This window comes from Maniola jurtina, chromosome Z (genome assembly GCF_905333055.1).
Source record: "Maniola jurtina chromosome Z, ilManJurt1.1, whole genome shotgun sequence".
NCBI lineage: Eukaryota > Metazoa > Arthropoda > Insecta > Lepidoptera > Nymphalidae > Maniola > Maniola jurtina.
In genome coordinates, this window is record NC_060058.1 from 12,222,147 (window position 1) to 12,283,094 (window position 60,948).

Genomic DNA, 60,948 nt, shown 5'->3' on the forward strand with positions numbered 1-60,948 from the left:
ATCGATAGATCCATGAAAAATAATAAGAAAGCGCGCAGTGCCGTAAAAAAATGGTGCGCCACAAAGTCAGTAAATTATTTGATTTTCTGACAATTTCCAGGATAAATTTGGTCATTTAATTCTGTACGGCATTAGTTTCATACTGTTTCAATACAGCCTCTAATCCATTATTCCGCAACGCCGTACAAAAATCATGCGACAAGGGGAAAAAATTGAGGGTAGCAACCCCCTCTCTTTCCGTGGTCCGGGGGGTGATTTGAAAAAGTACGGCTTTGGTTCCAAAACATTATCTAGCACTTAAAAGTACTATTAAAAATAATGCCGTCAAAAAATTAGTGTTCATTTGAATGTGTATCAATAATTATCTTAATTTCATGGTATACTTGATTTTTAAAGCTGTAAAATCATTTGACCCTGTACGGCAACTTTTTTTTAACATGATAGTGTAAAATACTATTGTTATATAGTATTGCCGTTCAAAAGAAACTGTTCTAAAAAAAATTATAGAGAAATACAAAAACTGAAATTTTTCAAATTATTGCAAAAGTTTAAATATTCATAGATTAATAAAATATAGTAATTATCTACGCTTTTCCCTTGTTTTAAATAGTATTAAGATAAATAAATTAGGAAAAAATTATGCCGTACATTTTAATGCAGACCATATCTTTTAGGCTGATGAAAATGACGCTACCATTTTAAGGGTAGTACTTTATGGCCATCTGATACTGTACGGCATTAACATATTTTTGAAGAGAACAATTATGATAAAATCACTATGCCGTCTAACTGAAGTGAACGGGTGTGTATATAATATCCACATCCCCTACAAACCTTTGGACCTACGAAAATGTACGGCATGTAAAAAAATATTATCTATGCATAAAACACTTTCAAAATAAATTAATTTTATGTTGTTTCAAATCATCCCCCGGACCACGGAAAGAGAGGGGGTTGCTACCCTCAATTTTTTCCCTTTGTCGCATGATTTTTGTACGGCGTTGCGGAATAATGGATTAGAGGCTGTATTGAAACAGTATGAAACTAATGCCGTACAGAATTAAATGACCAAATTTATCCTGGAAATTGTCAGAAAATCAAATAATTTACTGACTTTGTGGCGCACCATTTTTTTACGGCACTGCGCGCTTTCTTATTATTTTTCATGGATCTATCGATGGTAAAAATGCCGTACAAAAATATATGACCAAAATGTACTCACTCTACCTGCACTTTTGAATTCTCACCAGCACTCTGTTGGACAGCTTACAAGTGACGGCATAGTGCTGAATCTTATTATTTTATGCTCTTATATCGTCCTGTATACGTCACCTGGTGGTTCATATGACCCATCCATTTTTGAACATGGGCCTGTAGTCTACATCATTAAATTCTGTTAATATTTGACTTTGAGACATTTTGTTATTGTTGATCGCAAAGACTCTTTTTAAGACACCTATATCAACACATGTAGGTAGACCTAAGACTGTAGAACAACTAATGTTAGCTATATAAAATGATATTCTTTGTTGACAACCATTAAAATTGTAAATTAAATCACATTGACCTAAAATTTCTATCGACAACCCATCAAAACCTTTTACATTGGCTTGAGACTTTTTAATTATTGATTGTGACAATTTTAATGTTTTATATGACATGATATTTATATCAGCACCAGAATCTAATATACATTTGACTTGTACATTGTTTATAAACATGCTAAGATACCAAGACTTATTAGAATTTGAAGAATCACTGCAATTTTTCATCATTCCTATAAAAAATTGTTCACTGTTAGACATCTGTTCTGTAGAATTGACCGTTGACTGTAAATTTCTAATGTTATTTTTGTTAAAGTTGTAAAATTTTAAAAATGATTGAGACAATTACACGAATTGCACTTAACTCCTTGAGCTGGGCATTTGAAGCGATGAAATTGACCACACCGTCCACAGGTTTTGTTATTGGCACTGCGCTGACTAAATGGACTCTGACTGCGTTGCCTTGACTTGACTTGACTATGTGACATACTTTGTTTATTTGAAGAACCTCTGGACCTTGACCTTGGCCTTTGCCTTTGTTGACAGCATGACTGTGTCTGGACATTGTGTACTCTCAATTTTTTGGGCATTTTCTTGCGCCATGATGACGGCTTTTGCTAGTGTGTTCTTTCAAGAGTGGGGTGGTTTTCTTGCAGTAATCTTTGCTTCACATTAATCAATTTGGAACTCATGTTCGCTATAAAGATGTCTCTCTTTTAGCTCTCCAAACTCACATTTATTTGCTTTGTTCTGCAAGTCAGTGATGAAACAATCAATAGTTTCCTCATCTTTTTGGACCCTTGTGAAAAATGAATGACGTGTCATTGTTAGGCTTTTTTGTGGCTCAAGTGATTGTCAAATTTGTTTTTTACTTCCGATAATGTTATCTTCTCTAAATCCAAGTTAAAAGAATTGTAAATGTCCACGCCTTTTTCACCGACAGTGTGTAGCAATATATAGCTATTTTACGTTTTTCGGACACAGCTTCCAGGTTCGTGGCGAGAAGGAACATTTGGAAACTCTGCCGCCACTTCTTCCACTCCACTGCATTGCTCTGGCTATCAGCCTTCGAGACAGCAAGTTTGGGAACATTATTAAAAATGTTTGATGTCGAACACCGCTGTCAAGACACTTCTTCTTCCTTACTTCTTCATTTTTTCTTTACTATATAGAGATAGTATATAAACCATAGAGATAGTTATAACTTGTTGCCTTGTACGCCGCCAGTGTGACTCCCCGCCGACGCTTAGAAAACATGGATCTCCAATGCGAGTCCTCTTCAATTCAATTCAATTTTATTTTATGGCGCGGAGCTGCACCAGGTGGGCGCGATTTACTTCGCCAATACCGTGTGGGATTGAAGAGACACGAGAACGGTTGGTGATAGCTGAGAATTTCGAGCAGCTTTTAAATTTGGGTAATTTTATAAGTGGCAGGTTTTTTCACCTCTTCTTTTTTTCCTAGTTTCGCTAAATAACACTTCCTGCGCTGATAGCGACACTGTTTCTCTTCGTGCTTTGTAGTTTTCTGCTTCGTAGAGGACTCACACTGGAGAGGATTTAAGGATAACAATCGTCGCCAGTATGAGTCCCCACCGATGCTTAGAAAACATGGATCTCCAATGCAAGATTCTCTTCATTTCTTCCGAGTTTCGCTAAATAACACTTCCTGCGCTGATAGCTATACTGCGAGTTCGTCGATTGCTTTCCCTTCGTGCTTCGTAGTTTTCTGCTTCGTAGAGAACTCACACTGGAGAGGAACTAAGTATAACAATCCTCGCCAGTGTGAGTCCCCACCGACGCTAAGAAAACATGGATCAAAATCAAAGTCACATCATTTATTCCAATTGAACACTTTTTGATTGTCGTTGAATTTGTAAGATGTAATGGTGATAATTAATTACATAAATTAATTACAAAATTATAAGCGTGACTCCGAAAAACAGGTATCATTTAAATATTTTTAACGAATTATTCTAATGTCCTCCCAAAACCTACACGAAGGATACAAATCACAACGCTTAGAGGTTAGCCGTGAGTTTAAACAGAAAAAGCTAATGGCAAAATAAAAAGTTGTAAGTAGAGCATGATTGCCTTCGCAACATATAATTATCCAGTGCACGATCTAAACATTAAAAAACCCATCAAAACACCCTATTTATATAAAGTCACTGCAGATACCCTCCCAGCAACATGAATCGAATAAGCAAAATTTCGATTTTATCAAACTACCGTCTATAAATAAATTAATAACTTTATATTATTTCTGTCAATTTAAATCAATTTTTTAAAATAACCTAACAAACAAGATTCAATCTCCAATACGAGTCCTCTTCTTTTCCTCCGAGTTTCACTGAAAATACTTCCTGAATTGATAGCGACAATGCGAATTCGTCGATGGCTTTCTCTTCGTTTTTCTTAATTCTAGGCTTCGTAGAGGACTCACACTGGTTAGGAATAAGGACTACAATCCTAGCCAGTGTGAGTCCCCACCGACGCTTAGTAAACATGGATGTATAATGCAAGTCCTCTTCTTTTTTACAGAGTTTCGCTGAATACTTCCTGAGCTGATAGCGACACTGCGAGTTTGATTGCTTTCTCTTTGTGCTTCCTAGTTCTCTGCTTCGTAGAGAACTCACACTGGAGAGGATTTAAGGATAACAATCTTCGCCAGTGTGAGCCCCCACCGACGCTTAGAAAACATGAATCAAAGTCAAAGTTAAGGTCATTTTTAGCTTAGCAAGGATTGGTCTATGCAAACTATGCCTGTGGCCAATTTGAAGGCTTTTTAGGGTTCCGTACCCAAAAAGTAAAAACGGAGCCATATTAATGTCACTCTGCTGCCTGTCTGTTCATCTGTCTGTCTGTCTGTCCGTCTGTCTGTCTATCCGCGTGTCACAGGTCTCTAGCTCGTAGACTAAATGAATAAAAAATCTGAAATTTTAGTATTTTGGTTGACCCAAAACCAAATATTGAAATAAAAATTCAATTTAATTCAATTTCAGGAAGACTCCCATACATGCGAAGCCAAAAATAAAAATTTAGCCTAGCATGCAGGGTATCATTGTTTAGAGCTCATTGAGTAGAGTACGAATATTTTTTTTACTTTTCAGGGTTCCATACCTCAAAAGGAAAAAACGGAACCTATCCTAAAACAGATTTGTATTTATTTATATGTATAATAGTTTTTGATTTATCATGCAAAATGTTGGAAAAAATACCAGAGTACGGAACCCTCAGTGCGCGAGTCTGACTCGCTCTTGGCCGGTTTTTTTAACTTAAATGAGGGGCAGCCAAAGTTGTCAGTTAGACCATTTTTTGGGATGGGGGCTATCTCTAAAACTAAACTAGTTAGGAATATGAAATTTCGGTATATTATGTACCATATACTGTATTTAAACAACAAATACTGAAAATAACGATTTATAAAATTGTTTGTAAGCTGTGACAAAAACAAACGAAGATTTTTTTAGGTTTTTCTTTCACGGTTTATTGCAAAGCTTGGAAAAGAATTAATATTTCATACACCCAAAATATGATGTTCATAATTATGTACGGAACCGTAAAAGAGCGATGCGCGTAAAAAATAAGAATTAACTGGTTCAACTAGTATAATAAAGGAAATACAAGGATCAACTTTTATAAAAAGGCATGGAAGAAGAATAGGTTATATAATTATGTGCAAAATTAAAAGAGAAGTGACATTTGACAATGACTTAAAGGGTTGCCATGTAAAACTCAAAAAACTCCAACATTCCCCCGCGCGTTGGAAGCTCACTTTCAACGGGAAATTTCGTCAATTCAATTAAATTACAGCCTTTTGTTAGGAATCGAGTCGCGGAAATTCTGGAAGTTTCGGCTGCCTGGCGTCATATTCCGACTGATCTAAGTCCAGCGGACCTTATATCGCGTGGTTCAGACCCAGCCTTATTGCAGGCTTGTAGCTTGTGGTGGTCCGGTCCTGAGTTTCTAAAACAAGATGAAAATCAGTGGCCATCAAATCCCGAATATAATAATTCGAAATCACTTCCTGAAATTAAAGAAGTCACGTTACATACAAACATTGAACCTACTCAAAGTTTGATTGATTTTAGTTGTTTTTCAAATTTTTCACGTTTGAACCGAGCTATTGCATATGCTCTTAAATTCATTAATAAATGTAAAAAACAAACTTGTGATGAATTCTTAACAAGCAGCGACTTACAAAATGCATTGAATTTAATTATTAAAATTTCTCAAATGGAGTCTATTTCAGAGTATCAATTATTAAAGAATGACAAAAAGCTGCCTAAAAATAGCACTTTAAATAAATTTAATGTCTTTCTAGATGAAAACCAATTGATGTGCGTGGGTGGTCGTTTAGAGAATTCAGATTTTTCTTATGAAAAGAAACACCCAACCATTCTTCAGTCCTCACATCCTGTTACTAGGTTGTTATTTAAGCACGAGCATATTGGAAATCGCTTGATTTGTGATGTAACCACAAACTCACAGTTTTTGGATTTTCCCTTTTGTTGTGCTATAAGACTTACCTACCAGCCAAAGAGCAAAGGCAAACTTTCATACATTAATAATATCCAGATTTTTTTCTAATGTACACACATGCATATAAAGTGTAACAAAATCTCTACCTGTACTGGGCAGTATACCAAATTTCCTAAAAATCTGTTAAATAAGCCATGAAAAGCTAGCAGACAGACAGGCAGATGTAGAAACATACAGACGACCGACTCATTTATAATATTAGTATGGATAGCACTCGGCAATAATGTAGCTACATATCAGTGAAACAATTTTTGAATTCGGGTGAGTAGTTTCACAAATTACCACCTATATCTAAAATTACCAACTTCTAATAATTCAACCTTCTAATAACATAATATAGAGTGTTTAAAACATAATATATGCGTAGTTATTTAGGAAAACTGTTAGTGAATTGTTTTCAACCCCAACTTCACACAGGCAAGTCTGTCTAACCCCTAGGTTCTTGTAAAGCCAAAGCTAATGCACCATTCGCGACACCTGAGCAGCTTAAGAGCACATTTAAATTTATGCAGACAAATAATTTTGAGGTTAGGTTGACAGGATTTATTTTTTATTATTATTCAAATATGGTGATTGTCCAGACACTGTAACAGTGGTATATGCTAAACACTTGTAAATTTGGACCCAAGAACATGTATATATTGTAATGATTGATTAGAATCTTAGAGGAATATAGGTTAGTTATATTATGTTCCATACTGTTTCCTAGAACACATTTTTTTAATTATTTTCATTTAAAATTACTTAAATAAAAGTCCCAAAAATAGCCAGGGGTGAAAAATCAGAAATAAATCAAGGTCCAATATATTTACTTGCGACACGTTGACGAACTAGGCTGTGCCGAACTTGCCATCCTGTGTGATGAAGCATGGAATCTTTAAGAAAATATACCCACGTCGTAATTATTCGTCCTGTGCCAACAAAGTACATGCACAATGAACACGAAAATTTATAGGCACGGCACTATCGCGGTCTGAGATTCGTATTTTAAGTAGGTACAAATACAAACTTTGAATGAGAATTCGATAATTATTACAAATTTCATTCAATTCAATAACTGCACTTTAACGACTTGACTACCTACCACACAAAAAGGCTACACCAAAGCGCACTGGATAACTACAACAATTATTCACTGGATAACTATAACTTTTGCCTTTATTTTATTATCATTACGAATTTGAACTTTTCCAGTATTTTCGAAGTAAACATCCATTGAGCGAAGCGAAAATTCGTATGTCTATGTAAACATCATAATAATCCACAGCTTTTTTTTTTCTTTTCTCGTCTGGCTTTACAAAGATAAGCCAATGTCAAGTTTGTAGTTATTTGAAACAAGTTAGTTAAACTATGCAAGTATGGACCCCGTCTGTGCCGGCGCTCGCCGACATACGCACGACGGCACCCCCTGAGAAAAAGCAGAGCACGCCAGCCAAAGACTACAATATTATACTGGCGCCAGCCAGCCAACACCAACACAGACGAAGTCCATCCACAGCTTCACAGCTTCAAACTTTTTGACTGAAGGAAACAGGAAAGAAATGGGAAAGAATGAACGACATTAAGGCATAGACTATAACTAGTTGTTTTTGATTTATCGTGCAAAATATTGAAAAAATTGCCGAGTACGAAACCCTCAGTGCGCGAGTCTGACTCGCACTTGGCTTGTTTTTTTTAAAGGGGTGAAAATTGAAGATAAGGGTGAAAAACACCTTTTTGTGGTCTTGTGGTGGTGGTCTTTTGGTTTTTCATATAACCCGTATAGTAAACGAAGCAAAATTTCGATATATTGTACATAAAACTTTTTGTACAAATCAACTTTCTCATGAGAATAGTACATAACTAGTTAGTTACTTTGCTTAGGTACTCCATATACCTAATCGAATATAATAATCTTTTGTAAAATATCCAGTTATTTTATTTCTTTTGTTGATTGCATAAACGAAGAATGCTTCTTAACTATTTAAAATTAGTTTTTGCATGCTTGACATGCTTACAATGTTACCCGTGACAACTGTATATTCTGTTTTCTATCCGAGTTGGGAAATCGCAACACTGCTTTGACACTTCTTTTCTTTGTCCATTGTCAATGGTACTGTAGAGCACAGACCACGAATCTGCTGTACGCGCCCCAGTGATGCCAACTTAGCAACTTTATAGCTAGATCTAGCTATTATTTGGTGACAGACAGCCACAATTTAATGAAACTTGTAGCTAAACTTTTTAGCTACTTTTTCTAGCAACTTCCACTGCCTCATTCAATTCAAATGCAGAGGTAGAGTAGAGGTAGAGGTAGGTTATTCTCTCAAATGAATTTAGTGAAAAATAAGCAAAGAAACCGAATAAGTTTGTTAACTCTGAACTCATTCCTCCGCAGTAGAGACTTCCTCAGGAAAAGTGGTAAATGTTGCTATAACTGTGTTTTGCCTAAAGATGTTCTGCATAAAATGGGTACTCGGAAAAATATTCAAAACCAGCGAAAGACCCGGAACCCCAGCCATCGAAACCTTCCTATTTAATTAATTAGTTTTTAAATTATTTTTATCTTTTATTTTATTAATTTCTTAATATAGTTAAATTCTTTTGAAAATAAATTATTTAACCACATTTTTTTTATTCAATGACGTACACCGATACTTCAGACATTTTTAACTTTTACAATGTTAGAATTAAGGAAAATAAAAATGATTGTTAGAAATTGTCATTTTATTGTCACTTACCATAATACCTACCAAGTTCGTTAACGTAGTGTTTAAATACTCTTTGCCTAAGTTTTAACATTTAGCACTATCTAGCAACTTTTTGGGGTAAAAAAAACTGGCAATCTAGCAACATTTTGAAAAATGTCTAGCAACTGGGAAAGTTTGGACTTCGTCTGCGATGGCGTTTGCTGGCGCGCGTGCTATGCTTGTTTCAGAGTGTTTTTTTTTGTTAAGAGTGGCTGGTTTTTGTGTTAGTTGGTGTTTTTTGGTGGTGGAACTGACCGGGAAGCGCTCTGAAGGGGCGCCGCGCGTATGTCGGCGGGCGCCGGCGCAGACGGAGTCCATACTTGTATAAATTCAATAACTTGAAAATATCACAAACTTGACATTGGCTGATATCAGAGTAAAGCCAGATTTAAAGAAAAAAAAAAATAAAAAAACTGGGAAAGCTAGCAGTTGGCAACAGTGACGCGCCCACCTGGTGCAGCTTCGCGCCAAAATAAAATTCAATTGAATCTGCTGTAGAACTTCTAGAAATTCTTCTTAGAATTCTAACAGAAAATGGAGGGCGGTGAAAAAAACCATTTACTAAATGTTTCATCAGAAACCGAAACTTTGCCTGAAACCAGTAAATCACAAATCGGTAAGTTTATTATTATAGTAAACTATAAGTTACAGTTAGTTAGTAAACTACAAGTTTAACTTAGTTAGATGTATTGATTCCATTTTGAATGTTGAGTGTATTCACTGTATTGTAGCATCAGCTACCCAGTTTCAATTCCGAATATATTGTCTCTCGAGTCTAACAAGTCTAGGCTGATTTTTCACCGGAATTGTGATGTGTAGGGGTTAAAGCTAAACGGTGTAGTGGTGCAGGTGAGATGTGCTTTGGTAGGTGCGTGACTCGAGCATCGACAGGTAGCAAAAGCACGGGGTGCGACGTCACATCTACATCGCTCGCGCATCCGTAACTTCAATCTGTAGTTCTCATTCATAGCACGCATCCGTCAATATATAAAACGATTTGTTAAACCCTTTTCAATGGAATGTAAGACTGAAGCCTAAAGCTACGGTTTCTTAGGAGAGTGGTGCCTGCAGAGGCAATGTAGCATCCATTGATGATGTCTATACAAACAAGACAGCGTGGTCCCCTAAACGGCTGCTTGCTTTTTTAAATCCATTTGTTTAAAACTTGGTAGTCCTTAAACTTTATACTTTTATAAGATAGAGACAGTGTAATTCTGTAAACCGCAAACTGCACACTCATAGCACGTTTTGCACTTGGGCCTCCATCAGGATACATTCACAGTTCACATTCAGAGCCTCCGAGAGTCTTCGTTTAGTATTCAGAGGTCGGCAAGCACCTCGCATAAGTGTAGAAAGGCACTAAGGCTGAGATCTATGATCACTTTGATGTTGCTCAGACTTAAGATACTGTTAAAACGAGACAGCGTTATATTGCTAGCATAAACCTGTCTCGTTTTAACTGAAACTTAGTTGTAGTACGCGATATCCTATCACTATTCTGTCATTAGAGAATTCTTCCATATGTTTGTTATGACGTCATACAGCCGGATCATCAAATCAGCCACCAATACCTCATTTATAAAAATCTAATGAGTAACAATGAACCATCGTAACTGCTAAACACTACACTCTCCCTTAGTTTGGTAAAAATGGAATGTTCCTAATGTATAAAGAACCTGTTCGGTCCCATATAATATAACTTTGAATAATTCAAATCTGGTATTATATTGCAGGAGCAGTGAGCGCGGGCCCGACGTCCGCGTCGGCGCCGGTGAGCACGTCGCACGCCGCGCCGCTCGTCAGCACCTCGCACGCCGCGCCGCTCGTCAGCACCTCGCACGCCGCGCCCGGCGTCAGCACCTCGCACGCGGCTCCAGGTGGGGGAATGTGTCATGTATTTCATTATTAGGTCATGCCTGCGACTACATCTGGTGGCAAGGTTTTTAAAATCCCCTAGGAACTTTTTGATTTTCCGGATTACTAAGTAGCCCATTTTCGTCTTCAGGGTGCGAGCTATCTCTGTACCAAATTTCATCAAAATTAGTTAAACAGATGGATCGTGCAAAGCAGATAGACAGTCACCCTCTCGCATTTATACTAGTTTTTATAGCAAAAAACTGGTAACCCGAGCACTTGCATGCTTAGTGCTTAAAAATTTTAAAAAGAAAACCTGACTTCAATAAGCACATAACATAATTTAATAAGCACATAATTTCTCAAAAATTGATTGGTTTACGCTTCCTCCCATCGAGTACAATGGTATTGTCATCCTATATTGTGATTCCGTTAAAAATCTGGGGATACATATGGATTGCAATTTAGGTTGGACGAATCACATAAAACAGATTAGCAGGAAGACTTTTGCATCTCTGAGCTCTTTGCGTTGTCTACGATCATTTCTTCCAATTCCTACTAAAATTATGTTAGCACAGACTTTACTTCTTCCTATCCTTGATTATGCCGACGCAAGTTATATTAACTTAACAGAGGATCAGTTAAACAAGCTTGAGAGACTTCAAAACACTAGTATTCGGTTCATATTTGGGTTGCGCAAATATGACCATGTATCTCATTCTCGGTCTCGTCTCAAGTGGTTACCCATCCGACTTCGCCGGAACTTACATATCCTTTCTATTCTGTACTGTGTATTGTTTCACCCTTCTTCTCCTCCTTACTTGAAGGAGAAATTCGAATTTGCAGCGCGTCCGGGACAAGTTCTCCGCACCTCTAGGAAGCTTATTTTAAGGACGCCTTCACATTCTTCTTCCTTTTTTCAATAAATCCTCCACAGTTCAATCTATTAAATTGTGGAATGCCTTGCCTCTTGTAATCAGGGAGGCTAAGTCAATCAATATATTTAAGAGGCTGGTGAAAGATTACTATTTGTCACTATCACTTTAGCATTATCGGATTTATTTATTGGAACATATTCTACTAGTCTTAATAATAGTATGAGGATTTATTATTTATCTATATATCATATTTATTTATTATTATATTTAGGTCTATATTATGTATTTTATTATTTATAGTAGTATATTATTTAAATTTTAACATGTTTTTATGTATTTATTTATTTATTTATATATTTATGTATTCATTTATCCTAATATTATATATAAATGTATACTTGCACCACCTACCTCTAATATCTATAGCTATATCCTTTGGACCATTTTGGTTGCCTGGAAGAGATCGCTAGGTAGCGATAAGGCCGCCAAATTGTACCTATATTTTGTTGAGCTTTTTATGTGTTTTTCTGTACTAATTTTGTGGTGTACAATAAAAGTATATTCATTCATTCATTCATTCATTCACATACACTAAAAACTAAAAAATATTTAATTTACTACTGACTATATTATGTATACAAGAGTTAATGTAGCTCTATAATAACATTATTTAGAGCCCGCCTGCTCGTTTGCTCGCTATTTTATTTAAAAAGAAAAACATATCATTGTCAAGTGCAAAGTCGCCGTTTTCTATAATGCAAAGTTTGTCAAATAACAATAATATGTGTCCAGGCGTCACAACGTCGCATACGGCGCCAGGAGTAAGCACTTCGCAGGCCGCGCCCAGTGACAGCACGTCGCACGCCGCGCTCGGCGTCAGCACGTCGCACGCGCAGCCCGGCATCCGGCCGCCCAAGCGCGGCATGCAACAGCGACCGCTCACTGCCAAACGGACACGAGTTCAGGTATGTTCCAGTGAGCACGACGCACGCGCAGCCCGGCGGCGCCCGCCCGTGCGCCGCATGCAACAGCAATTATTATACTATACTAGCTGATGCCCGCGACTTCGTCATCGTGGATTTACGTTTGTCAAAATCCCGCGGGAACTCTTTGATTTTCCGGGATAAAAAGTAGCCTATATGTTAATCCAGGATATAATCTATCTCCATTCCTCAGCCAAATTCGTCCAATAGTTTTTGCGTGATTGAGTAACAAACATCCACACTTTCACATTTATAATATTAGTAGGATTGGGATATTAGGATTAATTCATTGCTGAACATATTTTGGTTCTGGTCAGCGGTAGGTTACGCTTTGTATTAACCTTCTCTGTTTATAACTTGTTTGATAGGGCTTTGAGCGTTCAGTGGAGGAAGAGTACCAGGTGCCGACGTCGCGCTGCGACCAAGACGACGAGAGCGTCATCGTAATTGATTCGGAGGAAGACGACAACCGATGCACAGGCACCATGTACTCGTATAGGGTAAACTAACTATTTGTTATTCTTTTTAGGGTTCCGTTCCTCAAAAGTATCAAAAGAATTTTTAGATTTGTCAACATGAAAATATAACCATTGTGTAATTTATCTACAATCACTTATTATGTCGAGGCTAATAAACAATAGTTGGTGAATTACTTACCGACAAAGTTGCGTCAACGAAACCGACTGAGCTTTCAGTTGCCCCCAGATGGTGCAGTGTATTGCTACATATTGTACCTTTTTATGACATAAAAAGAGCAAGTGTTTCTTGCTGGTTGTTCATACCAAACCAGGGTCTAGAGTCACCGACGTAGCATGAGAGACACTATTTGTCCCACATTAAATAAATAAGATTTGATTTTGGAAAAAGAAACCATTGTAGTTAGTTGTCCATCTGTCTGAGTCTGCCAAGATCCTTTTTCTCAGTAACATGTGGAGATATGAATGCGTGAAAAAGCAACTAGCATAGATAGCATTAGGATTAGACTTGTCAATCTCGTTCAGTTTAGAGATGGAAATAAATGCGTAACATGCATTCTTCATTTTTTTAGAACACTTGAGTAAAATATAAAATAGCTTTGTTTGTATTTATACACCAGGTGGGCGAAGAGGACGAAGACATAGAGGACGAGCAGGAGGTTGACGAAGGAATTTCCGAAAACACTGCCTTCAGAGAGTTTGCAAGAGAAACTCTTGCTAAAATAGAGACAAATGAGAAAGAAAATCTTAGAAAAGTAAGTGAAGAGTTAGGTGCACTAAAAGTTGAAAAATCCAAATTAAAAGAACAATACTCATTGGTTGCACGTCAACAGAATAATGTCAACAGAAAAATAGAAGAAATTAAAAAAGTTCATGAAGAACTGCAAGTTCTTAAAGATGGTTTGTCACGTTTGACGGAAGTATTTGCTAAGATTGAGGCAGACACAGCAACTGATACAAATGCCAGGCTGGCCGAGGAGATCAATAACAGAGAAGGTGTGGTAGCAGTCAGGTTGTTAGTAGAATCTCAGTGTAGCTGTTAGAACTTCCGTTACAAGGAACCTGTCTGTAATTTCGAAATAACTACCTCATATTGAGCTCAAATGGTTATTTGAACGATACCAACACTGAATCACACGTTTTTAAAATTTTTGTCTGTCTGTCTGTCTGTCTGTCTGTCTGTCTGTCTGTCTGTCTGTTTGAAAAGGCTAATCTTCGGAACGGCTGGACCGATTTTGACGGGGTTTTCACAGACAAGTAGAGGATTGATCAGGGAGTAAAATAGGCTACTTTTTTAACCGATTTTCAAAAAGGGAGTTGTGTTTTTCTTCCTATGTACACCGAAATCTCCGAGATTTCTGAACCGATTTGCGTAATTTTTTTTTATCGATAGAGGAACTTTGTGACAACTTTCCCACGGGATTTCAGACCCTAAATCCACGCGGGCGAAGCTGCGGGCATCAGCTAGTTCCTACTAAAATTATGTTAGTACAGACTTTACTTCTTCCTATCCTTGATTATGCCGACGCAAGTTATATTAACTTAACAGAGGATCAGTTAAACAAGCTTGAGAGACTTCAAAACACTAGTATTCGGTTCATATTTGGGTTGCGCAAATATGACCATGTATCTCATTCTCGGTCTCGTCTCAAGTGGTTACCCATCCGACTTCGCCGGAACTTACATATCCTTTCTATTCTGTACTGTGTATTGTTTCACCCTTCTTCTCCTCCTTACTTGAAGGAGAAATTCGAATTTGCAGCGCGTCCGGGACAAGTTCTCCGCACCTCTAGGAAGCTTATTTTAAGGACGCCTTCACATTCTTCTTCCTTTTTTCAATAAATCCTCCACAGTTCAATCTATTAAATTGTGGAATGCCTTGCCTCTTGTAATCAGGGAGGCTAAGTCAATCAATATATTTAAGAGGCTGGTGAAAGATTACTATTTGTCACTATCACTTTAGCATTATCGGATTTATTTATTGGAACATATTCTACTAGTCTTAATAATAGTATGAGGATTTATTATTTATCTATATATCATATTTATTTATTATTATTTTTAGGTCTATATTATGTATTTTATTATTTATAGTAGTATATTATTTACAAGAATAATACTTCCTTCTATAATCCAGTTGTTCGTATGTGTCGCCTGTATAATGATCTTTTCACAATAAATCATAATATTGACATTTTTAACAATAATATTAATATACTAGCTGATGCCTGCAGCTTCGCCCGCGTGGATTGGTCAGATCCCCTGCAGCATCAGGATTGAGGAGTTGGACTCCAATTTTTTTGCGAAACAATGTCACAAAGTTCCTCTATCTATTAAAAAAAAAATTACGCAAATCGGTTCAGAAATCTCGGAGATATCGGTGTACATAGGAAGAAAAACACAACTCCCTTTTTGAAAGTCGGTTAAAAAAGTAGCCTATGTTACTCCCTGATCAATCCTCTACTTGTCTGTGAAAACCCCGTCAAAATCGGTCCAGCCGTTCCAAAGATTAGCCTTTTCAAACAGACAGACAGACAGACAGACAGACAGACAGACAGACAAAAATTTTAAAAACGTGTGATTCAGTGTTGGTATCGTACAAATAACCATATGAGCTTAATATGAGGTAGTTATTTCGAAATTACAGACAGACACTCCAATTTTATTTATTAGTATAGATTTCAAAGAAATTCATCAACTTTTTTCGTAACATTCTTCTTTCATCTTTATTTTTTAAATACTGTTCGTATATATATATATAAGATTTAACTTCTATGCATATTTGTCCTTTAAATACTTAAATTCATGTAGTAAACCATTTTATATTGTAAACATTATTGTAAATTTTTATTAAGCCTTCATGTTAAAAATTCTGTGTATATCTTGTGTAATGTATATTTTATTTAGGTATAGTATTGCTGTGTACACCTATTAGGGGTTGTCACTTAGATTAGGATCTTTTGTTTTTATGTTTGGACCATTTTTAGTTACAACCTGTTTTGTGTACCTTTAAATAAATAAATAAATAAATTTTAACATGTTTTTATGTATTTATTTATTTATTTATATATTTATGTATTCATTTATCCTAATATTATATATAAATGTATACTTGCACCACCTACCTCTAATATCTATAGCTATATCCTTTGGACCATTTTGGTTGCCTGGAAGAGATCGCTAGGTAGCGATAAGGCCGCCAAATTGTACCTATATTTTGTTGAGCTTTTTATGTGTTTTTCTGTACTAATTTTGTGGTGTACAATAAAAGTATATTCATTCATTCATTCATTCATTCACATACACTAAAAACTAAAAAATATTTAATTTACTACTGACTATATTATGTATACAAGAGTTAATGTAGCTCTATAATAACATTATTTAGAGCCCGCCTGCTCGTTTGCTCGCTATTTTATTTAAAAAGAAAAACATATCATTGTCAAGTGCAAAGTCGCCGTTTTCTATAATGCAAAGTTTGTCAAATAACAATAATATGTGTCCAGGCGTCACAACGTCGCATACGGCGCCAGGAGTAAGCACTTCGCAGGCCGCGCCCAGTGACAGCACGTCGCACGCCGCGCTCGGCGTCAGCACGTCGCACGCGCAGCCCGGCATCCGGCCGCCCAAGCGCGGCATGCAACAGCGACCGCTCACTGCCAAACGGACACGAGTTCAGGTATGTTCCAGTGAGCACGACGCACGCGCAGCCCGGCGGCGCCCGCCCGTGCGCCGCATGCAACAGCAATTATTATACTATACTAGCTGATGCCCGCGACTTCGTCATCGTGGATTTACGTTTGTCAAAATCCCGCGGGAACTCTTTGATTTTCCGGGATAAAAAGTAGCCTATATGTTAATCCAGGATATAATCTATCTCCATTCCTCAGCCAAATTCGTCCAATAGTTTTTGCGTGATTGAGTAACAAACATCCACACTTTCACATTTATAATATTAGTAGGATTGGGATATTAGGATTAATTCATTGCTGAACATATTTTGGTTCTGGTCAGCGGTAGGTTACGCTTTGTATTAACCTTCTCTGTTTATAACTTGTTTGATAGGGCTTTGAGCGTTCAGTGGAGGAAGAGTACCAGGTGCCGACGTCGCGCTGCGACCAAGACGACGAGAGCGTCATCGTAATTGATTCGGAGGAAGACGACAACCGATGCACAGGCACCATGTACTCGTATAGGGTAAACTAACTATTTGTTATTCTTTTTAGGGTTCCGTTCCTCAAAAGTATCAAAAGAATTTTTAGATTTGTCAACATGAAAATATAACCATTGTGTAATTTATCTACAATCACTTATTATGTCGAGGCTAATAAACAATAGTTGGTGAATTACTTACCGACAAAGTTGCGTCAACGAAACCGACTGAGCTTTCAGTTGCCCCCAGATGGTGCAGTGTATTGCTACATATTGTACCTTTTTATGACATAAAAAGAGCAAGTGTTTCTTGCTGGTTGTTCATACCAAACCAGGGTCTAGAGTCACCGACGTAGCATGAGAGACACTATTTGTCCCACATTAAATAAATAAGATTTGATTTTGGAAAAAGAAACCATTGTAGTTAGTTGTCCATCTGTCTGAGTCTGCCAAGATCCTTTTTCTCAGTAACATGTGGAGATATGAATGCGTGAAAAAGCAACTAGCATAGATAGCATTAGGATTAGACTTGTCAATCTCGTTCAGTTTAGAGATGGAAATAAATGCGTAACATGTATTCTTCATTTTTTTAGAACACTTGAGTAAAATATAAAGTAGCTTTGTTTGTATTTATACACCAGGAGGGCGAAGAGGACGAAGACATAGAGGACGAGCAGGAGGTTGAAGGCGGTGAAGAAGAAGAGGAAGCAGAATCTTCTTCTTCGGAAGAAGAAGCGGAAGCAGAATCTTCTTCTTCGGAAGAAGAAGCGGAAGCAGAATCTTCTTCAACACGTCAGGTGACTATTTTCTTCTCAAAATAAACAATAACATTGAAGTCTGTCTTCATTAGGTTTTCTCTCACAAAACGGAGATGTGTAACTGGTAGATCATAAGACCTGCAGTAAGATTTTTGTCTAAACAAGTAAGATAATGTCTCTAAGTAATGCTTTCATATTTTACAGGGAACATTATAAAAAAATATAGCACTATTTTAGAATTTTTTACGTAACTTTGTTTAGACTTACGCAGTAGTTTAATAATTTTCATTATTAAGTGTCAATTTTTTTAACCTTTAAATACACAAAGTTCATTTATATGGGATATTTTCTCAGACATGACTGGATGGAACCTTCTTCTTCATGCAACCCAGTTGGGCCAAATTAAGGAAAAGATAAGCGCTGTTAGAAGAAAAAAGTCGTTGGTTATGATTGACAGAGATAGCAAATGTGTCACTACCTTCCGTTTGGCGAAGAATAGGGCATCTTATATGAGCTAAATCGTGTTGCAGGAGTCGCCGGTGGCGGGCGGCGCGGGGGAGGGCGAGGGCAGCGAGCTCGGCGACAGCGGGGCCGGCGCCGCGCACGAGCCCGACAGCGAGCCCGCGCCCGCGCACCAGCAGATCGAGGTCATCAGCAGCGGCAGCGAGCGTATGTACACTTGTGACGCAGGACTCGCCGCGGCATCAACAGTGTTGTTCAAAGTTCAAACCAATGATCAATCCTTTACTACCCTCTAGCAACGTCTTTCTGTGCTAGTCGGAATTACACGGACCGAAGCGATTCGCTCCCTAGTTTGGAATATACACTGCTAGAATATGCAATGCCCTTTTTCGATTTCCCCGCTAACTATAATATTGGTACCTTCAAACCAAGTCACACTTCGTTTTAAGTGTCATAGGCACCGTCTTAGCCGGCACATAATCCCATACAAGTTTTGTTCCTTTCGCGGATGTGTAACCGCGCGCAAATTTTCATTTTTTTATTATTTCTGTTGATTTATCGGAATAATTTTAAATTGTATTTATTTTGACAGCAAGCAGCACTCTATCTCTCGGAAGCAGCGGTGCCGATGACAATGAAGATTAAACTCCTACCCATTATGTTCCTAGGCGGAATGGAGGGTGAGTCTTCTCTTTTAAAATATTTTTTTGTTTATGAGCAAACAAGTCAATCTAAAACTGGGTCTCCTGTACCAAAAATCGAATAAAACAAACTTGTAAAATATGTTTAACATAATAAGGCATCTTTTACGACATAAACAATAAGTAATGTTAGGATTCGATTAATAGTTGAAATAGCCTAGTGGTGAGGACGTCCGCCTCCTAATCGGAGATCGGGGGTTCGGTCGCAGGCACGCACATCTAATTTTTACAAGTTATGTGCGTTTTAAATAATTAAATATCACTTGCTTTAAAGGTGAAAGAAAACATCGTGAGGAAACCTGCATGTCAGAGTTGTCAAAGATGTGTGAAGTTTGCCAATCCGCTCTTGGCCGGCGTAGTAGTACGGCAGTCAGTAGTATGTCTGTTACTGACTAGTTAGTAGTAGTACAAACATACCTAAGAACCATCTCGATTAAACAGACTTCCTATCCACATCCTATCCCTTATCCTATCCCTTAACAACCTCTCGCACTACCAAGGGTCACCAGTAGAGATCTCTAATAGAGATAAGTGCTTCCCTGTCCTCTTTTTCTATCCTAATCTATCTAATCCTATCCTCTCTAATCCCCCTAAAGACTATCTTTGGCTATCCTTTTCCGCAGAATTACGAAAGGGGTAACAATAAATTATAAGCTGTCAGTTTAGAGATTTCGGACAACAAAATCAGCCACAATATAGCTAATTCTGCTGTACACAATCTCTAAACTGACAAATCTAATCTCGAAATTTAGTGCCTTTTCACTGGGAGCATTATGAATGGGATAGCATAAATGACCTAATATTTTAGTTTAGAAATTGTGTAGAACAGAATTAGCAACAATGGTACTGATTCTAAACAAAACTAAAATTTAGAGTATTCGCACCTTCTTTCTATCAATGTAATAAGAAAAGGACAGACAAACTAATTTAGAACTGTCAAACCTCGTAACTTTAGCTGCCAGTCGCTAGCGTGCATTAAAATTTAGACTCTTTAAATTTAAAATTCTTGTTCCGTCCGTTTTTAGCAATATCAAAAAGAAAAAGATGCAGATACTCTAAATAAAATTTAAAGTAAAAACATGAGAATCGACGCCACTGATTCTGATAACTAAGTTTTAGAGTATTCGCATCTTTTTCTGACCAATGTATTAAGGAAAGGACTGGCAAACTTAAATTAATTTAAAACTATCAAACCTCGTGACTTTAGGCGCTACTCTTGACCATACTGTTTAAATTTTAGAGTAGCATTAGTCTTTATTTTAAAATATATTCTCCATCCTTTTTTAGCAATATCAAAAAGAAAAAGATGCAGCTATACTTAAAATTTAGTTTAGAGAAAAACATCAAAATCGACGCCAATATGGCTGATTTTTCCTAAACTGCAATGATGCGTCTAAATAATATTGCTATCTTTGTCATTATACTCCCAACAGAAAAGGATAGCATTAGACTTAGTCCTGTCAATGCAGTTTAGCTTAAAAAGATTGTGCACAAGAGTCATCCTCAATATGACATTAATGTTGTTACAGATAGCGGGAATGGACCGCGTGGGCGAGGCATGCGGGGCCGTGGACGCCCCTCGCGCCGCTCACACAAAGTTGTCATTTTATACGCGATTCTTATATTGATTAATTAAATTAAATTGATTTAAAAAAAAAAATAGTTTTATTGCTCAGAAAACATAAGCACTTCTTGTCATTTCACCATGTTTCAATGTCTTTGATAGCCGATTGTCATTTAGATCAAAGTTATCTTGGGGGGTTGCAATTTCCTAAAAATAAAAATGCAGTGTTCGTAGTATGTTAAATTTTATTTGTCCCATTCAAAACCTGTCCCCTTCAAGGCACTTACCCCCTAGTCTGGGAACGTATCTATATTTAAGTTTGATTGGTTAGTAATCAAATAAAAAAATTTCAAAAGAAAAGTATCACCGACTTCAAAAACGACAACACTAAAAAGTAAAAAATAACTTTTGTTTAGCTACACGTGTAATGTACCTACGTATGAAGTCAGGCGAGCTCCACTCTTGGATTTCTAATTTTGTTTTAATATGCGTGGTTTTATTTTTCTTTTGAAATTTTTTTGTTTCACAATTTTTAGTGGCCCCGCTGTACTATAATATGCTATGCCCAGTTAAAACCCTACTGTTTACTAAGCTATTACACTGATCGCGAGCAATTTGCTCTTATCCATTGAGGAGTTCTGTTCTCCATCTCCGAAGATATTCATCAGATGTTCACCAAATTTATATGGAACCACCTGCACAGTATACTCTTTCAAACAAAAAAAAAATTCCAAATCGGTTCAGGGGTCTTTGAGTAATCGGTGAACATACATAAAAAAAAAAAGATTCCGACGAATTGAGAACCTCCTCCTTTTTTGGAAGGCGGTTAATGGGCTCTCAATTCAAACGAATAATCATAGCACTCAATAGCCTGTTTGAGTCCGCTATTGCATCAATTATGTCAATGAGTCAGTCAGTGGTAATCGAGCTATATAACTACAGGCTGGTCAAAAAGTCGTGGATCAAACGAAATAGGGAGATAGAGGAGGTCATTTCTAGCAAAAAAAAATTAAATTGCCCTTAGAGTTATGAATATTATTGGGTTTTTTAACAAAATACTAGATTCTCTTACAATTAGACTAATTTAAAAAAAAATAGATAAAAAACAATAAAACAAACGATGCTGTGTCATTACTAGATAATGTATCAGAACTACAAACCTTCTATTGAGGCTCTGGCTACCAAATTACAAGAGCAATTAATTTTTTTCCAAAACTTTTAAAGCCTTACCAAAAATTAAATGTCACTTTAAAAGCGCACTGTGAAAAAAAATGTACTACGGAAAAGTGACCCTGTATCAGAAAAACTTGCTGATTTAATGCCAATTTAAATGAGGTATAACACATTACTCTTTGTTTCGTAATTCTGGTATTATAATCGTTTTTTCATATCAAGGTGCAAATTTCAGTAGATTAGTTTACTTCAAAACTAGCTGATGCCCGCAGCTTCGCCCGCGTGGATTGGTCAGATCCCCTGCAGCATCAGGATTGAGGAGTTGGACTCCAAATTTTTTATGAAACAATGTCGCAAAGTTCCTCTATCGATTAAAAAAGAAATGACGCAAATCGGTTCAGAAATCTCGGAGATTTCGGTGTACATAGCTAGAAAAACACAACTCCCTTTTTGAAAGTCGGTTAAAAAAGTAGCCTATTTTACTCCCTGGTCAATTCTCTACTTGTCTGTGAAAATCCCGTCAAAATCGGTTCAGCCGTTCCCAAGATTAGCCTTTTCAAACAGACAGACAGACAAAAATTTTAAAAACGTGTAATTCGGTTATAGTATCGTTCAAATAACCATATGACCTTAATATGCGGTAGTTATTTCGAAATTACAGACAGACACTCCAATTTTATTTATTAGTATAGATAATTTTGAAGATTATCATGCTGCTAGTTAAACTGTTAGTTTTTTGTATGTTGGAATGCTAGAAACATCACTGTGCTTGTCACACTTAAAATTTGTGAAAAGAACAGAAACTCTTCACTACCACCACGTGCCAGAACTACCCAGAATGCCCTCTTTTCTAGGAAAAAAAAGGATAAAAAAACTATGCCTCTATTTCACATCCTTCCTTATTCCAACAATGCAAATAGAAAGGATGATTAGTGTGAACGAGAGGCATAGTTTCTTTATCCTTTTGTTTCCTAGAAAAGATGAACTACTTGCAATACGGGCGTTACAGTGCACATAGTTGATTTTTGTAAATACAATCAATGAACTTTTAAATACGCCTATAATTGCTTTAAATACTAACATACTTTATTTCATAAATAATAACAATCAATTAAACACAGTCCTAAGCCTGGAAAGTATAAAGGAAAACTCATTGTTTTTTACTGTTTCGATATAACGTAGTAAATTCATAAACGCGATGTAATTTTGAATGCATACTGTCAGATAGCAGTCACCGCGCTTGCTTTATTCGCGTCCGCTCGTTTGGCCGTAATAAGTATCTACAAAGCAAATAAAAAAGCATGCTATAATAAAGCATATAAAAAAGCATGCTTAAAATATAAAGCATTAAGCAAGTGATTGCCATAAAGCAACTTTGAACATCACTAGTTGTAAACACGTATTCCACAGTGTAAACGCTTGTTGTAAACCACGCAAGGGCAGTTGCGCAGCGGCAACCGTTGCGTGCGCATGTTTATTTATACGAAAATGGCGTCTACGTGGGAAAAAGAAGTTATTAGCGAATTCATTGAACTCTACAGGGACCTTCCCTTTCTTGGGACCTATCTTCCGAAACATTTATGGACACGGGCCAAATAAAATCCAACGCTTCATCCATATTCTTTTTTTTTCTCCTCATTTGCGCACACAAGTGCTAATGCTACGCCAACTTTTTGAAGTTTAGATAGCTCAGCCATATCGCAATGCGTGCTTCCAAACACAGAGTCGACAACACCCTATATACATACCCTATATACATCCTACTCTATGGACAACACACTGAGGTAGGAGTCATGTTGTAAACTAGTGTGGACGAAAACACCAACATTGAGCTCTACAAGCGTCTCAACAAGGTCACCCCTGTGGAAAGCTTGTTTACAACAGTCTGGCCCAGGCCTAACTGAAAAAAAAAAATGTAGTGACTAGCTGTTCTACATTTTTCTACATACTCTTTGTGAAAAACCGTCGGGGACACGTCATGTCGTAAAAAGCATAGTGATTACATACTCTTTGGTAAAAAGATACAATTCTCAATTCCGTCAAGCAAATTCAGATCGAATCATGGACGTTCTATGATCGAAGGTTCCGATGACCAATCAGTTCTAGAAAGATTTTTGGAGTTTTCATAGTTATTTTTAGTTGGATTTTCCTATACGAAATACTAGACACATTTATCAAGAAAATTATATTTAAAACCGATTTCGCAGCGAACTCGAGTAAGTACCTACATTGGATTATGAACGAATACTTTTTATTTAGATTTCATACAACGTGTCCAGTATTTTATGTTTCATCATTGGTAATACCCATTCTTGAATCACGCAGTTGAACCGAGATTCTCTGGATAAACTTTTATTTCCTTGGCGAAGGTTAAATCTAAAATTTCGGGTTGGCCTTAGAAAACAATCGCAAGTATTTGGGGGCCTGAGCCTTGGATTCAATGCAGATTTGGCTCCCCTTTCTGAACTTTCATCTTTGAGTGTAATGTTTGTTTACTACTTATCCTAAAAACGTAGCACTTGCTTCCTTGCTGCAGGATCCCAGGATTGAAGGGATAACACTTCCCCCATCGCAGTTTCCTACGTGTTGAGATTTGTTTTCAGCTTAACCTATGAATGTAATATGAAGTATAGTATAGGGTATTCACCCTCCTCCCTTATCCCACCATTTCCCACTCTTATTGCTGCTGTTGTTTTATAAATTAATAGTAAAATTTTGCTATTTAAAACTACAGCTATGTGGGTTCCAGACGGGCCCAGGTCTGAGAAGAGCTCCAGACTTCTACTTTGCTTATTAGGTAGTCTTTAACCTTATTGTTAGCTGCCGTGTATACTTTATGAGCCAGTTGTTTATCTAGCTCATAAAGTTACAGATAAATAAAACTGTTTGTACATCTTTACTGTCATTGGTTTCAGGGCACCATGAGGCTGTTCTGCAGAATACTGTTCCTGATATTCATTCTTCACTGCGCATACGCACCACCTGTTTCTCCGGATAAGAAAGACCAGGACAGTGAGGTGGTAGATGATCTGGTAAGTGGGACATTTATTTCACTTGATTTGAGTGTTTGTTAATTGTTATCAATTAAGGAATTTGCAACACAAACAGTATAATCACATGTAAATTCAAGCACATAAGGCAATATTTAGCCATTATCTATAAGACTTTAGATAAACTAAACCCAAACTATAAACTAATTGATTGATTTCTTAATTCATATTTTCTCATTACATTTAAGTGTTATGGGCTATATCTTATCATATCATGATAAACCTAAAAATACTGTCAAGTGTGAGTTGGGTCTCGCTCTTTTAGGTTTCTGTACACAAATTATGAACAACATATTTTAGATGTAACAAATATTGCTTTTCCAAGCTAAAACATCAGGATAAACATGGGACCTATTCCACATATTTATGCACCTTGCTCACAACCTGCACGGGGAAGCTGGAAGAAATCTCTGTTTAGAGATAAGCATTTCCTTTGTACATAGATTAATTTATCATAACTTTGTAACTACAATTTTGGTACATGAAAAATAAATATAAACAGTTAGAGAAACCCCAAAAAATTTTGTTTGTTTTGCTCACAGCTTACAAACTATTTTATGAATCATTGTTTAAATACTTATAAGTGCAATATGTTGGGCAATAGGTTGAACATGATGACGATGGTCATAAAACAACAAATCTGACACTACCCCAATCAGTAGTGAATTTTCAGAATCAGGTCAATTTAATTACCTGACATAGTTTACTCTCTACATACAAAAATTACAAACCAACAAATTTTACCTTTTTATAATATCTAGTGTAATAGGATTATAGGATAAGTGAGTTGCCAAAATAAGTGATATGCTTCTCAGTATTGAAGACAACAGCCACCATTTCTATTATCATAATATTTAGAGTTCCGTGGTAATTTAAATCTAAGAAAACTTGGAGACTGCATAAATTAGCAAAAACATTCATAACATTTCATTTATAGCTTTTGAGATGAGCCCTGTCAAATATTCCTTACCCAGAAAACTGACTTCACTATACTTTGTAGTGAATAAATAATTTTCTGTGTGTAGTTTTGTAGTGTTTTTTAATATCCAGTTCAAGTACATTGGCCTTTACATGCAACCTTTTAAGAACAGGCTTTAAATTTATTTCGAGGCCACTTTAATTGTAACATGGACTAAGTACACTCTTAAAAAACTTGATTTGATAACTTGTTAGTTTTATACATTGATTGCAAAACAAAAAGTCCAATCAAATGTTGTAATGTATTCTGAAAGGTCGGCGGTTCAAACCCCACCTGTTGCACTATTGTCGTACCCAGCTTTACGCTGAATTAGAGAAGAAAGGGGAGTATTAGTCATGACTAGCATGGCTAATATTCTTTAAAAAAAAATGTGACAATCTGCACTATAGTCAATCTCATGTTTAACCCGTCGCAGCTATGTGCTTTTTCAGCAATTAATATCAATAGAACCGTTAAGGTGAAGGAAAACATCGTGAGAAAACCTGCATGCCTGAGAGTTCTCCATAATGCTCTCAAAGTTTGGGTGAGAGGATGCGAAGGCATACGACGGCGGCATTGCCACTGCATTTCGTAGTTGACAGCGGATGCCGGGTGGCAACATCCCTGTCCTGCCGTCTGGTGAGCGATGACCCTCGGCATGCCGCAGGATGTTTTCGTAGCTGCTAGCATGCCACAGCGTATAATAGACGGTTGACATCATCAGTGGGTGCTGCCCGTTGGCCGTTGGTTGCTGGCCGTTGGCGAATCTCTTGCCCTACCATCCAGAATGAACTAGAGTTAGGAAACTCTCCGCTTGATCCTGAATCCACATTGCCAAATGTTTATGGGTGACATGAAGTCAAAGATACTAGTTTCATAACCTACGTACATTTGATGCCTGCCAGTGTAGGCGGAGCCTCAACATTTTGTTACAAGATTAACACCCGTATTCACAAATGTTACTATGAGGTCTGATAGTGCGCTCGAACGCACAGTGATTCCACCAATCAGATGACTGTATCACGTCAATTTACAATGATCTGATTGGTGGAACCTACACTATGCGTTCAAGCTTACTGTGAGAAACATCACTGTGAGTTACTCATAGTAACGTTTGTGAATACGGCCGTCATACTTTCATGAACTGTGTTATCGATCTATTTTCAAATACTTATAGTTAGTTGGTCCTGGAAGTGAGTTTCTATGTTATTTTTACAGGCGGAGTACACAGAGTATCACAGATACTTGAAGGAGGTGGTTCAGGCGCTGGAGAGCGACCCCGACTTCCGCGAGCGGCTCGAGAAAGCTGATGAAGAGGATGTGAGGGTAAGAGCTGGCACCTGCATTTCCAATGTTGGTTAGAAACACTATATTATATTGTTAGATAGTACTTAAATGAGGAAATACTCGACTTGATCCTGAAATCGAGATCTGTCAAACAGTAGGTAGTTTGAAGCCTACCTAGCGTCACATGTAGGAAACATTTGACGCCCGTGAGTATGGGTTGACGTATTTTACAAGTTGCATAACTGTCGTGAACTGTGATAGCACACTCTATATATCTCTAAGACGTTGATAGTAGCTATCCACAGCCAATGTCTTTGCATTGTTAGTTATTGTTAGAAGTTAATATAGGACTCTCTGTTACACAATCCCACACAAATGCCTCAATATAAGCCTCAATAGCTCAACGGTTATAGGAGTGGACTGAATTCCGAAAGGTCGGCGGTTCAAATCCCAGCCGTTGCACTATTGTCGTACCCACTCCTAGCACAAGCTTTACGCTTAGTTGGAGGGGAAAGGGGAATGTTAGTCATGATTAAAATGGCTAATATTCTTTAAAAAAAAGAAAAAAAAAATGACAAAGACAAAAAGTAAGTAAGCGTTAAACAGTAACAACCACAAAACGAACTTATGTTTTCCGTACTGCTCTATCCATGGAAACAAGTTAGTTCGGAAAATGTAGCCGCGTTTGTGATTGGTTGGTCACTCAAAATGTTTAACGCCCACTGATGTTTTAACCCCCGACCCAAAAAGAGGGGTGTTATAAGTTTACGTGTGTATCTGTGTGTCTGTGTATCTGTGTATCTGTCTGTGGCATCGTAGCGCCTAAACGAATGAACCGATTTTAATTTACTTTTTTTTGTTTGAAAGGTGGCTTGATCGAGAGTGTTCTTAGCTATAATCCAAAAAAATTGGTTCAGCCGTTTAAAAGTTGTCAGCTCTTTTCTAGTTTTCTTGCAGAAAAGAAGGTTAAATAACCGTTAGGTTCACAATATTATGTCAATTGACAAATGTCAAGCTGTCAAGATGGACGTTGCATAGATAAATAATTATTTATTTGAAAATGATGTTTTGGAAAACTCAGATACTTTGGATCGTAGGCGCGAAATAGTCCAAGAAAATCGGTTCAGCCGTTTGAAAGTTATCAGCTCTATTCTAGTTACTGTAACCTTCACTTGTCGGGGTGTTATAAATTTTTTGTATCATTATCATAATCGTGTGCCTTCTCATATGTCATTTGTGTCGGATTACGTAACATAAAGAGCCATATTAACTTCTCTGAGTGAATAGATTGTATAGATACTCATAATGTATGATTGTTTGCAGTCGGGCAAGATTGCAGAACAACTGGACTTCGTGCACCACAACGTGCGGAGTAGGTTAGACGAGATCAAACGGCGCGAGTTGGAGCGTTTGCGACATCTGGCTACAAAGGTATGTACATTTCTTAGTTCTTTTATTTAGGCCTGATTTTTAACCCCCGACCCAAAAAGAGGGGTTTTATAAGTTCGACGTGTGTATCTGTTTATCTGTCATTGCCTGTCTGTGGCCATGAATTGAAGACGATGAGACCTGAATAATTGCTAATTAAGAAGAGAAGAGCGCTCTAAGAATATTTGTATTTAAATCTAATCAATCTATCATTTTATTGCAAACTTTGGTTACATAGTGATTCTTTAGTGGTTAATCTTGCTGAATAAAATTTTATAAGCCCCTCTTTGTAACTTTTTAGTTTTATGGACGCACCGCATAATTTACAAAATTGTTATCACACAAATACTTGGAAAAATCATTCATTAACTGTTATCAATAGGTATTATTAATTATCATGACGAACAAACTGATAAGCGTTCATAACAAAATAATGTGTATTGACTCATTATACAATACGTTTTCCCGCTGGTAAATGGAACATCTTATTCTGTACCTATCCTGAGAATTGGGGAAGGTTATTACCGCCAAAGGTTTTCCCCTCGGCAGTTCAAACCTCATCCAATACTTTATTGTTATACCCACTCCTAGCACAAGTTCAGTTGGAGGGGAAAAGGAAATTTTAGTAATGATTAATTAACATAGCTAGAATATTCTTTTAGAAAATGAGGTATGATTTGAGTACATCACATATTCACGACTACTGTAAAGCCCCGAAAATTCTAAGGCAAACACTTAAATGAAAAATAATTCAGGAAATCTGACCATGATTTGAAAATACCTATTCAATGATATCCCACTTGCCATACCTACATCCTTTATCTTAGGTACTAACATTTTTTATTTGTGCCCGTATAGAGTCTAGTGGGTGACATTGTTTTTTCATGACTAATTTCTTGCGAGTGCTAGAATTAATTTATTCAATATAATTCTAGCACTCGCAAGATTGAGATCGATCAGTTTAAGAACCTTTAAAATCATTAGTCTAGGCTAAGTGATAAAGCCCTCTGGGTATGGAAACTATAAATTAATATAATAATTCGTTTTGATATTTAATTTTCAGCACTACGAGCTGACTAATGACCTCAGCTTCGATGGAAAAGTGCCTTCCAATGAACATTTAGACCACCACAATCCACACACATTTGAGATTGATGATCTGAAGAAACTCATCCAGAAAACTACTGCAGACTTGGAGGCAGCTGACAAGAAACGCAGGGAAAATTTTAAGGTACAAAACACCATGGTTCAATCCCATTGAACCAGTGACATGTACCAGTGACATTGTGACATAAATATAAAATTTGTGCTCGGTGCAAGAAACAAATGCGATCTAAGGGCCATAGTTTGTCTACCACTATTTACAAGTATTACATATAGCATCTAAATAAATATCTGTATAGCATTTAAAATAAAGCATCTAAAATATTTCATTTGCTATAGAAAGACGACTTTTCAGTCTCATAACTTTTATAAATTATTATTAGACTTGAGCTTTCGAATTTTTAGAACAAATGATTGAATATAATACTTTTCAGGAATATGAGATGGAGAAAGAGTTTGAGAAACATCAGAAGTTGGAGAAGTTGGACGAGACACAAAAGAAAGAGTACGAGGAGAACCTGAAGAAGGAAGACGACGCAAAAAAGCATCATCAGCCGGTATGTATTACATTTTGCATGCATTCATATTCATCATAGTTCTATCAACATAGTATGCTAAATAAGTGGTGTGCAAGTTGCAATGTAACACAATGTAGCTGGTATCACTACTAATATTATAAATGCGAAAATGTGTTATCCTTCAATCAAGACACAACGGAGCAATGGATCGACATGTTTTTGCATACATATAGTTAAAGAGCTGATAGCCCTATAGTTAAATTTGGTACGGACATGAGATACATCCTGGAGAAGGACATAGGCTACTTTTTATCTGCTTTTTGGATTTTCGTAGAACCTTATGTAGTTAGTGATACTCGCGCCATCAAGGCAAATAAATATAATATCTTATCCTTTTGAGCTTCGCCGCAGTCGTGTAAAAAAATTGAATCATCCCTGATAAAATTATTGTTTATGTATAATAAATAAAATGATACAGTTGCACCACCCGGGGTCAAAACAACAGTTAGAGGAGGTCTGGGAGAAACAAGACCACATGGACCAGCAATTTGACCCCAAAGCGTTCTTCATGATGCATGGTAAGTCTAACACTGATTGTTTATCTGTGGCAGCTCCACCACCCGGGTGCAAAGGACCAGTTATTAGACGTATGGAAGGGAATGGATCGAATGGACAATGATTTTGACCCGAAGGTGTTTTTCATGATGCATGGTAAGGTCATGCACGTTAGAAAGCCTTGTATAGTGGTTGTAATTATATTGTCCGCTTTCATCAAGTACTCAATCAAACAGAAGTATAGAAGGTTTAATGGATATACATTTTACAGAGGCGTCTTTGTGAAATGTATAATTACAATAAAAATGTATAATAAAAAATAAAAAAAACCAAGATAGCGAATTTCATAATGTCCGCCTGCAAATTAGAATAAAATAAAAGTACTTAATGTTATATCTTGTGTGGTGCCCTTTGTGTACGAGTCCAACTTAGACTTGATTGGTTTTATTTTTAGGGCTCATAATAGCGCTATAATAGGGATCCTATTACTAAGACTGCTATCCGTCCGTCCATACGTTTGTCTGTCAGACTGTATTTTGTGATCCGTAATTGGTAGAGAATTGAAATTCTCACAGAATGTGTTTTCCTATTGCTTGACTTGCACTTGACCGATTTTTCACCTGATTCCTTTTTTTCTGACAGTAACAGACTTTTCGCAAGAAATTAGTGATTTGACTCCTATATTCGGTTGAGTACTTACCTAAGCTTTTTTATTTCCATTCTTACAATTCCTCAATAATAAGTACCTATATATAACAAACTTCATGTGGTTAGTATTTCATTAGTTGTTTTAGTAAATAGATTAGAATGTTAGTGTTAGTTTGTTAGTGTGTTAGTCTTCGATGGACCCCAAAGTCTGGGTGAAAGCCTCCTCCATTTCGTCTTGGGACCATTGTTTCTGGGGCCTGCCCACTTTTTGCTTGCCATGTGGTCCACTCCATTTCGTCACTGTTTCTGTCCACCTCCCATCTTTGCACCTAGATACATGTCCAGCCCATTGCCACTTTAGTTTTAAGCCATGTTCCAGAGCATCAGTCATTTTCGTCTTTTTTCTGATGTCTGTGCTTCTAATCTTCTGAATTTTTCTTGGTTTTAGAATACTCCTTTCCATGACGCGTTGACATGTTGTTATGTTTTTTGTTCTTTTGGTAAATACCCATGGACCATGACCCATGAAATGACCGAATGTCCACAAGTAGTAAATCTTTTCAACATCTGCAAGTTTTTAGTGTACAAAACTTGCACAAGTTATCTTGCTGCAAGTGTTCACACAAGAAAAGATTCTGCAAGAATTGGCAGGAGACAGTTTTCCGTAGAGCGTACTTTGATTTCTCAGACTTAAGTTTCCGTTAAAACGAGACAGATTTATGCCAACGATAGAACGCTGTCTCGTTTTAACAGTGCCTTAAGTTTGAGCAAAGTCAACGTGCGCTCTAAAGATCTCAACCTAAGAAACTTCGTTTCACAGATTTTTCATTTCATTTGTTTGCTCTCGTGTACAATTTTTTAACTTCGAACATTCAAGTAACGTAATTAGACATTGCCAAGTAATTAGACATTTTTTATTATTAATTTTTGGCTGAATTTAGCCTATGTGTCTATCTGTAATCTGTACTAACTAACTAACCTAACTATCAACGTTGTTATTTGTCAAAAAAGAGCGGCCGTTTTAAGTTTGCGTTTTTGACATTTGCCAGTCACATATAAACAACAATGTGTGTGAGAGAGCACACAATATTATTTTGTTTGTAACTGACAGATGTCAAAAACGCAAACTTAAAAAGGCTGCACAGTAAGCCGTCGATTTAAGAGGATAGTCTAGTTGCCTACATTTTATTGTTGAAATACTGTTTTGGGTGATTTTATTTAAAAACTTTATTTTTTAATTAAAATTGTGAAAATTGGACTAAAGGACAAAAACGCTATTGTTTTTTGTATGAAAACTTACAACTAGACGATCCTCTTAATGACAACATTTCCTAGTAACTTATCTGCAGATTACAGATAGATTGGTTATATTAATTTGTCTGTTACACAACAGACGTGGACGGCAATGGTGTATGGGACCCCGAGGAGGTTAAAGCTCTTTTTATAAAAGAGCTGGATAAGATGTATACACCGGGAGGGCCTAACAAGGACATGCACGAGCGGGCTGAAGAGATGGAGAGGATGAGAGAACATGTGTTCACTGAGAATGACAAGAACAGGGATGGCTTGATCGACTTCAACGAGTTTATGATGGAGACCCAGCGCGCGGAGTTCAACCAAGATGAAGGTGAGTTGACACTGGTAGACCGCTACACGCGACTAATGTTGCGCTTACACTGAAGCGGAGTGGAGCGAATAAGAGCAGTAAAAAATGGCAAGTGTTTCCATTGAAGCAGAGCGTTGTGGAGTGGAGCTGAATTTGTGCTGAGCAGATTAGAACTGCATTGAGCCGTCTCCAATCAGTCAAATTTGTCTATGCTACCCGCCGCGCAGCACCATCCCGCTACCCTCCGCTACGTGCCCTGCACTCGGTTCTACCCTGTTTATAAAAAAAAAACATAATTTAATTATACAGTTTCCACTGATGCGGAATGGAGATTTAGAGCCTGTGTTTTGTGATCGGCCAATTCACGGTCCGCTCCGCTCCAATCCGCGTCAGTGAGGTGTACAATCAACATTGAGCTATGCTGTTTGTTTGGAAAAAAAAATTGTAAAAGTAATATTTGTAATATCAAACGTTGAATCGCGTTGTTACGCATCTCGCTCTTGAGTATGTCCCGCCCGCAAATGTTGATTCCAATAGACCATGAAGAGCATTAAGTCTATTCACTAATCCGTTTCAGGCTGGAAACCCATAGATGAGAACCAAATCTACACACAGGCTGAATACGAAGCTTACGAACGCAGGAGGTTAGAAGAGCTGCGTTACTTGCAACAACGCGGCTTGGTACGTATCGACTCCTGCGAATTATTGTATACTAATAAAAGAAACTGACTGAATGACATAATAATGCACAACTCAAACCGCTGCACAGTGATTCGCCTAGAACAAGCTAGGTGGACAAAAGTCAATTCAAAGAATCATTTCATTGATGGTCACATGTCACTAATGACAACCCAGAAATCATAAATCCAGATAAGAATTATGGCAAACATTCCATTACAATTTGTTATACGCAGTTGAAATCAGGTGTAAAGGAAATGGCATTTACGTAAACATTTTAGTTGCAATTGTGCAATGCTTTCAACAACACTTATTAAAATTTGTGCTGAGTGTTATAGTTTCTGTTGTGATGGATTTTACTTTAGAGGGTAAGCATTTTCTAATTATATTTCATAAAGATTCTAAAACCAGATAATGTGTAATCTGAGAGAGTTTGAAAAAGCAGTCCAAAAAATGTCGTCTTTTTTAAAAATCCTTACTTCAAAGGAATATATCTTTTTGTATCCAGATGTATCCAGTCTATGTTTTTTATATAATATAGCTACTGCTCTAAGCTTCAATTTGATGTATAATTTGGATACCACAATGATTCCATTTCATTTTAATAATTTTTTCACATGTGTATTCGATTTCGAAAATAGAATTTTTCGAAGAGTGGCGGAAACATGGCAAAGAAGAGAAAAATGCTCATCTAATGAGTTTTATTGTGAGTTGTGTGTCCTTCCCGTCCTCACCTATGGTGCTGAAACGTGGACACTGACAAATGGCCTTGTTCACAAATTCAAAGTTGCTCAGCGAGCTATGGAGAGGGCTATGTTAGGAGTTTCCTTGAGGGATAAGATCCGAAATGAGGAGATCCGCAAGAGAACCAAGGTCACTGACATAGCCCAAACTATTAGCAAGCTGAAGTGGCAGTGGGCAGGCCATGCCTGTCGTAGAGGCGATGGCCGTGGGAGCCGGAAAGTCCTTGAGTGGAGACCGCGTTTAAGCAAACGTAGTGTGGGACGCCCTCCAGCACGATGGACCGACGATATAAAGCGGCTGGCGGGAAGTGGCTGGATGAGGAAGGCTGAGGACCGGGTGTGGTGGCGCTCTATAGGGAAGGCCTATGTCCAACAGTGGACGTCCACAGGCTGATGATGATGATGATGATGATCATGATGAATGAGTTTTATAACTGAAAAAATTTCTATTACAAATATGACTCCTGAATCACAGAGGAGTATTCAGGCGCATAAAGCAAGTATTTATTCAAAATTAGCCGAAAAATGGGCTGCATCGAAAATGGCGCAGGATCGTTTTCTTCAGAAAAATAAAAGTTGGTTGGAGGGGGCAGACATACAATTTAAAGTTTGCATACATCAGCCTTGTCCTTCCTCGTCATCTGAAGGAAGTCGGCCTCAAAGGTGACCAGAAAAGAATTTTGAAGATACGTCTTTCAAACACAAAAAACGCAGGGTTGGACATTTAATGCAATCGCGCAGTGCTTGTGAGTTGACTACAGCTGCGGAAGTGGGACATCGTTTGTCAGGTCACAGAATCGTAGCTTCTTAAATAAGAAGTTCGGAATCTTCAGAAAAAAGAAATCTGGTGGTGATGTTTGTAGTGGTAGGGATTAAATAGTGACGAGGCATTAGCTTATTATGTAGATTCTAAATGCACCAGTCACGCTTGTAAGAAGACGCGAAAGTGGACATTGAAGGCGGGACATGAAGTGTTTCCATCTTATTATAGTCTCTGTAAATCCAAAAAATCGTGATCTCCTTTGGAGGAAGACATTTTTGTGACCGAAAAGAGCACTGATATTAAGCTTCAAGCTATTTTGATTAAAGTTTTATTTACATATATATGTATACGTTCAGTAGTTACTGAACGTTTGATTGAAGTGTAAAGTGAAGTCCTCAGAAATGTATCTTCTTCATCATTTCAATAATTAGTAAATGGGGATATGACAGGAGTTACGGGCACAGTACTTATAAACAGTGATTTGAGAACATTGATTCTACTGATGAGTTTTTGTTTGTATTTGCATTTGCACCTTTGAGATTGATTGATTGATAATGACCAAAATATTATTTGGCAAAATCCACGGCCTTCATCGACTTTACTTATCGTTTAGATATAAAAAAGTGGCAATCTAGAGGTGATAAGAATAAAGCTAGTGTGAAACAGCGTTCACACGAAAACAAACAAAAGTTCAAAAATCAAACATAATGGGACTTGTTGTGTACATATTATACTTTCAGGTTTTCTTTATCGTAAGTTTCAAGTGATTTTAACTGGTATTTTATGTTGTGTTTTATTTTTTCTTAACTTATTATTATAGTACTGATTTTAAACATATTCTTTTCATTCAAATAAATGGGATTGCATTGGGATGGCATATTATTGTAAATTGTACATTTGAAAAGAGCAACCGCCGAGTTTCTTGCTGGTTCTTCTCTGTAGGAACAGCATTCCGAACCAGTGGTAGATTATTTTGACGTATCGAAAGCACTTGTAAAAGTTTACTTGAATAAAAATGATTTGAATTTGAATTTGAATTTGAATAAACTTTTCATACCAAATATGATTTTTTTGTTTAAAATATTCCTGAAGCCTTTAAAAAATTATTTATTGATAATTCATGAAGTATCACAACAAAATATCATTGTTCATAACCATAATAATTAGATTTCACAAAAAAATGTTTTTGTCCACTTAGCTTGTTGTAGGCGAATCACTGTGCGCTGGGTTTAGTTTGAGATTTTACCTATAGCTTTTCTTAACAATGCAGATCTCCATTGACAATCACCCAAGCGAAGTTGGGGTATGTTAGCTAGTAATCTGTACTGATACAATGAATACCAAAGCATGTCTCTGTCTGTTAGTTACACATTCATCCCATCCACTTTTGGTGTGGTGCAGAGATAGCTTGCATCCGGGAAAAGGACATAAACTAATTCTTATCCCACAGGAACAAATTATTTTTTCTGCACAGGATTTTTAAAAACCTAAATCCACGCGAAAAAAGACACTGGTATCCCCTAGTTATAGTACATAATATGGATTATGGAATTAATGGATGAAATTACAGGTGGACGCCCACGGTCGTCCAGTCCCCGGCGCCCAACATCAAATACAACAAGCTTACCAGCAACAGCAGGCCTACCAGCAACAATTCCACTCACCGCCTCAGGGGTACCAACCGCATCCCGGGCAAGTAGCTCAGCCACAGTTCCAGGGACAACCGCAGTATCAAGGTCAACCGCAAGGTCAGCCACAGTATCAAGGACAACCGCAAGGTCAGCCACAATATCAAGGACAACCGCAAGGTCAGCCACAGTATCAAGGACAACCGCAAGGTCAGCCACAGTATCAAGGACAACCGCAAGGTCAGCCACAGTATCAAGGTCAACCACAATACCAAGGGCAACCACAATATCAAGGACAGCCGCAGTACCAGGGACAACCTCAAGGTCAACCACAAGGGCAGCAACAGCCGCAGGGTCAACCACAATCTCAACCGATACAGAACCAGCAACCAAACGCTAACGTGATCCCAGCACAGCCCCCGGTGCAAAACCAGGCCGCACAATCGCAACCGCAAGCTCAAGCGCAGGCACAACAGGCGCAACCACCAGTGGTTGCGAACGCGCAGGAGCAATCTCGAGCGCAACCGGTTCAGAATCCGCCGGCGCCCAAACAGGACCAGCCACGTTAACATTTCACTTCTATACTACACAAGACTAATTATTATATAAAAGTATATTATATAAAGGGTGATATCTCAGTTATACAGTGAACGCAAATCAAGTAGTCCAAACTGAAATTGAAACATAGCGGTCTGCGCAGCTCATAAACGAAGGATACAATAAGCTTACCCAAGGAAGATGTGAAGGATTAAATCAAAAAAAAAATTAAAACTCGACCAAATTGTCAACAAAAACACACGCAAATGACATCTAAGACAAATCTCATCATACATCACCATTAGAAAAATATGAACCATATGCGGAAATAAAACATTCTACGCCTATACATGAAGGCAGAACAGAATTAGTTAAAAACCGGCCAGGTACGAGTCAGACTCGCGCACTGAGGGTTCCAAAACACCATTAAAATGTAAATCATTTGTGTCCACTCCTGTCCCAAGGGCGAAAATAATGTTTTGCAGTCTAGATGATATTATGTCCATAGATGTTGAAATGCACTGGCAGGTTATCGAGTCTAGAAACGAACAAGACAACTCTAATGATTCAGATATAAGTTATAACAGAGCCTCCAAAAAAAAATCTAATCTTTGGGAAAGTCCAACAAGAGGTAAATCATTATTTTCGCCTCCACCCTTCACCCTTCTCTTTATTAAAAAAGGTCTTCAAAAGAACAAAAGAAGATAGTATTTTAAACATTACTCCGACAAGAGCAGTTCAATTTAGTCATTCCTGTGCGTTATTCGATGCAGTTGTAACTTGTAAGGGATTTGTTTGTTGGACTAAAAAGTATCCCGAAGTCTGACTCTTGTCTGTGTCTCGCCTTTAGGTTAATCGCCTAGTTGTCTGTTCCACTTCATCGGAGTTATGAAATCATTTTTTTTTTTAATATTGGCCGCTAATCATGACTAATACTGCCCTTTCCCCTCCAACTAAGCGTAAAGCTTGTGCCAGGAGTGGGTACGACAATAGTGCAACGGGTGGGGTTTGAACCGCCGACCTTTCGGAATTCAGTCCACTCCTCAACCGTTGAGCTATCGAGGCTCTAAAGGTGCCCATGCACTCGAACTGAACTGCGCGTCGCGTCAGCGCCCCGCACGATATTCAGTCAGACGCGCAGTTCAGTTCAAGTACGTGGGCACCTTAAATTGTATCACATATAGTATTTTGTATGATCAGAATTTGATTTTGTTCCTAAAACGCGCGTGATGTGAGGTGTTGCCCATATTGATCCGTAGTAGACGAAGGTTTTATCTATCTCTAGATCTAGATTTTAACTGTATATAATCTAAGGTTTTTTTTCCAATTGATTCGCGCTTCACAACAGTGGTGCCAAAATCGTGAAACATGTATAATCCTCGTGCTTCACTCTTTATTATTGTTTAATGTAATAATGTAAATATGATCTACAATTGAGATTTTTTTATATAGATAGTTAAATAAATGTGATTGCAAATTTTTTTCTTTATTTTAATTCACATCAACTTTCCCCCTGCTCTTTGGTTTTGACATAGACTTACGAATTTTCATAGGTTTTGAGTAACTACCTATTAATAAATAAGTATATAAGAGCAGTAAAAAGTAACAAGTGTAAATTAAAAATTTATAACACCCCCGACAAGTGAAGGTTACAGTAACTAGAAAAGAGCTGATAACTTTCATACGGCTGAACCGACTTTCTTGGATTATAGCTAAGAACACTCGATCAAGCCACCTTTCAAACAAAAAGAACTAAATTAAAATCGGTTCATTAGAGGAGCTACGATGCCACAGACAGATACACCCGTCAAACTTTATAACCCCCTCTTTTTGGGTCGGGGGTTTTTAAATGATTGAAAGCATTGATAGTCTAGTAGTTCAGACGTCGCCCTCCTATTCGGGAGATCGGGGGTTCGATCCCGGAGCAGACACCTCTAACTTTTTAGAATTTTGTGTATTAAACTTACACTTGCTTTATTGCTGAAGAGGAAAGCATGTGCGCCTGAGAGTTTTCCTTAACATTTGCAAACTGCATAGGTATGTGAAGTCTGCAAAATTGCAATTTGAATGCAGTTGACATTAAGAGAGGAATAAAAAGTAGTTTTTTTTTACTGTAGCTACTTTAATTTTCATGATAAAAGTTTTTCAATCAATCAATTTTAATCTAAGTTTTAATCTAAGCTTATAGTAAGTACGACCAAATTTAAGCCTTACGGCATGCAATATTTTACACAATTACAAAAATCAATCAAATTAAAATACATTCACTAAATATCTGATACCTTCGCAAAATAAAGAATCATTTCATTTCGTCAAAAACTTAATCGGCTACCTATGTTTAAGCTAACATCAAGTCTAGTGTGCGCAAAACAAGTACTTATACAATCTGAATGACCTCACATTCTACAAAACAGACCTCAGCAGTGTATCTACGACCACCAAACAACCATGTTGGGATCATTCAGGTTCAAAATGTTGAATTCTCATAATGTTGAATTTCGGAGTTGTGTAGATAGAATATTCACAAAAAAATTTGAGAAATGCAAAAACTATGCGAAATAATTTATCTTTGCCTGGGATTTGAGGGGGGGGGGGGGGGGATGGGCGCCCCAAGCTCTCCCCCCCCTGGATATTCAGCTCTCGTTTAGTTTTTGAGGTATCCCCCGTCACAAAAATGGTCTAAAACTGACAACCTTGACGGTAAGTCGCTTTTTAGGTCAACATTTTAGGACTCAACATTTTGCAAATTCAACATTATGAGAATTCAACATTTTGAACCTGAATGGTTGGGATTACTTGTTTTGTGCACTGTAGACCAATGTTAATGTAACTAGAAAATATCAATTAATTATCCTATATAGAAATATAAAATATAAACTCTACTTATATCCATTTAAGGAATAAAAATCATTTGTCTTAAATTTAACCTGGACATAATTTAGTCATATTATATTAAATCTACAATGGTTATCCCGATCAACCATTGTATTATATTATTATACAGTTATACAAATTTATATGTCATGTCTTTAAATATTTAATCATTGATTAGATACCTACTAACTAATTTAAAATTCTATTTACATGAAAGAACTTTAGTAAAAATAAGATGATACATAAGAGTTCCCTAATTAAAAATTATAATTTTTTTAATTATACTTTCAACATTTAACAACTTAAAACCTACCCCTGACTTAAAATACTACAAATTTTTAAACATGATTCATAATTTTTCATTAATAATATGCTAAACTGCAATAAGTCCTTTATTTCCTTGCACATATAAATAGAGAGCACAACAGCTTCACTATTTACATGAAATACGTTCCTCAAATATCCTCAGAATTCTGCAATGTGATGAGGCCTTGGTATTCCATCTCCTTATACATGACGTCTTGGTTCAGGGTGTGCAAGATATCTTGGAAGCGTTGCCGCAAAGCCACATTCTCCATTCCAGCAATTTCATGCTGCGTTCTTTGCCGGCGTTGCTTGAGCTCCTCTAACTCTGTCCGCAGCTGCTCCATTCTCAGAGACATGTTATCTTTGGACATATCGCGGGACAGATAGTCCACGTCTTCTTCCGATGACAAACCTCCACTTCGAGTGACTGTAGAAGTGACAGTTGAAGAACGGGGTTTGGTGGATTTTTTTTTAAGTGTTGGCTGAGCATGAAACATTTGGGATTCAAACTCTATAGGATAAGTATCTCGCTTGTGAATGTCACCCATCCCGATTATGGAGCTGGTGTCTGACAGACGGCTGTCATAGGGAGACATGTGGCTCTCCTCCATCTCACGGCCCATAGGATCTTCCTCAATGTCACTGTCGCTCACTGCACCACCAAATATGTCTACAACATTGGAAGAGGAGTCTCGGTTTGATATATCAGGTTTAGAGTCTCTCTCCTTCTTGTTGCTGCGCTCAGCTTTAGTCTTCTTCTCAGGCTTGCTGGGAGCTGTCTGCATGGCATCCGATTTAGCGTGTTGCTCATCTTCTTCCTTGATCACTTCCCACATCAACTGACAAGCTTCATTGTCCGCACGCAGCAATCTCTTCACCTCCTTCTCTATTTCAGGGGCCTCCACATACTTTTTCTTTAAAGTTTTCCTGAAGCGGCGTTTTCTAACATTCTTAGTCGGTGGAGTGATGCCATGCGGCCATAGAAACTTTTTGTCGACCTTATAAGGGTCTTTCTTCTTATGCTTGGACGGAGCCTCCTCCTCCGACGGCGTCTGGTCCGGCTCATCTTTGCAGATCATCATTTGGCAGATGTCTGCCGTCTTGTAAAAGCTCTTGTTATCTATGGTCTTCAAGGACTCCACGATGGTGGGCAGATCAATGATCTTCGCATGCATCAACCAGTGGTCCAACCGTACCTCGCCATTCCTCATGTCGTTCTCTATTTGAATCGTTAGACGGTTTTTGAGGCTATCGCCGGACTTCAGCAGTTCCCTGAGCACTTTAGCAGGCTCTTCTGGCAAGCGCAGTACGAACTGTGACTCCAACTCTGTAGGATATTCCGCTTCTCGTTTATCTTTATTCATCTTGGAATCCTGTTGCTGAAGAGGGCTGCACTTTTGAGTGTTTTTTTAGTTACCGAGTGTATAATATTATGATAGAAGTAAGCACTTAAGTCCCAAATCCACAAGTCCAAAATCACAAATCTTTTGTTTGGCCAAAAGTATTGCACTACGTAAGGTTAATTTATATATATATAGTTATATATATATCCAGTGTCAAAATAGAAATGTCAATGTAACAGATAACGGTTGCAGTGTGACCAGATTTAGTAGATTTCTTCTTTTTTGGTAGGCTTTGAGGTATTTAGTTGGTAGAAAATATTGGATATAATATTTTGGTAGAATTGACAGATTTTAGATTATTTTAGTATTTTTTTCGGCTAAAGATGACAGTTTTATATGAAACTCCATAATGCGGGGTATTACCCTTTTCTTTGAATACGATTAGCAGATTATACGAATTATGCTTGTTGTTCCTTGTAAAACACATATTCTCTGACATAACCTAACCATGGATTTGGGCCCATATATTATCTTGATTATGCAATAATTGTCAATCAAGTTGAAACTGAAGTAGCCTAAAATTGATATTTTTATCTAACAAATGACACTAATTTGGAACTTGTAACGGTTCATCAAATTCTGGGCCCAACGATGTAACTACCTATGGGAGGTGGTCGATCTCTTTTCATGTGGTCAGTTTTTTGTAGGTAGGTACATAAGTACTTATAGACTTCAGGAAGTACCCTAGAATTTTTGACAAGAGAATGTCAATAAATCTGATGTTCGTTTGATATAATATCTGCCAAAGACATTTTATCCTCATAATTTCAGCATTTTAGCGACAGACGTTACAGATATGCTTCCCGGAGGGGGAAAATTTTCGCTTACTTAATTTTCCCGTTGTTTTTACGCAATTCATAGCCTACATACCATACCAATTTTCAGTCTTCTAGAACTTCAAAAAGTACCCTAGAATTTTTGAGTAGAGGTTTTGATGATCATCAGTAAGGAAAAGGAAGCTCTACACTTAAAGTATCTGTTGGAAGATCTTGGAGTGTGTCAACAAATCGTTCCAATATATAATGATAATTTGGCTGCACAGATGTTAGCCAACAATTTGATGACTGGCAAAAGGTCAAAACATATTAGCATAAAGGAACATTTTATAAGGGATTGTGTCCAGAAAAAATTAATTGCTTTACGCTATAAGGACACAGAAAATATGGAGGCAGACCTTTTAACCAAAGCATTACCACAGCCAAGGTTGATGAAACTCCTAAGAATGATTGGAGTCACTCAGACCCCAAGGTCATCGTGAGGGGGAGTGATATAGATACTTTTTGTAGTGCATAGAAGACTTTACGGGTAGTGACATTTTGTGTTATTATGACGATATTAATATTATTGTTGTTGTCATAAAAATGGAATAAATAAAAGTCGTAGTTAATTAGTAATCGTACTAAAGTTTATTTATTATTCCTGGTAATTATAGATGGCTATAAAATGCACTGATGTGCTCGTAATCCACTGCACTCTACTCTGCTCAGTATTATACTAGAGGAACGAATTGAAGTTAGATATTTAGTATGTTTGATAAGTTTACTGAGGACACCATGAACTGAAAATTTTAGGTTTCTAGCGTCATCCAGACCGAAGCTATGACGGTTAGAAAATACGACAAAACGATTCGAGAAAAGGTAACTACGATACATATTAGTGCCCGGTCCGCCGTTTGGCTCGTCTTGGCGGAGGCACTTCCGAGTTCCGTGCCCCCTGATAAAAACGACTGACATGCCATGAACTTGCAATCCATCATGTTTATCTACTCTAATATTACATTTACTTTGTACGAAAAGTAAATATAAGATGCAGACACGTTTATGCTGTATCTAACAGATAAGGATCTTTTAATATTAAAAAAATAGAATTTCAGATTATTTACATAGCAACACCACACTCAAGGAGCAGCGTGACCGTGACATTAAACAAGATGACGGCTAGATCAAATTTTGGGCATGCGCCTAATGATCCTTGTCGCACCACAGAGATATTGGCATGATATTGGTAATCATCATGGGTAATCATTCATCCAAAGTTGTTACACTGTATAATATTACGTCCATGATATTGTAAGGAGCACAATCTCAGATAACAAGTGTAAATTAAAAATTTATAACACCCCCGACAAGTGAAGGTTACAGTAATTAGAAAAGAGCTGATAACTTTCAAACGGCTGAACCGATTTTCTTGGATTATAGCTAAGAACACTCTCGATCAAGCCACCTTTCAAACAAAAAAAAACTAAATTAAAATCGGTTCATTAGTTTAGGAGCTACGATGCCACAGACAGATACACAGGTCAAACTTATATCACCCCTCTTTTGGGTCGGGGGTTAAAAACTGAAAAATATTCGTTATAAAATGTGCTAAATAAGAGCTTTTATAGACAATAAAATAGCCCACCCAAGGAAATTAATTCACCACAACTCTGCACAGTCTTGTCTGCCCTATCCCAATTATTCTATCCATGAGAAAAAACTAAATAAGCATAGAATTTACCCATAATCATGTTTATAAGTCTATGCTATTACAACAAAGCAACATTTCTAAGCTACAATTTCTGGGTTTTCGACTTCTAAATGCACTTATATTGTAGTAAATATATTGGGATAAATAAAAATATACAATTTTTGTGCTAAAGGGACAGAAGGGAAGTAAAATAATACAACATGTAAATTATTGTTCCATTTATGAATACCAGGGTTGGCAAAAAGTTTTAAAATTACAGAAAATTAACATTACAGAAAGTGTTAGCATTACATTAGTTTATAAGTGACAGTTTCTTACTCTAGACCTCTACATAAGTGAGGCTAGTTACAATTAATATTTCAATTGAACTCGCAATTCAACTCAAAGCCAAACCATGTTTGTAAACAGAGAAAGCCAGAGCGTAGGTACATATTTTTAGTTATATATATATTACATAACATCTGTGCGCTTGTTCCTACCTGCTCATATCCTATGTCTTTAACATTCACACTTGGAGGAACACTCTATAGTTTTTTGAGTACTTACCCTATTGTGATTTTGATCAAAATTGTAAAATAGGCACTTAGAAAAAATTTCTTCAAAAAATAAATATTCAAACACACATGTGTACTTATTATTTCTTAACGCTCTAGCATCAAGTTTTTAGTTTAATTCAAACTATAAATGAGAGTAAGTATTACTCCCAAACCTTCGTAAGTGACAAATCGTTTTAGTGACAAAATTCTATGAGCGAATATAACATTCGGGACCCTTGAATTCTTCACTTACCCAGTTTCGACATACCATTTTTAAGTATTTGTAAAACATTTTCTGTTAGGTATATCACAAATCCTACCCACACTATTGATCTAGAAGATATTTTTTTATCAAAATATCAAACCGTAAATAATACCCCAAAGAATTTTTTAAACTGCTTAAAACAGCCATTTAAAAACATCAGTAATTAATATTTGTTAAAAACATGTTTTTTTTTAAATTAGGACCAATATCCTAAACAGAATTTTTTGTTCTTTATAAAACCCGTTTTTTGCAACCCTGATTAAAACCACAAGATGCATACAAATAATTGTATATCTTAGAAATGTACCTTATAATAATAATAATACTATATTCCTAATCGAGTGGCAGGCTCATAAGTGGCACTGACATATTTTGTCAATATTGCAATGCCAATTATAGTAATATACATATTGTATGTGAACAGAACAACTCTATATCTAAAAGTATAATGCAATTGCATCTCATTGCCTTATAAAAACCTTGAAACCATCACATTCATTACTATGTATGGAAGCCTAAAAGAGCGAAGCACGAGGCCCAACTCACCTTTGACCGGGGTTTTTCGTACATCCTGCAAATTTGACAAAATTGAGATACATAGCCATACCAGTAGTAGTAGAGATACCAGTTGCCTGTTCACCCACAATCCATAATATATTATATTCCTGCATACATAGCAGGTGTATATTTTAGTCTATAATAGAAAGTTTATTACAAAAATATATATATGTATAGCTTTTTATCACATACTTCTGAGGTTTTAGTTGGAATGTAGTCAAATGCTTAAATATATAATAACTGTGCAGTACGATGATAGTGAGTATCTCAATGCATTTAGTGCAAAACTAAATCTATCCATACAGACACCCATAAGTCCATTCAATAAATCAATCAATAATCAATAATAATAATCCATTCAATAATTTCAATCAACAATTTTGAATCACCGATATAAAAATAAAAAACCAGAAGCACTTGGTAAACCATTAAAGATACAAACTACCTATTGAATATTTCGTAAAGTTAATATCAAGTCAATACTTAAATATCAAAATTTAAAAAATTAGTAAGTAGTAATATTTAAATTCAAAAATTAATATAGTAGGTAATAATAATATGCTACCCAAATGTCTTTTGCTGTGTCTACAAAACTAGATTTGACAACAGTAATTCTGAACAATGAGTCAGAAATACAAATATCATCTAAATTATTCAAAAAATAACCTAAAAATATTATGTTGACTTTGCAACACTGCCGTCCTAACAAAGAGTGCAATAAGTCGAGTTTTTGGGCAAATTGACTTAAGACCATATCCGTAATCAGGAAAATGAGCTCTATAGCCTTGGACGTCTTTTTTGTATCTTCAGTAGTTTCGGTTCTGTTGGTTATCAAAACTGCAATATGTAATATTACGATTTGTAAGTAGCTAATCATAACCGCGAATATCTCGAAAGTAGTCGAAACCTAGTTATTGCTCTCTTCGTTAGGACGGCAGAACAGATCTTAGAGAATCAATATTCCAAAACTTACAGTTAAATAGTTCGATTTCAAAGCCTATTGGGATGGAAACATTCCCAAATTATTGAAAGCAAATTATATATCACACAAGCAGTCTGTCACTCTCAATATGTGATGGTATATAAGTGTGTAATTCTGTGGGCGGTTCTATAACAAATAAAATAAAAATATGAAACTGTTACATTGATGACGAAATTCGTGTTTTAATGAGGAACTTATCAGGGTCAGTTCCTTTAAATTCTCATAGATTCATGCCTTCCAAGGAGATGAATATATCATAAATGCCTATACTGTCTAGGTATCAGCTGTGTTGTTAAGTAAATATAATAGAGACATGTAACTAGGGATTGCAATGCTGGATCCGCAATCCAGCAATCCAGCTGGATCCAGCACGTTTTTGGTGCTTGCTGGATCCAGCATCTGACGCTGGATCGAGCGGTGCGGATCCGCAATCAGCTAAAAACAAGAAACTAACTTTCTTTTCGCATAAAAACCATTGAATGTTTTTCAGAAAAGTAAAAGAAAAAACTATAACATAATTGATTGGCTTCTCAAGTCTGTAATTATATTATAACTTGAACTTCTTTTAAGATTTTATAAGTAGTAATTGGGATAGGCTACGCAACTTTGTCTCGAAAATTATTGAGACTGGGAAACTAAGAGCCATACAAAGTTAGTTAAATAGGTAACTAAATGAATAAGAAAAAGCTATTGTTGAGTATATGGTGAACCAGTGCTGGTATCATACACTACAGTTTCATAAGATCTGGCCGGATGATTACGACCTATCTCTTTTGTCAACAATTGCAAACCGCGATGGAAATGCTAGCCGTTAAACAAGTGATACTGGTCAAATGCTCTAGCTCACTGCTGTTTCAGGATAGCGCTAGACCTCATACTTCACGTCAAACGGTTTAGCTATGATTGGAAACACCCACCATACTCCCCGAAACTTGCTCCAATAAACACTTTTTTCAGAATTTAGACAATTTCTTGGCAGAAAAAATATTCAATTTCGATTCAGTCCAAAGATTCATATCGCCTTCAAAGATTTTATTAACTCTCGCAATTTTTTCAGTAATGTAATCAATGAAATAGCTATAAAATGGCAAAAGCGTATAGATAATGAATGGTACATACGAGTACTATCTAAATTGTCATTTAAAAAACCATTTTTCTTTTTTTCCATATAAAACGCTTTTTTCATAGGTAAGGACCTCCTATTATAACTACAAAAAAATATAGGTAGTTAGTTATTAAAGTTTCTACAGTTAAAACACTAAAAAAATTGCATTTCTTTGAAAAATTGATAGATGCTGGATCCGCGCTGGATCCAGCTGGATTTGCTTCGATCCAGCAAAAATCCAGCTGGATTGAAAATGCCGCTGGATTGCAATCCCTACATGTAACATTGGCTTATTTTCAAATGTTATTTAAATAGTTTAGCGTAATAGTTCAGAGAATACGGCATAATCAACATTAGTAAAGGAAGAAGACAAAAGAGAAAAGAAGTTGTAGATTTGACGGAAATCAGAGTTTTATGCTAGAAGAAAGCTGAGTGATCATTTAGCGTCTTGAGAAACCTAAAACACTTCAGAAACAGTCACTTGTTCTTTTATAGCATCACCTGGTTTTGATTTATAAAATTAATATTTATTTGTTATTATAAAATGGGTACAATTTAAATGCTTACCAAAATAAATTCTTAGATCCTAAGACTAAGCACCAAGTAAAATATGTTAATTTCAAATAAAGTAAATCCAATCTATACTGAGGTGCCTAAAGAATTTTTAAGTTCCAAAATAATTACACACTCATCAGAATAATTGTACATTTTTTTTTTGAAAAAAAAGAATATTAGCCATGTCAAATGACTAATATTCCCCTTTCCAATCCAACTAAGTGTCAGGCTTGTACTAGGAGTAGGTACGACAATAGTGCAACGGGCGGGGTTTGAACCGTCGACCTTTCGGTTTTCAGTCCACTCCTTTACCGGTTGAGCTATTGAGGCGCTAAAGGTGCCCACTCACGTATTGACCGCTAGCTTTTTTGCTTCATTATAACTGACTAAATTGAAAGCCATGACATAAAATATTGGTAACATCTATTTAGCGACAATATAAAATATTTGGCCTGAAATTAGCTTTAAAGGCGTTTATAAATCTTTATGGCATAGAATAAAAAAGAAAATAGGTCCATTTTTACAATACTTTATGAAACACGATTTGGTGAGCATTAATCCATTCTGGCAGGTATTTCTAATTTTCTTTGTAGTAAAATAGGTACTTTTCTGGTAGGCGTTTAAACATAAGTTAATAACATAAAATCCTATCTCCTCGGAGGAGTATTAACCTCGACATCTTTAAGCAGTGGCGTGCAAGTTTTACAAGCATAAAAGCGCTGTTTACCCTACATGTAGTATTTTTATTAGGACCTGCCACTAAATATTGCTTACCCTAGCTGTAGACTTTGCGTATGCCACTGCTTTTAAGGAATGGACCCCGGAAAGTTCCTTTACATATTCTTTTGGAAAGTTCATTGATAAAAACAACTGTATTTTAGCAGAATTTCATTATCTCTGTATTAGTACACCTATATTTAACAGGATAGTACTGTCGTTTCATGTTTTAAATAACGAACGCCCGTAGTTTGGCGTTCTCGCACTCGGCCCTGCCGGTGTACACGTTGTGGCTAAGAAAGATGACATATTTCTGTACAAATAAAAACCGGCGTATCCAGCTTACATAAGGACGCAGTCGCAGCACTGCAACGTGTAGTAGAGACACTTGATTCCACAGTCTTCTTCCTGCGGCGGCGACGCACTGGCGGCGCGTTTGTGCGCAGGAGGCGAACGCAGGAACACACTGTCCACATTGTCCCCCTTCTCCTTCTCCGACTTCTCCTCTCTGTCTCTATCCTTCTCTATATGAGGCTCGTCCTCTTTGCTTTTCTTGTCCTTGTCACCAGATGCTTCCTGAAATTTTATATTATAACATATCACTTATCAGTCTAAACATCTCCAATAAATAATAAAAAAAAAATCAAAAGAAAAATAAAACCGACTTCAAAAACAACAAGCAATAAAAAGCAGTTTTTGAAGTTGGTTTTATTTTTCTTTTGAAAATTTTTTATTTCACAATTTTTAGTGGCCCCACTGTACTATAATATGCTATGCCCAGTTAAAACCCTACTGTTTACTAAGCTATTACACTGATCACGAGCAATTTGCTCTTATCCATTGAGGAGTTCTGTTCTCCATCTCCGAAGATATTCATCAGATCTGCACCAAATTTATATGGGATCACCTGCACAGTATACCCTTTCAAACAAAAAAAAATTTTCCAAATCAGTTCAGGGGTCTTTGAGTAATCGGTGAACATACACCGAATTGAGAACCTCCTCCTTTTTTTTGAAGTTGGTTAAAAAAATACCAGTGAAGTGCGAGTCGAGTCCTCGCTTTTTTAGGGTTCCGTATATAATTATGAACATCATAGGCATATGAAATATTTCTTTTCCGAGCTAGAACATCAAAGTAAATTGTGAAAGAAAAAGTCAAACAATGTTCGTTTGTTTTGGTACCAGCTTACAAACTATTTTATAAATCTTTGTTTTCAGTATTTGCCATTTAAGTACAGTGTATGGTACATAGTATATCGAAATCTCATATTCCTAACTAGTTTAGTTTTTGAGATTGCCTCTGTCACAAAAATAGTCTAAAACTGACGACTTTGAAGGCTCCCCATTTCTTTATTTTTTAAGATACAAATAAATAAAACATAATTCGTACTCAGTAGGCTCTAAGCAATGACACCCCACATGCTAGGCTTAGGAATTTTGTTTTTCAGCACTTTTTTCATATTTAGGAGCCCCTTGAAAAATAATTTAATTGAATTTTTAATACAATATTTGGTCAGTGTTCTACACCAAACACCAAAGTTTCAGGTTTTAACTCATTTTGTCTATGAGCTAGAGACCTGTGACAAGCAAACAGACAGACAGACAACAAAGTGACATAAATTTATAATAATAATAATAATATAATAATATAAACTGTGCACTCATTACCTCAGGGAGAGCAGGTCATAAAGTTCAGTCGATGATCATTTATAGATCATTAGACACAAGATAGACCTTAGGTTGTTAACTGGACTAAGTGACCAAGTGTGAAATAGTTTCGTATAATATCTGGTCTAATGTTGCCAGTAATCTTGGACTTCAACAATAAGGAATCGCACTATTTATTTACTATTTATTTACTATAGTACCGCCCACAGAGTTACACATTTTAATTATACATTTTGTTCCTTACTTTCTATTGCTCTTATGCAACTCCACTTACGGGCAGTCACAGCGTGCATTAACATAAACATAAGTCGTACAGTAAAATATAAAATATAATATAATAGCTAACCTAAGGACTATGAAAAAATACCTAAGTTATAAATTTTAAAAGAATATAATAAGATGAAAATTAAGTTAAAGTAAATTTAAGTTAAACTAAGCTAAATTATCTAAATCATCTAAAATACAATATACTTACGGCTAGGGATTGACACTAATTATCGTTATCCTATTGAGGAATCAAATGATTTGAGCAACTTGGCTTTAAATTTAGCCAGGTTATCGCAAAACAGATCCGTGGTAATGTCCTTGTCCAAAAATTCCTTATATGTACTACTAAACCTTGGTATTAACGAATGACGACCTAGATTGGTTCTACTGATTAGACTACATCTACTGATTACACTAGCAGTCCAAATCCAACCACACAAGATAGACCTTACATTGTGAACTGGACAAAGTGACCAAGTGCATAGTTTGATAGAACATGGTCTAATTCAGCCAGTACTCTGACACTTGAACTCCTAGCATGCAAGATCATCAAGTGTTGACTTTTGATATTAAACAAATAGCCTAATGATATGAACAATTTAATGGTTGTTACCTGGTCATCATCTTTCTCGCTGTTGAGGAGGTCATGCTTGTATTCTGGGTTCCCACCGACTGGAGCAGGCACAGGCAGTTCAGACGCCGCGGCTACGGCGCCGGCGCTCACCCACACTCTGCTTCCAGAATGCTCAGGGGCTAATAATGCTGACTCGTCATCCTTGTTCTTCAACTCATGATTTGGCGATTCTGCCGACATACTAGAAAAATACGATGAAATTATTGAAAATGAGAAAGGTAATTAATAACAAACAATTGTTCAGTGTTCAATATTCTCGATTGGCACAACTTTTTACTTTCTTTCTTTATTTTTGTATAGTGGCTTTTTGTATGAGACAACGTTCAATCACTTCTCACGATCCAATGGACAAGAGATTATATTTCGCACACCATTGAAATTATTATGAAAACAACAGTCGGTTCCAAATGGTTTCGGTAGTTTCGTATTTCAGTGGAATGCGCTACCTTGTTAGCGCGATGGTTTCTTTGTGATGTAGTTGTTGATCGACAACTGATAGACGCTCGAATTTTTTTAAGATTGTTTCAAAGTTATAGTTTTTCTCCATTTTGGTAGTCTGGTTGATAAAAACAAACTGACCAAGAAGTTTTCAAAGTAGAGTTTTGAAATTAGTAGCAAAACGTCCCGAGTATTTTGAAATGATTAAAGTTCGCTGATTAAATTCACGAGTTTTATTAGTTTCTACCTTTTATTTATGTTATAAAACAGTAATTTAAAAGTTTTTGTTTACAGTCAATATACCTTCTTTTATTTTCTTTGCTTGCATTGCATTTCTGACCACAGAGACCTATAGATAAGTAGATCTTCACGATTACGGTAAAAATGTCAGTTACAGTGTCGTTCGCTATTTGCTTGGAGCTCGCTCACTATTGGCTACAATGCATTGTTGCAACAAGAATAGCATGAATTCAGCCAATCATAACAATTGCAATTGTAATTTTGACTGATGCAGGTTCTATAGAGTCGACTCGACTGCTCCGAGGTTACAGAACAGACCAGTGTTTCCACTTACGAAATTGGTTTTACCCTTGGTTCTGTAGAAATTTACCTTAAATAAGGTACAGTACCCAAAATTAAATTGAAATACTCTGAGCTTAGGGCGATTAATTATTTATTATTGTTAGGTTTTTAATATCATTTCACTTCTCTAATAAACGTGAAAGTGTGTATGTATGTGTGCTGAAATAGCTGGAGATAGTTAGTGCCCTGAAATAACACAATTTAAGTTTTATTAAATCAAAATATCATCATCAAACGAAATATCAGAAAGTTCCTGCGGGATTTGCAAAACCTATATCCACGCGAACGAAGTTTCAGGTATCATTAATTAGTTAATAATAATATTATTACATCAAATTTTATAATACTAAGTATACTAACTACATCGTTAATTATATTCTTTCAAATAGCACAATAATTATAATTGTCAATCAAAAAGTGTACAGTAAAATAAGGTACCTAAGATAAAGTACCTTTGAATAAATGATTTGACTTTAACTTGACTTTAATAAAAAATACGTCATTAAAATTACCTTTAATCACTGTTTACATAAATAACACCCTAAGTTATTCTGCAAATTCGTAGTTTCACCCTAAAATAGAGCCACATGCTGAAAAGTGGAAACACTGGTACACAGACTATTCACCACAGAGTAGAGAACGTCTAGAGTTTGATTCTTGGTTTGATTGTACGAAGGAATCGTGAAAGTGACAGTCAACACCACAGAGTAGGATATAATCACGAATCTATACTTAAGGATTTATAACATTCTAATAAGAAGTAAAGTTAGTTTGTATTTTGAAGGGGTAAAATCTCTGGAACTACTGAACCGATTTTGAAAATTCTTTCACCAATATTCAGTAACATAGTAACATAGGTTATACCTATTTCATTTTCAAAAAGTTAGAGATCCCTACGAAAATATGTGTTCAACAGACCAATCACATTGTTATAATATGACGTGATAAAATTTTCACGTGATCTATCAATGATATTACTGCTCCGCTTCAGTTGATAGTCAAAATAATACTTACTAATTGTACATAGACGGTGCTCTGTGAGAAGGGTGAACATTTTTATTGGAATTGTAAACTTTATCTGTGTGATATTTATTTATTTTTCGGCGTGGTATCCATATTACGCCAAAACTTGAGGAAGACTTGTGTGGTTTTGCTGTTCTAAAGCTCGGGCCCGTAGAGGTCTTGCCTGTTGAGACGCTCAGCAGCCTGCCGCCAGTAGGAAAGCTCGAGCCCACCTTAGCGTTCTTTCCTAAACTGCCGATTTGAGTCTTGCCACCGCCGCCGCCTGCTTTCTTCATTTCCACTTCCAATGTTTTGAAACCTATACCGAAAGAAAATAATACTTGCTTAATTATTTTCTTAAAATTACCATTTGAGAAATTGTTAGGATTTCGCATGCGTAGCATGTGGAGTGTCAGTAGTTCTTCATTTTTTTCCGTAGTCTGGTTATAGTTTTTTCAACTTTTTTTTTACTAAAAGTCGCACTAACTATAGTGCGATAAAAAGTACTGAACGCCGCGGCGCTGGGATGATCATTATGATGAAATAAGATATTCCGTTCTAAATTAGCTATTTTTTTGTTTAAGTTTTTAATCGGTGGTGGGTCTCTTTTTACTTGTGTGTGTTAAAATAAACTTTGGATTTTCATCATGAGAGTGTTTTATTTGGCCTTATAAAACCCTATTCTGGATTTTCTTCTCGATGAGTAGATATATATAAGACAAAATTCTAAAAAACAGACCTTATTTTCATAAAGCAAGTTTGAACTTTGAACAGAACTTTTGTATATTATGATATTGAATTTCAATCCTTATTATTATTATTTTCATTTGAATTCTATATAGGTACCTAATTCAAGATACAAAAGATTCTCTAAAAAAGGGGAATAATTTATACCTATAATTCTTTGTACCTTTCGTTCTTTAAAAACTATGTATCTATTTAGTTAGACCAATCACTCGTCGTATCTTACGAATAACGACACCGTTACAAAAGGCCTTCTTTTCAAGAGGAACATTTTTGTAAGTATTTTATTTCAATACTAATGAACAGGTATTGTATAGTAGGTATACCTACAATGGTGGTAAAGGGTTTTAGGATTATTATAAAGGGGTTTAGTGGTCTTTTCCTCAATTGCAAGCATTAAGATCATTGTCCCCTTTATTCCACGGAACCGATACGTCTCTTAATTTAATTTATTACAGAATATATAATTATGTATTATACATGAGGTAATGTAGTTCTTTAATGACATTTTTTGGAATCGGTGCCAATGTGGAGTCACAAACAATATGAAGAGCTCAAGCGTCTAATTGGTACCGGCTTCAGCAAATGAACTCAAATTACCTCGTGTATACTTACATAATAATAAAATTAAATCCATACTTAATATTATAAATGCGAAAATGTGTCTGTCTGTCTGTCTCCTACGTTTTCAAGGCCCAACCGCTGAACCGATTTTAATGTTTGGTACAGACTTGAGATACTTCCCGGGGAAGGACATAGGCTACTTTTTATCCCGGAAAATCAAAGAGTTCCTACGGGATTAAAAAAACCGAAATCCACGCGGGCGAAGCCGCGGGCATCCTCTAGTTACTTATATACCTTTTTGCAGAAAGCTGAAATATGAAACTTACCTACTACCTATTCATTCAGTTATGTATCAAGTTATCCAAATTCGGACCTTTGGCGACTTCGATTATGTGGGTTGAATTGAATCATCCATGCATCCGTTATTATTATTTTTAAAATGCGTCATTCGAATTTTTTGGGTTCCGTATCCGAAGGGTGCCTACGGGACGTTATCTATACTAATATTATATTTTTATAATATAAATGCGAAAGTGTGCCTGTCTGTCTGCTACCTTTTCACGGCCCAACTGTTTAACCAATTTTAACGAAAGGTACAGGGTTAGCTTATATCCCGGGGACGGACATAGGTTACTTTTTATCCCGGAAAATCAAAGAGTTCACACGGGATTCCTAAAAACCGATCCGCTTAACTGATTTGTATGAAATTTGGTACCGAGGTAGCTTGCGTTAATTCAAATTCAAAATTAACATAGGCATTTCATCCCTATGTTAATTTTGAAAAAAAAAATGATTTCATAAATATAAAATATGTACTAGGTACAACATTAAAATATACCAAGCCACAAAAAATAGTTTTACTATAATATTTCAGCGTTTATTATATGGTTTATTAAGACGATCGCAGGCGGGTTTTAGTTTCAACTTTATCTTGTTACTTATTTATGTTTTTTTTTAATTCATGCTAATGAAGAACTAGGCCTAGATAACGTGGTAGGTACACGGGAAATTGGTCTTGTATTGTGATGTTTGATGATAACTTATGTTCCTATGCTGGGACACTGATTTATTTGTATTTTGTACACAAATAGTAATATATCAAAATTATCTCGTAAGTTATCTGGCAAAACGACAGTTTCTCAGATACAGTTCATAATAAAATGAGCTCAGTAAACAAACAATAGGCAAAGAGCTAGAGGCTTATTCATCAAAAGTATTTTATAATGGTTTTTTTCCATCAAATGTTTCCTTAATTCTTACACGACTTGATGCCATGGCAACAAATAATTTCATATGAGAAACTAAATCATATCACTTTTGATTTGAATTCATTAAAAATAGATTTTAGAAAAGCCCGCGCAAAAGTAATGCCTATCCGTGGCTTAAAAATGGTAAATTTTTAGGCTTCCGTATCCGAAAGGTGACTCCGCTGTCCGTCCACCCATCCGTCTGACCGTTTGTCTGTTAGCGGGTTGTATCTCGTGAAGTGTAATAAGTAGGTAGTTGAGTTGAAATTTTCTCGGAGTATGTATATCTATTGCCGCTATAACAACGAATAGTAAATAATGCTGCCGATGTTCATGGGCGAACCCTAAATCCACGCGGACAAAGTCGCGGGCATCCTCTAGTGTTTTTATTAAAAAAAAAATAGTTTTTCCTTTCTACCAGATGACCTAATAAAATGGTCCGGCAACTCTTAGATTCTATTGATTACGGACACTTAGTTATTTGTACTCGACATCGATCACACATGAATGATCAGCTGATAAATAAAAGATGCATGGCACGTGGAATCCGTTGCTCAGATAACAGCCTTTTTCCAGGAAATTTTGGGACCTTCAAATGAAGAGACCTTCTTTAAAGCGCTCTCTATTTTAGGCTACAGGCTATCGGCATCACCTAAGTACAATTTGGTGTGCATTAGTCACCATTTCAACACCTTATGATCCAAAGTCTATCGGTCTTCCGAACAATGTGCCCTGCCCATGCAACTCACAGCTTGGCACGAGCGGACTGAAATTTGACATGGTAGTATGGTACAGACATCCGCTAAGAAAGGTTTGTGGAAGAAGTCACGTATAGCTCCAATTTATTCATAACAGTAGTTATTTCAATTGAACATCATGCTACTATCTTGATGATAAGATCATTAAAGGCATTGCAGGATGACGTTCCAAAAGATTTCATCCTTATTCAGCAAAATAGGGCTAGAAATATATTTTTCGAAATGCAAACTTACACAGAAAAACTGTCGCGGGATAATAATACCTACTATCGGTCTCCAAATTTTTGAATGGAACTTTAGTATAGTTACTTAATTCTTCGGTGCTTCCCTTTATAATCAATCTTGAACCGAACAGAGTTTTTTCGGCTAATATTGAAAAATTGGGCTCTCTAGATCTATCTTTAGGATCAAAAGTGCAATCTAAGAGAGATTGCACTTTTGATCCTAAAGATATCACCTTTTTAACCCCCGACCCAAAAAGAGGGGTGTTATAAGTTTGACGTGTGTATCTGTGTGTCTGTGTATCTGTGTATCTGTCTGTGGCACCGTAGCGCCTAAACTAATGAACCGATTTTAATTTAGTTTTTTTTGTTTGAAAGGTGACTTGATCGAGAGTGTTCTTAGCTATAATCCAAGAAAATCGGTTCAGCCGTTTGAAAGTTATCACCTCTTTTCTAGTTACTGTAACCTTCACTTGTCGGGGGTGTTATAAATTTTTAATTTACACTTGTAATACCTAAATGAATCGCGAGAGCCCAATTTGGACGGGTCAAGTACGGTGGCATCGGCCACGGCGGCGGGAGGAAAATTTCCAGTACTACTCCTTCGGGTTTTCTGTCCTCTGTGCGTAGTATAAGAAAACTTAGTTCGCAAACAACACCAAAAATGTTGAAGAGAGAGAATAGAATTTGGAATCTTACAAGTCACAAAGAACGAGATAGGTTCCTAGCGTTATCTGAAAATGGATATAAGACTTCATGTCTTGCCGTCCGAAAACTTAGCAAACGATACTTGTATATTAAGGACTAGCCTTTGTCCGCGACTTCGTCCGAGTGATGTAAGTAAACCTATAGCACTCGGCTTGGGGATAATAAAGCTATTTATCAGTGCAAGAATATCAGAATGGGATAATATAATTAGTTTCGCAGATTATATGCTACATCTAAACTTACAAACTACGCTACATCCAAGGCTAATATCTAGGCACACATTATAAGATTTACTGTATCATTTTCAGTAAATAAAATTGTAAACTATATAGGTAACGATTTGGACATTAGTATTTTCCCAAGGAAATGCTGTTACTATCCATATTGATCATATAAAATAAAGATGATGGAAAAATAAGGTAATAACAAGAACCTGTTGTTCTTGAGAGTGATACATGCAGATAATTATATCTAACTAGCCGATGCCCGCGACTTCGCCCGCGTGGATTTTTTCGAAATCCCGTGGGAACTCTTTGATTTTCCGGGATAAAAAGTAGCCTATGTGCTAATCCAGGATATTATCTATCTCCATTCCAAATTTCAGTCAAATCCATCCAGTAGTTTTTGAAGGAGTGACAAACATACACACACACATACACACAAACGCCTTTATAATATTAGTGTGATTAGTGTGATTATTGTAGATTAAATCTCATAAAAGTAGAGAAGAAAATTGTTTACAGCAAAAACGTGATTGCAGTGCACAAGATTTTTTGGAATACAAATAGGGGTACCTAGGTATTGTATTATATGCAACTCTAGATAAGAAGTTTTAGCTGCACGAAAATGTATGCTTGTTGTATATCTGAGAAACGTATTTTTCTTTAACTTTCTAATTTATGTTAATGTGTAATAGAGATTTTGACATACGTCGCAAGAGCGTTTACAATTCGCTGTGCATCTACTAAACAAAACAAAGCACCAACATCAATATAGAGAAATAAATATTGATTGAAATATGTATTATAAAATACTAATAAAATACTTACTATTAGATATTGGTATATGCCGATAATAACAGTGTTCGTACTTCGTAGGTATGTTATTCACAACATTCCCATTAAAAGTCAAACGGTAAACCACTGGCGCGAACCGTATGTTACATACAACGAGGTAACTGGTTGCTCTACTGCGTACTCGACTAAGCGAGGTCCAACCGAAACTGGTAAACAAAACTGGCTCCAGTCACTTCCACTGTTGAACACATGATACATATTCGACCAAGCGAAACTGATCTGTAGCTATTAAAACTTTAGATATAATATAGCGTGAAGCGTTATTGCCTATTTAGAAGTTTGGTGGGGTGTAATCATCAACTTCTACTTTCGTATTAAATTTTGTGCAAGTATTTCCTTACGTCATCCTTAAACGAACCTTAATGACCAACGGCGGGATGTTGCCGAGGGTCAAAATAAATCCTTACTCATATAATAAATGCGAAAGAGTGTATGTGTGTCTCTACTCTCTATGCAGAGATGTATGTCTGCTACTTTTTCACGGCCCATCTATCTGTACCGATTTTGACAGCTCGATAACTTGCATCCCGGGCATGGATAGGTACAGGCTACTTTTTGTCCCACAAAACCAATGGGATGGGATGGATCATGGGATTTACAAAAAGACCTAAATCCACGTGGAGCTTAATACATATACCTACCTACTAGGCAAATGGTACAGAGAGAGCATGAATCGCTGAGACCACGTTTTACACGGAAAAACGAAATTCCCATTGAATTTTTAACGCGAATAAAGTCACGGACATCATCTAGTGTTACAATTAAGAATGTCAAATTTGTTTTTTAACCCCCGACCCAAAAAGAGGGCTGTTATACTAAGTTTGACGTGTGTATCTGTGTATCTGTGTTTCTGTGTATCTGTGTATCTGTCTGTGGCATCGTAGCTCCTAAACTAATGAACCGATTTTAATTTAGTTTTTTTTGTTTGAAAGGTGGCTTGATCGAGAGTGTTCTTAGCTATATTCCAAGAAAATCGGTTCAGCCGTTGGAGAGTTATCAGCTCTTTTCTAGTTACTGTAACCTTCACTTCTCGGGGGTGTTATAAATTTTTAATTTACACTTGTTACTAGATGATGCCCGCAACGTTAACGTGGATTTACGTTTTTAAAAATCCTGCGGGAAGTCTGATTTTATATTATATCTGATTTATGAGGATATTGATAAAAATTATTCTATGCAAGTTCTATCTGTGCCAAAGTATCATCGATATCGGTTGGGTCAAAAACAGAGAGACACATTGCTGATTTTCTTCTTCTTCTTTGTTAGCCCTTATTAACAGGGCTCTCTCCGTCACTTACTCCATACAATCGTATGCCCAATTTCATTTGAATATTAAGCAACAAAAGTCCATGAAATTTTGCAGACATATTCTAAATACTAATATCCCTGTGGTGTGGTGGTGTTCTAAATACTAATAGCCTGTGGTGTTTTAGATTTTTCTAAAAATATGTAGTTTTAAAATACAGGGGCTCAAAGATTTGTATATGAATTTTGAAGATTGCGTAACTTTGAAACCGAATATTAACGGAAATCTGGAAAACCACAGGCATAGATATTAGATCTCGGAACGTTTCTACAAAAATCCATTGAGATGATTGGTTAGTATTCCAATGAGAGACGAACTACGTTTGTATGTAGCCCTCTTAATGCATTGTTGGACATAGGCCTCCTCACGTGCAGGCCACTCTACTCGGTATTGGGCGAGCTTCCTCCAAGTTTTTCCTGTGAAGCTTGGTGATGTCGTCAGACTAAAGGGATTTAAGTTGATAAAAAATAATCTATTTCCGTCTCTAACGTAAGTTCTACGAGTATCTGTGCAAAAATATCGTTGATATCGGTTAAGCCTAAAAACAGACAGACACAATTTTGCATAATCTCTCTCTTGTCGTCATATTCCGCATTGCTGAGGATCGTGACTCATACAATGTTTTTTTTAATACAGATACCTA

The 60,948-nt window shown here is 36.6% G+C and overlaps 3 protein-coding genes and 3 long non-coding RNA genes across 14 annotated transcripts; 2 read left to right on the top strand and 4 right to left on the bottom strand.

The window, feature by feature from the left end:
- Window positions 1-5,199: 5,199 nt before the first annotated feature.
- Window positions 5,200-7,380, bottom strand: LOC123880059. The gene is made up of 2 exons (XR_006799155.1): window positions 6,901-7,380; window positions 5,200-5,512 (listed from the first exon to the last, which is right to left on the bottom strand). It is a non-coding gene; the product is annotated as an uncharacterized LOC123880059 (long non-coding RNA).
- Window positions 7,381-18,540: 11,160 nt separating this feature from the next.
- On the top strand, window positions 18,541-20,846 carry LOC123880141. Its single transcript, XR_006799169.1, has 3 exons — window positions 18,541-18,587; window positions 18,973-19,060; window positions 20,611-20,846. It is a non-coding gene; the product is annotated as an uncharacterized LOC123880141 (long non-coding RNA).
- Window positions 20,847-23,750: 2,904 nt separating this feature from the next.
- LOC123880139 (nucleobindin-2) lies at window positions 23,751-37,631 on the top strand. Of its 8 annotated transcripts, none has more exons than XM_045928084.1 (11): window positions 23,756-24,034; window positions 24,734-24,850; window positions 27,045-27,152; window positions 28,437-28,544; window positions 29,605-29,772; window positions 30,080-30,202; window positions 30,642-30,741; window positions 32,760-32,993; window positions 33,550-33,653; window positions 36,727-37,116; window positions 37,159-37,631. In XM_045928084.1, the coding sequence occupies exons 2-11, from the start codon at window positions 24,740-24,742 to the stop codon at window positions 37,351-37,353; spliced, it is 1,641 nt and encodes a 546-aa protein (XP_045784040.1). In that variant the 5' UTR covers window positions 23,756-24,034; window positions 24,734-24,739; the 3' UTR covers window positions 37,354-37,631. The 8 variants fall into 8 exon arrangements, with proteins under 8 accessions (XP_045784037.1, XP_045784040.1, XP_045784039.1 ...); XM_045928083.1 differs by having other exon boundaries at window positions 36,727-37,042; window positions 37,079-37,631; XM_045928082.1 differs by having other exon boundaries at window positions 36,727-36,892; window positions 36,923-37,631.
- Window positions 37,408-38,334, bottom strand: LOC123880140. The gene is made up of 2 exons (XR_006799168.1): window positions 37,672-38,334; window positions 37,408-37,555 (listed from the first exon to the last, which is right to left on the bottom strand). It is a non-coding gene; the product is annotated as an uncharacterized LOC123880140 (long non-coding RNA).
- Window positions 38,335-39,846: 1,512 nt separating this feature from the next.
- Window positions 39,847-42,014, bottom strand: LOC123880331 (transcription initiation factor TFIID subunit 7-like). Its single transcript, XM_045928393.1, has one exon. The coding sequence runs from the start codon at window positions 41,863-41,865 to the stop codon at window positions 40,651-40,653; it is 1,215 nt and encodes a 404-aa protein (XP_045784349.1). The 5' UTR covers window positions 41,866-42,014; the 3' UTR covers window positions 39,847-40,650.
- A 6,528-nt stretch (window positions 42,015-48,542) lies between these two features.
- On the bottom strand, window positions 48,543-59,128 carry LOC123880050. Of its 2 annotated transcripts, XM_045927936.1 has the most exons (4): window positions 58,973-59,128; window positions 53,694-54,000; window positions 51,639-51,840; window positions 48,543-49,667 (listed from the first exon to the last, which is right to left on the bottom strand). In XM_045927936.1, exons 2-4 carry the CDS (start codon window positions 53,975-53,977, stop codon window positions 49,434-49,436), a joined length of 720 nt encoding a protein of 239 aa, XP_045783892.1. In that variant the 5' UTR covers window positions 53,978-54,000; window positions 58,973-59,128; the 3' UTR covers window positions 48,543-49,433. The 2 variants fall into 2 exon arrangements, with proteins under 2 accessions (XP_045783892.1, XP_045783893.1); XM_045927937.1 differs by lacking the exons at window positions 53,694-54,000; window positions 58,973-59,128 and adding an exon at window positions 52,106-52,232.
- Between the last annotated feature and the right edge of the window lie 1,820 nt (window positions 59,129-60,948).

Bases quoted from the DNA above. Each gene is read 5' to 3' on its own strand.
- LOC123880050 (XM_045927936.1), bottom strand. From the start codon at position 53,977: ATGAAGAAAGCAGGCGGCGGCGGTGGCAAGACTCAAATCGGCAGTTTA. The intron at 51,841-53,693 runs GTAAGTATTATT...GTATTTTTCTAG, and splicing joins GCACCGTCTATGTACAATTA to TATGTCGGCAGAATCGCCAA. The intron at 49,668-51,638 runs GTAACAACCATT...ATAAAATTTCAG, and splicing joins GCGAGAAAGATGATGACCAG to GAAGCATCTGGTGACAAGGA.
- LOC123880331 (XM_045928393.1), bottom strand. From the start codon at position 41,865: ATGAATAAAGATAAACGAGAAGCGGAATATCCTACAGAGTTGGAGTCA.
- LOC123880139 (XM_045928081.1), top strand. From the start codon at position 24,740: ATGAGGCTGTTCTGCAGAATACTGTTCCTGATATTCATTCTTCACTGC. The intron at 24,851-27,044 runs GTAAGTGGGACA...TTATTTTTACAG, and splicing joins GTGAGGTGGTAGATGATCTG to GCGGAGTACACAGAGTATCA. The intron at 28,545-29,604 runs GTATGTACATTT...TTTAATTTTCAG, and splicing joins TGCGACATCTGGCTACAAAG to CACTACGAGCTGACTAATGA.